Source organism: Myxocyprinus asiaticus, chromosome 38 (genome assembly GCF_019703515.2).
Source record: "Myxocyprinus asiaticus isolate MX2 ecotype Aquarium Trade chromosome 38, UBuf_Myxa_2, whole genome shotgun sequence".
Taxonomy (NCBI): Eukaryota; Metazoa; Chordata; class Actinopteri; order Cypriniformes; family Catostomidae; genus Myxocyprinus; species Myxocyprinus asiaticus.
In genome coordinates this window covers 5,946,400-6,011,888 of record NC_059381.1, presented here as the reverse complement: position 1 = coordinate 6,011,888, position 65,489 = coordinate 5,946,400, and the positions used below count along the sequence as shown (strand labels likewise).

General features: G+C 36.4%; 2 protein-coding genes across 4 annotated transcripts; one reads left to right on the top strand and one right to left on the bottom strand.

The window, feature by feature from the left end:
• Nucleotides 1–11,455: 11,455 nt before the first annotated feature.
• On the top strand, nucleotides 11,456–36,024 carry LOC127428635 (epidermal growth factor-like protein 7). 2 transcript variants are annotated; one of them, XM_051677105.1, is made up of 9 exons: nucleotides 11,456–11,647; nucleotides 23,375–23,532; nucleotides 23,662–23,787; nucleotides 23,885–23,997; nucleotides 24,489–24,584; nucleotides 26,378–26,569; nucleotides 31,904–31,980; nucleotides 35,361–35,544; nucleotides 35,631–36,024. In XM_051677105.1, exons 2-9 carry the CDS (start codon nucleotides 23,453–23,455, stop codon nucleotides 35,648–35,650), a joined length of 888 nt encoding a protein of 295 aa, XP_051533065.1. In that variant the 5' UTR covers nucleotides 11,456–11,647; nucleotides 23,375–23,452; the 3' UTR covers nucleotides 35,651–36,024. The 2 variants fall into 2 exon arrangements, with proteins under 2 accessions (XP_051533065.1, XP_051533066.1); XM_051677106.1 differs by lacking the exon at nucleotides 11,456–11,647 and adding an exon at nucleotides 14,085–14,358.
• Nucleotides 36,025–36,223: 199 nt separating this feature from the next.
• On the bottom strand, nucleotides 36,224–61,693 carry LOC127428637 (1-acyl-sn-glycerol-3-phosphate acyltransferase alpha-like). Of its 2 annotated transcripts, none has more exons than XM_051677107.1 (6): nucleotides 61,198–61,692; nucleotides 47,733–47,866; nucleotides 46,430–46,605; nucleotides 45,984–46,079; nucleotides 41,357–41,429; nucleotides 36,224–39,480 (listed from the first exon to the last, which is right to left on the bottom strand). In XM_051677107.1, exons 1-6 carry the CDS (start codon nucleotides 61,374–61,376, stop codon nucleotides 39,323–39,325), a joined length of 816 nt encoding a protein of 271 aa, XP_051533067.1. In that variant the 5' UTR covers nucleotides 61,377–61,692; the 3' UTR covers nucleotides 36,224–39,322. The 2 variants fall into 2 exon arrangements, 1 of the variants encoding a protein (XP_051533067.1); XR_007895120.1 differs by having other exon boundaries at nucleotides 39,345–39,480; nucleotides 40,485–41,429; nucleotides 61,198–61,693.
• Between the last annotated feature and the right edge of the window lie 3,796 nt (nucleotides 61,694–65,489).

Below are 65,489 nucleotides of genomic sequence, written 5' to 3'. Positions count from 1 at the left end.
AAAAGTCCTGTGTAAACCGAAGATATTTTGATCATGTTAAATGTAGAGTCAATCGCAGCAGTTTTATTTCCTGTTAAGCATGAAGGGTGTGGTTCAGGGTGTGGCTTGGAAGTAGTGAGCAGTATTGTGGGCCATTCAGGGGGGCAGTAATGCTGATATCACTTCCTGACTTTGTTCCTCACGTTATTTTCAGGCTTTGGAATGTAATTCCTCAGAGAAATGTGAGGGCCCATGTGAAGGTATAAACTCTATGTGCATCCTGTTTGATTTTTGCCTGCCTCATTCAAGGTTGTCATGTAAACATTAAATATCATGTTTGAGTGTATGCTTAGGCCAGGCTCTGATATTTTCAATATTCATACAAGTTGCATATGTTCTGTGTGCATGGCAGTTCTTTTCTGTTGAAACTCCTTTCAGCACTGAAGGGATCTGAGGGTTACTGCACATTTTCCACTCAACCCTAATACATGTGTGTGTGTATGTGCGTGTGTGTGTGTGTGTGTGTGTGTGTGAATCACAAACTTCATTCTCTCTCACAGTCTGCTAAATGTCTTCTGTTGAACAAACAATCTCTGATCAGTAAAGTACGTTTTTGTACCTGTGGGGAGCATTTACAACATGCATGTATTTTACAACATGTGTCTGTTTTGGTTTCCCAAGACTGAGACTGTTTAAAAACACAACGATAATTTGCTGTTTAAACAGCTCACAAATAGTATCAGTAACACTTATAAGGTGACATTGTATTTGTCAATAAAACACTGACATGTATGGCATCAAATACATTTACATTGGGATATATTTTCTGCCAATATAAATATTTTTTTGGGCACCACCAGACTATAGTATGGGTACCACTGCCCTAGACAAAAACATAAAAATAAAAAAGTTATTCTAACTTTATATCTCACAATTGTGACTTTATTTCTTGCATTTAAGATTTTACATGCCTTTATTGATTGCGAGATATAAAGTTGCAATATTAGGTTTCTTAAGTTTCTTAAAGTTATTTTATTTTTAACTGTGAGATATAAACTTGCAATTGCGAGAAACAAAGTTGCAAACTTATTATTTTGCGGTTGTGACTTAAAATCTTGCAATTGTTACTTTATTGCAATTCAAGTTTACATCTCACAATCGAGATATAAACTCACAAGTGCAAGATATAAAGTCAGAATGACCTTTTTTGTTCTTATTTTTTACGTGGAGCTAGTTTTTATCTCGCAATTGCAACTTTATATCATGCATTGTGACTATCTCTTGCTGTTTCAAGTCTATCTCGCAACTGTGACTTTAGAACTTGTAATTTCAATTTTATATCTCACAATTAAAAGTAAAAAAAAAGGTAATTCTGACTTTATATCTTTATATCTTCATAAGTGCAAGATATAAAGTCCCAAATGTAAAATATCAAGTCACAAACTTTATATCTTTCAATTTAGAAATTCTGACTTTATATCTCACAATTAAAAAAAAAGGTAATTCTGACATATCTCAAAATTGTGTATTTATTTCTCGCACTTGTGACTTTATTTCTCGGAATTAAGATTTTACGTGACTTTTTTGATTGCAAGAAATATAAAGTTGCAATATAAAGTTTGCTACATTAAATATTACAATTAATAAAGTTGCTAAAAGTTGCAATTGAGAAATAAAGTCACAGCTGTGAGATATAAAGTCAGAATTATGTTTTTATTTTTAATTGCGAGATATAAAGTCCCAAATGCAAACTATAAAGTTGCAAACTTTATATCTTTCAATTGTAACTTTATATCTTGAAATTGCGGCTTTATATCTCGCACCTGTGACCTTATTTCTCACAATTAAAAAAAAAGGTAATTCTGACATATCTCGCAATTGTGGATTTATTTCTCGCACTTGTGACTTTATTTCTCGGAATTAAGATTTTACGTGACTTTTTTGATTGCGAGAAATATAAAGTTGCAATATAAAGTTTGCTACATTAAATATAACAATTAATAAAGTTGCTAAAAGTTGCAATTGAGAAATAAAGTCACAATTGTGAGATACTATATAAAGTCAGAATTATGTTTTTATTTTTAATTGCGAGATATAAAGTTGCAAATGCGAGAAATAAAGTCGCAAACGTTATATCTTGCAGTTTAGACTTTGTATCTTGCAATTGTGACTTTATTGCAATTTCAGGTTTATATCTCACAATATTGACTTTATTTCTCACAATTAAAAAAAAAAGGTAATTCTGACATATCTCACAATTGTGGATTTATTTCTTGCACTTGTGACCATTGATTGTGTGATATCAGTTGGTCGAGTCGCTGTGTCGGGCTGGAAGGTCGCTCAAAGAAACAGAGGAATGTTTTAATAGCATCACAGTGTTTGCAATTTTAGGTTGAATCAACCTACAAATGGCTTGCTTATAGATGATCCTGCATATTTAGCTGGGATATGAGAAAAAGTTTAACAAAACATTATACAGCATTAAACCAGCAGACTCTCAGAAAGAGAAAATGACTTTTCACACCATTTAACTTTGACTAAATAACAAGTCAAAACAGTTTACATGGTATACTTATTCATGAGACTGATGTAATAAACTGCCAACTCAGATTTAAAATAGTTGTAATTACATATTTGTAACTAGATGAGTAACACACATTCAGGGTGTAAGGTTCATTGCAAAATGTGTCAGGGCTGTCAATGTCTGTGACTTTCTGTCAGCACAACTATTAACTATAACACACTCACACCTGGGGTGAATTATGGTAATATATAACATACATCATTCAGGTAAACACACAGACGTTAATATCGGTTATTGCACTGAATTAAAGATGTGACATTACATGTCTGGTCAAGCACACATATGCATATGAAAACTGAAGAACCTCTGATTGGTTCCTTATGGAATTTACTACAGTGCAGCTGGCCAATCATCTGTGAGAATTACCATTTTGATTAAAAGCCTGACCTCTGATTCACTGTGTGAGCACATAATAATGCAATGACATGCATGACTGAAAACTGAGCAACCAAACACTTTCAGGATCATTCTTGTTATGCAGTACCTGAAATGTAAAAAAATTAATAATGCCTGTGTTGTAATTTAAGGAAGTATGACTATATAAAGGTATTCCATTCTTTCAGAAATAAGCTCTGGTCAAGTTCAGGCAAATAAACTTTGTTAATCATAAATTGATTATTTACACAATGACAAGAAGATTAACAGGATGGAATCTGACAGGTTGGAAATAAAGAGCTAAAGTGTGACAAAGATATTGAGGTCAGTATTTGCCCAGTTTGAGATGACTATAAATTATTATGTGCATCTCAGGAATTAATCCTATATTAGACTGACACATATGTGTGTGTCTGGCTGCTATTCCAATTTTCCATAAGCACTAAGGAATTACTACAATCAATGAGCCAACTTTACATATTTCTACAAACACACTGACACATGTAAAACCATATGTGCACACACACACACACACACACACACACACATCATAGAGGATAGTAGAGAGCATGGTTTTGGAACTGCTGTATTGAAAGCTGGAGGATATTTAGAGAGTTTTGAAAACTGTTAGATAATTCACCAAGAGAGATCTGTGCAGTCAAAATGACATCTTAATGGAGTCTTCTTGTTCACTTTGGAATAGAAAAATAAAAATTCACTCATCATTTACTCACCCTCATGTCATCCCAGATGTGTATGACTTTCATTCTTCTGCTGAACACAAACAAAGATTTTTAGAAGAATATCTCAGCTCTGTAGGTCCATACAATGATAGTGAATGGTGACCAGAACTTTGAAGGTCCAAAAAACATATAAAGGCAGCATAAAAGTAAACCATAATACTCCATTGGTTAAATCCATATCTTCAGAAGTGTTATGATAAGTGTGGGAGAGAAAAGGATCAATATTTAAGTCATTTTTTACAATAAATCTCCACATTCACATTCACTTCCACATTCTTATTCTTTTGTTTTTGCCGATTCGCATTCTTAGTGCATATCACCACCTATTGCACAGGGCAATATGTATCTGTTTAAAAAAATATGTATCTGTTTTTCACCCGCACCTATCATATCGCTTTTGAAGATATGGATCTAACAACCGGAGTTGTATGGATTACTTTTATGCTGCCTTTATGTGATTTTTTGAGCTTCAAAATTTTGGTACCCATTTACTTGCATTGTATGGATCTACAGAGCTGAAATTTTCCTATAAAAATCTTTGTTTGTGTTTAGCAGAAGAAAATCATACACATCTGGGATCGCATGAGGGTGAGTAAATTATGAAATAATTTTTATTTTGGGGTGAACTTTCCCTTTAAGATGTATGGATGGATAGATTGCCTTGTGTGTGTTTGTTTTCTCGAATATTTGGAACAGTCTTGGCCCGTTTGAACATTCCATCAATTCAAGGTATTTTTCTGAGTTTTGATCGTCCGCTGTGTGAAAAATAATTATTCTGATCAGCAACCCAACTCAGGACAGTATGAAGGTCTGTGCCGTTTGGTGGATGTAGCTTGAAAGCTTTAGGAGGAGTAACAATTTATAATTTGGGTCTTTGTTTGAGGATTTTGGAAAAACCATAAACCAAGTCTGTAGAATAATCAGTATGCTGACTTTGTCAAGCCAACATAATTATCTTAACTATGCTTTTCACATTAATTGTATAGTTCTCTTACAACAACGGTCTCATTTGTGTCGATTTTTCTTTTTTCTCAGGAATTTTAGAAAATAAGTCTCCTGAGCCACGAAAGAGCAACCTCTGAGCAATTACATTATCACATTGGACACTCATAAATGGAAGTACCGAGCTAAAACCATGCTAGATAATTTTGTTTTCTCTCTTTTTCTCCCTCCATCTCACTCTCTTTCTCCATTTTTCTCCAGCTGTCACCCTCTAATTCCCCGGCCCGCCACTTTACAGCCCTGCTCTCATGCTGACGCAAGACTCTTCCTTTAAATTCTTATTCTCATTGTTCACTGTGACCCAAAGCACAATCTTCCTCCTCCATACACTTCCTGCTTCCTGCTTCACAGGAAGTGATTTGTAGAGCCATTTCCTACAATTTTTGGACTAAATATGTCCAGAATCAGAGTCTTTCTCTTACACACTAACTCACAAACAAGAATAATGATCGAAGTTGTTTTATGTTTAATATAGTCTAAGCATCTCACAATTACACACAGACACCTACATTACACATACACAGAGCATAAGGTCACTTATATGTGCTGGTCACTATGACAACATGGCTAAAACAGTGACGCTGCCCAAATCTTGCTATGTTCATTGATAGTTCATGTTGGAATTTTATTCCAAGGATTTTGTTTCACTGGAAATCCCTTTTCCCCAACACTAAATGATTTGGACCACTTTTATCATCTAAATTAACTGTTTTTATTCAAGACAAAAATATGATTTAGTATGACGAAATCAACATGGTTACAGCAGTAAAAGTTATTATAAGGGTAGATCAAGTAGAAATAGCTTCTTAAAGGTGCACTCTTTTTCAATATTCACTTTTGCTGTCCATAAAAACCTCTGGTAAATGAATTTCTCTCCCTCACTGAGTCTAAATTTTGTACGACATGTCACTGGTCCTACACACAATATGGATCATACATTAGATGTTGTGTTATCTTATGGTCTTTCTGTATCCAACTTAGAGGTCTTAGATATTGGCATTTCTGACCATTGTTCAATAATGTTTGAGTCTGTCTCTACTTGTCCTCTCCCTACTTTTTCTCAGCCCTTACGTCATTCTCGGTCCATTCACTCGTCTACTGCCAATTTTTTTCAGAATTTTATCTAATGCTTTTCACAGGAGATGTCTTAGCTGGACTCGACACTGAATCATTGGTTGAAGCTTTTAATAAATCTTGTACTTTTACACTTGATAATGTTGCTACGCTTAAGCCAAAGAGAGTTAAGGGTGTTTCACGGCCTTGGCTAAATGACGTCACCCGCGCTCTCAGACAAGAGTGCAGAAAAGCTGAGCGCAAGTGGAAACGAAACAAGCTTCGGGTCTCTTATGATATTTTAAAGGTGTGTTTAACTAACTATCGGAGAGCTGTAAAGGAAGCGAAACCAAATTTTTCTCTAAATCAATCTCTGATAACACAAATCGACCATAAGTATTGTTCAAAACAATTGATTCTGTTTTAAACCCAACTAGAAATGCTTTTCTGGACACCACCCAAGAGACCTGTGAAACATTTTTTAACTTCTTTACTCACAAAATTGAGCAGATTAAAAGTGCTATTGTACCTTCACAATTTGAACAACCACTAATACCTTCCCCGTCCAGCTCCCTGACTCACTTTCAACCAATTACGTCAGCACAGTTAGCAGATGTATTCTCCAAGATTAAGTGTTCCAGTTACAAGCTGGATATTCTTTCACCGCGCCTTCTTAAAGAAGTTTTCATAACTATCAGTTCCTGTGTTACAGCTATAATTAACAGCTCCTTAGCAAGTGGTTTTAAACATGCAATTCTACATCCTTTGTTAAAAAAATCTTTTTGGGATCCTGCAATAAACAACAATTACAGACCAGTCTCCAAACTGCCTTTTATTTCCAAGATTTTGGGTGAGAGTTGTTTATTCACAGCTCTCCGAAGTGCTGATTTTAGGTTCCTCCATGTCCTCCTTACCTGGCCTGGTTGCCCAGTTAGGTCCTCTGTGGTCAAATGTACAAGATCATGTAAGGAGTCTTGGAGTGATTTTAGACTCCTCGTTAATTTTCAATAAGCAGATCAGTGCTGTTGTCAAGGGTAGCTTTTTCCACCTGAGATCTATCGCTAAAATAAAACATTTACTTTCCCATAAAGATTTGGAAATTGTAATCCACTCACTTATTACATCAACGTTAGACTATTATAACTCGTTGTACACCGGTCTCCCCAAACTGCGTTATTCCGCCTACAGCTGGTTCAAAACACGGCTGCTAGGCTTTTAACAGGGTCAAGAATGAGAGATCACATTTCCCCTGTTTTAGCATCTCTACACTGGCTTCCTGTGAAATTTAGGGTTGATTTTAAAATTCTGATTTATGTCTACAAGGCACTATGTGGTCTCGCACCCCAATATATCAGTGACCTTCTACTCCCTTACTCCCCTACCAGAGCACTCAGGTCTTCTGATCAACTTTTATTGAGGGTTCCTCGTTGCCTCTATATATCAAAGGGTGATTGTGCCTTTTCTGTGGTAGGTCCTAATCTATGGAATTTTCTCCCTTTTCATGTGAGGTCAGCTTCATCATTAGCCATTTTTAAATCTTCTTTGAAAACATATTTTTATTCATTAGCTTTTGAATAGATCATTGAATAGTGTAAAATGGATAAATACATGATGCTGTATTTAAAGGTTTTTATTTATTTTTATTATGTTTTATATTTAACATTATATCAGTCATTCTGTCATTATTTGTTTGATCTGTAAAGCACTTTGGGTCAACTTCTGTTGTTTTTAAATGTGCTCTATAAATAAAGTTGACTTGACTTGACATTCAAAGTCCTCATTAAAAAAAAAGTTTACCTCCTAAAGACAAGAATTTTAATTTTGCAATATATGTAGGAAATCATGACCACTCACATTAAAATGAAGACTCCAGTTATATCAATAACCTTATAAAAGCTGTTTTATTCTACATGGAGAGGGTCCGCACATGGGGGCTGCCATGTTAGAATAGTCTCAGTAACCGTCCTGTTATTGGACACTTTCACTCATTGATTAAAGTAGTCATTCTACAATGGCATCTGAAACTGAAAACTATTGATTTTAAATGATAATAATAATAATAATAAGTTTTATTTATATAGCACCTTTCCACAAGCTCAAGGACACTTTACACTCCATATATATTTAACAGGATAAAGTACATTAATATCCATTTCAACAGAAGTTACATTCTCAATTACAAAGAGGAAAATAAAACATCAATCAGTAATAGACTGATAATGCACTGAGAAAATAAGTGTTTTAAGCTGAGATTTAAAGATAGAAATAGAGGAGATGTCATGGAGGGTCTGAGGTAGATAGTTCCACAGTTTAGGTGCAACTACACTGAAGGATCTCCCACCAAAAGTGGATAGACGAAATCTAGGGACAGACAACAATTTGGAATCAGAAGAACATAGAGTGCGTGCTGGTGTGTATGGATGCAGCAGATCACTTATATAATGAGGTGCCAGATCATTGAGAGCTTTGTATTTCAGGAATTTTAAACTTAATACGGCATGAGACAGGCAGCCAGTGAAAACTAAACAAGATGGGAGTAATGTGTGCAGAACACTTGGTGTTAGTGAGAACTCTAGCTGCAGAGTTTTGGATGTATTGTAGCCGGGCAATAGTTTTAGCTGGTAGGCCAGTAAAGAGGCAGTTACAGTAGTCGAGACATGATGATATGAAAGCATTAACTAGTGATTCTGCATCCTTCAAACTGAGAATGGGGCAAAGTCGTGCAATGTGACTTAGATGGAAGAAAGCAGTTTTAGTGATGGTTCTAATGTGGGCTTCAAAAGTAAGAGATGGATCGAAAGTGATTCCCAGATTCTTAATGGTTTTAGAGGGTTTGGTCAGATTTCCATCAATATTGACACAAATGTAAGTGTTATAAGTGTTTGTGGCCCAGAAATCATGATCTCAATTTTGTCAGCATTGAATTTGAAGAAATTACTGTTTAACCAGATTTGTACATCATTGATACAGGCAGTTAATGAGCTGATGGCATGTGTTTTATCAAAACGTGCGGATGTACAAATCTGGGTGTCATCAGCATAGCAGTGATAACTGAGACTATGATTATGGATGATCTGACCTAGTGGGAGAACGTAAATTATGAACAGTAGTGGACCTAGTACTGAACCCTGGGGGTTACCCTGAGTGAGAGGAACAGTAGGTGATTTGTTTTCTTAATAGAGATGAAATATTGCGTTAATGAGGTAGGAAGAAAACCAGGACAGAGCAGTGCCAGTAATACCAATATCTGAAAGTTGGGAAAGGAGTGTTTTGTGGCATACAGTGTCAAAAGCAGAGCTCAAGTCAAGCAAGATCAGAATACTGAGAAATCCAGAGTCAGCAGAGAGGAGGAGATCATTAATAACCTTCAAGAGAGCAGTTTCAATGCTGTGGAATAGGTGAAAACCAGATTGGAAAGGGTCATAGAGATTATTAGCTGCAAGATGTGATTGTAACTGGGAGGCTACAACTTTTTCCAGAAGTTTAGATATAAAAGGCAGGTTAGAAATAGGATGATAGTTACAGAGGGGCGATGGATCTAAGTTGGGACCTTTAAGGACTGGTGTAACAGCGGCAGTTTTAAGATCAGTTGGAACAATGGCAGATGCAAGAGATGTGATTATCATATGCGAAATAGGTGCCGAAATGACTGACTCTAAGTGTTTAAGAAGGGAGGTTGGGGCAGGGTCCAACTGACAGGATGATGAGTTGGAATGTAAAATTAAATCACTGACTGATGATGGGCTAGTGGGAGTGAAGGAGGAGAAAGGGTGGACATTCATGCAGAGGATCTTCAGAAAAGGTTGACGTGAATGTTTGGTAAATGGAAACAATTTTATCTTGAAAGAAGTGCAGAAATGAGTCAAAAGTTCATCAGAGCTATGTGAGTACTGAGCCAGTGGGTGAATTAGCTTGTTCACCGTAGCAAAGAGGGCTCTAGGTCTACAACTTGCTTTTTGGATGATAGAGGAAAAGTACATTGGACGTGCAGTGTTGAGTGCTGCTCTGTACTTCAGCTGATGTTCTGTAAGAGATAATGAATGAACAGTGAGGCCTGTTTTTCTACAGAGTCGATCAAGACGACGACCCACTCTCTTCAGTGCCCGCAGTTCTGGAGTAAACCAAGGCGATGAGCGAGAAGAGGGCATCAGCTTTGTCTTGATGGGGGCGTGCTCCTCGAGGGCAGCTGAGATAGCTGAATTATAATTTGAGAGGATGTTTGAAGGACAGGACAGTTTCAAAGAGTCAGAAAGTAAGGGTGCACAGACAGAGGTGGAGAATGATGAGGGGTCGACTGCTTTTAGGTTGCGATAAGATACCACAGTTTTCTTGTATCACTTACAGCGAGGTAAATTAAATGACAATTCTAAAAGTTTGTGATCCGAGATGCCAATTTGTGTACCGGTTGAAGAAACATTATTAAGACCTGATGTACAAACTAAGTCAAGTATATGACCATGGGTATGGGTAGAAAAATTCACATGCTGAGTTAAATTGAAGAATTCAAGAACATTCATGTGTTCAGTTGTATTTGAACAGTCAGTATCAACATGGATATTGAAATCACCAAGCAGTATAACATGGGGAGACATAGCACAGGCAACAGTGAGTATTTCACTAAGTTCAGAGAAAAAGTGAGGCTGATACTTTGGAGGTCGGTAAATCAATAACACAACGAGTGGAGTTTCACCAGCAATCTTGAGAGCCAGATATTCAAAAGACGTGACATTATGAAATTCAGTCAAAACCGCTCTCATGCCATCTCGACAAACAACAGCTATTCTGCCCCCTTTTCCGTGAGGTCGGGATTTAGACAAATATTTGTATCCGTGTCGTAAACAAATTTAGTTGTAAAAAGTCATTAGGTGTTTGCCAGGTTTCAGTTAGCAGTAGCATGTCCAGTTTCTTATCAGTTATGAGTTCACTGAGAATTGACTCTTTGTCTATTAAAGAGTGACAAAAAGTGACAAATCCTGACGAACAAATCCGAAGTGTTTTGATGTGGAGTAGTGCTCATCTTTAGTTAAATGCCTCAGTGAAAGTGAGTTTGAGCATCTTGCCGATGCAACATCAGTTTTACAGCTGCATCAGATGCTGCATCCAAGCCGCTAGGTTTCAGTGTAAGTCTAAGATGACACAAAGACAAAAATGCACCTTTAAAGTAACAATAGCATAGTTTCACTTTTTACTGTCATAAATCATAAAAAAAATTGTTTTTTAAGCTGTCCCTATATACTGACAGATTATCAGCAGGTGCACAGAAACAAACACTAAAGTAAATAAATAAGAAAAAAAATCATGCATACTGCTGCTGTTGCTTGCAAATAGTATACAGTTTATTAATACAACCTTGTTGTTGTTTTCTCTCTCTCTCTTTATTTTAATTACCTGACTGGCGTTATTGCTCTTGACAAACAATGTAACTTGATCTTTCTCTCTTTTTCCTACTGAAACAGAGTAGGCTTTTTCAAATCTCAGGGCCAAAATCTCACCCTCATCGTTTCTACAAATCACAGTGCGTTTGTGCTCTCAGAGAAAGACGTGATTACTCATAATAAGCACTTTAGGGGCATTTAGGGGAGTGGAGTGCATGAGTGTTTGTGTGGGGCCAGAGAGTTTTATCAGCGCTAAACACTTGCAGGATATCCGGTTTGGGATTGTCCATCCAATTCCTGAGTTCCACAGGAAGCGCTGGATAAAAAGCAGGAGAAAAACGCCCAAACGCATCTCATTCCTCGCCTGTCTGTTCACGGGGAGCATCGATCGAGTCATTGACCACACGGTGCTCTTTATCAGAGAATAAAAGAGTTGATAAGAAATGGTGGCGAAGGAGAGGCGCGTCAGAGCGCGCGGCAGGTGGATCAAATGGCCACGAGCACAGCGCGAGATCACGTGATTTTATCATAAACGGGTGAGTGTGTGAACATCTTTGATAACACTTTTATCAATCAGTCATTAACAGCCATTATGTTTAATGTATCAGTAGTTCATGTATATTCGAAAATGAATATAGCCACTATGTGTCATAACATGTAGCCTAACTTTTGAAATATTGTACATTAACTGTAAAATGTACATTAACTAGTGAGCTGTCCAGTTTTATATGTGTATGACATAATATATTCTCTCTACATTTTATTTTAATCATTTTAATTTCATATTAATTATCATAGTTTGATAATTATCAATGCAATTGTGTTTCTTAAGGTCTTGGCAAGTTGTTGATTATATATATATATATATATATATATATATATATATATATATATATATATATATATAACTACACTGTAAAAAAATGTCTGTAAAATCTGTAATTTTAATGGTAAAAGACTGTTAAAATGCTACAGAAATAAAACGTTAATTGATTAACTGAATATTAACTGTAAAATATACAGTAAAAAATTTAATATATTTGAAAAGACAATATAGTAGTTTTTACAATAAAATGTTGTTAAAATATTTTTTTTTAGATGTAAAAATTATGATTTTCCTGTAGAATTAATGGTATAAATGTGCATTATGTTTATCAAGAGAGTACATGTACTTTATACAGTCAATTATTGTTAAAATTACAGTAAAAAACAATAATCGGGCGTTCCCACAATTTCCTACGTGACCCATCACATTTCATTAGATTTTATGGGAATAGTTATGTTTCTTCTTATTTTTAATATCAGTTATGTACATTGGGGTGTTCTGTTTTATATTTGTTTATTTAACGTAGTTTAGTTTAGTTAATGTATACTGCATTATTTAAATTTCACATGTGTTACCCTGATGGTGTTTAGTGTTTGTGTGAGTGACACTGAGCACTGTCTCTACAGTTTATTGGTCATTGCTCCTGGAAGAGCCACTATTGATGAACTCAGAAGTTTCAGAAGGTTAATATCAAGTTTATGACATTTTTATATTGTAAATTTAACAGATTTATTTTTATTTTTATTTTATTTTTACAGTGCCATCGTGGTCATGTAAACCACCATGTGTACAACAGTTTTAAACTGTAAAATATTCAGGTTGTTCAGTAAAGTTATTTAAATTTGAACTGTATGTTTTACATAATTATTCTGGCAACCACAGCTGCCAGGTTTTTTTTTTTTTTTAATTTTTTTTTTTTTTAAAACAACAGGATTTGTTTTTTTTTTTTTTTTTTTTTTTTTTTACAGTGTACATTTGAGCTTAAATATTTAGTAAGAAAGTGAATATTGATGGGTTGTGAGGTAGATCTCATGGGTTCTGGTTTATTATGTGGAGTGCAACTGAGTTTTAAGATTTCACCTGAATTTTTAAATTAGCCTACTTACATTTCAGACTTTTTCTTTCTTATACAATATTTTGCAGTTAAAACTAAAGAGACAATAGACATGTCTTTTGGCTTTTTTATACACTAGCCAAAAGTCTGGACACACTGACTCATGATTTATTATTAGCCTACAGTTTTACGCATTATAGAATAATAGCAAAGTTGTAAAAACTATTAAATGGAAGTATATGAGTATGTAGTGACCAACAATGTTAAACAAATCAAAACTACTGTATATTGGTAACACTGTATAAGGTTCCATTCGTTAACATTAGTTAATGCATTAGGTATCAAAAACTAACAATGCACAAAATATATTTTTTTTACAGCATTTATTAATCTTTGTTAATTTTAGTTAATAAAAATACAGTTGTTCATTGTTAGTACAGTGCATTAACTTATGTTAACATATGCAACTTTTGATTTAAAAATTGAGTTACTACTATATGTTAAAAACAACATGAACCAAGAATAATAAATGCACTAAAAGTATTGTTCATTGTTAGTTCATCTTAACTAATGTTGTTAACTAATGGAACCTTATTGTAAAGTGTTACCACTATATTTTATGTTTTTGCTTCTTCAAAATAGCCAACCTTTGCCTGATTAAAGCTCTACATCCTGAGATGCTTTTTAAACTATTTTGAAGGTGTTTTCATGGATGCTGGAAACTTGCTCACTGTCTTTCCTTCACTATGCAGGCCAATTCATTTATTAAAATGAATGCAAATAAGTAAACATTCCTTCGTATGTAAGCACCATTTATATTTGTCTACAAATCTAATTTGATGCATTTAAGCACAAGCTTTTAGATCTAAAGACCACGAGAAACATAAATTCAGTCAAGTGAGTCCAAACGTTTGACTGTGTAGGCTACTGTACAAGTAATAAATCCGTGACCCATGTAAACCGAGCACGGCTGCGAGTGAATTCTAGCCGCGATTACGTCATGCGCGCGGAGTGAGTGTCTCCCAGTGAGCTTCTCCCGGGACGTCCCGGTGAAGGAGGGGCAGTTTTGGTGCGCTTTGACAGTTCAGAGAACTGAACTTAGCATGCAAAAAACTCCTAAACCCCACGCAAACACGGAGAGCTGATCCACGGGAGGCACGCGCCAGGAATTTTGCGCGTTTTGGGGCAAACGCATGGTTGTTTGGGATTATTTATAAGAATATTCCGGGCCTGTACTTGAGTTTAGAGGAAAACTTTGTTTTGGGGGACCACTGTATTTCTTTTGCACCCCTTACGTCCACGCACGAGACTGTGTGTGTTGGTTGTTTAGCTTCACAGCGGTTAAGCTCGTGGACAGGAGTGATCCAGTAAGTTTTTTTTATTTTTTTTTTTTGCATGTGTCTTTAAATAATATTTTTTAATTAATATAGGCTATGCATCACTTTATCGTCATCATTTTATATGTTTGTGCATGCAACAACCTGTTGTTATAGTTCATTGTGTATGTGCGATGCGTTGAGATTATTGCTGCTCTCATTCGAGTCTGTGTTTCAATATCAGTGTCATAATACTGATTTGGAGCAACACTTTGTAGTGATGTCCGATTCGCGAATTGTTCTTTTGAACCGATTCTTTTAGATGGTCTCGAACAACCCGATTCGCAATGCGTTGGTAGATCACCCAAAGCTGAGGCATGACTTTGTTGATAAAAACTGTGATATAGGAACAATTTTGTTAACAAAATGAGAATAATGAATATTATTAGGTCTAATAGTTAATAGTAGCCTATTATAAGTACTGACAACACTGTTCTTGATGTTTAGTGATGCTGTTAGCAATGGGCTATTTATGGAACAAACCATTTGATTGAACCTCGTGTAAATATAATGATTAACAGCTAAATGAATCGTAAAATGCTTCGTGGGTACTACTTAAAAAACTTTTGAGCGATAATACGGTTGTGAATCCGCTTTTAGAACCTGTTTCATTAAACGAACTGTCCGAACGAACCGATTCGCAAAGCGTTGGAAGATCTCTCAAGGCTGAGGGATGACTTTGTTGATGAAAAACAGTGAAATGGGGCTAATATTGTTAACAAAAGGGGAATAGTTAATATTATTAGGTCTTATAGTTAACGTTAGACCTGTTATTAATATTGGCAACACTGTTCTTGATGTTTAGTGACGTTGCTATCAATAGGCTTGTCTAAGTCTGGAACAATAAACAACTGGACCTCGTGAAAATATGATGATTAACAGCTAAATGAAACGTAAAATGCTTCACGGGTGTACTACTGAGAACATATTTAAGTGATGACACGATTGTGAAACCGCTTTTAGAAACCTGTTTACTGTTTGAACGAACCGATTCGCTAAAATGAATTGGACTTGTTGAACATGTGAATGGTCGCATGTAATGTTACGTAGAAACAGCGCCGCGTGTTGGTTATCTAACGTAGAGTCGAAACAGTCAGACTTGCCAGGGATACTTTCAGGCAATGTTTGGAATGGCATATACTACTCGTTTTGCAGTTTGTATAATGTGCACATTATGCACATTTTCTATACGCATAGAATACACACATGTGCAGTATACAACAGAGTGCAATGCAGTCAACTTGACCTTCCATATCCAGTGTGACAAATAGGAGCGATGTTTGACATCTCTTTCTTGACTCATTATTTGATTGAACTGGCAAAAGTTGCACATCATTAAAACGTAAAAAAAGAAGAAGATCTGAGATGATAACTGGATGCCACTCGCTGAATTAAATATCTAATAAGTACTAGTATTTCATTCTGAGCTCTGATGCTCATGTGAGTCTAGCTGACGGCTGGGCCCTCCATTAGTCTCAACTGCTTCCGGTAATTAGAGTAATTATTTGTGATTATATGCAATGATATGTATCAAAATGTCTTTGTGTGTTAATGTGCAGAGCTTTGCGTTAATTAGCAGTGTGTGTGGGTGTGCATTGCATCATGTGCATATGTGAGGAAAGAGAGTTTATTTATATAGGGATCAACTAAATATTTGAAATTTTGCACCAGACATGCATGGAATAAAGGATTTAGGTCAGCTGATCTGTAAACAGTTTTGCAATTTTGATTCAGAGTTTATTGATAATTGCTGATCTGGAGCCAAATGCATAAAACTTCTCAGAAATGCTCCTAAGAATAGTCTTAAGCTTTGACTTAAGTGTCAAAAAATTCTTAGCAAAGAGTAGGACTTGTGTAAGAGTGGGAGCTTTTAGCAAAGTCTAAGTCTGATTCTTAGGTGCTGACGGAGGTGACACTTAAGTGTTGTGAAATAAGGACTACAGTGATGTCGACCAGCTGGTATGACATCATTAAATCACTCATGATTTACTACAACACATTATAAAACAATGTTTTGATAATAGGATATTTTCTGTTGATTAATTCTTTGGTTAATCAAATGAGAAAGCCAAATTGAATTTCCTGTATTTTAAAACATTATTCCACATTTTTCCGAATGTTGTCCTCAAACAATGTGCAAATTTAAGGCTACAAAAAAATCCAAATGCAAAATCTTGCAATATAAATATATATTATAAAAATATAAATATAAAGAAATATAAATAGAAGGACAATTTAAATCACAAAATGAAGTGATAAACCAAACTGTTATAATCCCATTACATATAAGATTTCAGTGAAACATGGTTCAATTTAATGATAAATTTGACATTAAACATATCAACAATATTTTATTGTGGCACTCCATTTGTTTACTTCACCCCATGAATATTTGTATTATTTTATTTTATTGTATTTTATTTAAATTTTTGGTCTATTTAAAGTAATAATGACTTGCTGTTTTGGACAAGTTGTTTTGCAAGCTGGGAATGTACACTTACATGACATTGAGTTTATAATATTGACAAATAAGAATAAATCAGTAAAATGTAAGTTATGAGCTGGGGTTTAACATCTCTCAAGCACATTGAACAGCAGAAGGAATCTGTTAAAGCACCTGACAACCCACATAAAACCATGAGATTATTAAATGTTTTATATAGTGCTTGGGTTGGGGTCTTTTCAGTTGCAGCTCTGTACCATTTTTCAAATGTCTTTTTCCTATTGAAATACCTTTTTACTACAGTAAAGTGGCATCACAGATGGAGGTTTGTCATGCAAGTGCAAATATCTTCAACTAATCATAATTGAATTAATTGTAGATTATTTTCATCATTGATTTTTTATCATTTTAGTGATATTTAGATTTGATGAATTAGTTGTTGCAGCCCTCTGAAAGCTTAGACAGGTAACCCATCACATTTTTAAAATGCTTAATTCACTACAATGAGTTCAGTGTATTAATTAAATAAAAAAATGTGCTGCAATTAAATATATATATATATATATACAGTTAGGAGACCTCTCCAGCACTCTTAAACAATTTAGGAGCTGGGACCAAATCTTAACACTTATGAAACTTTATGAATCACACTTATTCTTAAGTCTAGGAATAAGAGTAAAATGACGTCATTCTCAGAATTTTGACACACTTAAGACTAAAATTTTACTCTAAGTGGCTTTATACATACGGCCCCTGAAGTCAGTGGTATCAGATAATATAAGTGATTATTTTTTTTAAATTCTCACAGTGTCCAGATTAGGCCAATATTGCAGCCAATCATATGAGAGCTTTTCAGTCCAGTGAAGTAAATCTTAAAGGGATAGTTCAACATGTCAAATTCTCATTTAAAACAAATGATGCCACAAATACTGTCATTTGAGATGAACTTGCATTGAACCTGGAATATTCCTTTAACAATTTGGAGTTAAACTATTGCTGTAACTGTAACTGTGTAGTAGCACAATCACTAGCATCCAAATAGAGTTTGTTTATTTGTGAAAAACCACAATGTGTTTTGCAAATGTTACGCACACTGCTTCTCCAAAACCATGACTCAGAGATCTGGCAATAGCTTACAGCTTTTACATATATGACACGTGGTAAGTGTTTACAAATGATGGCAATCAGATGAATTGTTAGAGACACACACATATAACGTTTCTGTAATTGACCCAGCCTGCAGGTATGGGTCTGTTAAAAGCATTAGGCGTTTGGCAAGAGATCTGTATGAAACAGAGGTCCTAAACCACTTTACGACCTCATTCTGGTGTCTCTGTGGTGGTCCAACTCAAACCATACATTATGAAAACATTATCTGATCCAGAGTCAGCATAAATCAGCCCAGATTGAGGAGTTAACACCATTGTCACTGGTAAAAGCTGACCCACAATCAGTAGGCTGAGGTTCAAACCTCACTAGGTGGAGTAGAGCAGCTATAGCATTGTGGAAGGTGTCATTTAATTTCACAAATCTGACATTAAACAACCACCAGACATATGGAGAACATAGTAATGTATCTGAACTCCGAAGACGGTTTTAAAACAATTACACACACACTCAGCCAATTAAACACATTCATTTTCTCAAGTGTTACATGTCACTAGTCTACAGTTAATTTTAAAGGAATAGTTCACCCACTATTGATAATCCTGTCATTATTTACTCAATATCCCACATCATTTGGAACACAAAAGGAGGTGTTAGGCAGAATGTTAGTCTCAGTCACCATTCATTTTCATTGTGTGGAAAACGATGCAATGAATGTGAATGGTGACTGAGGCTAATATAAAAATAACACAAAATAAAATAAAAATGAGCATTTTCATTAGTTGTAATTCAATAGTTTATATCAGGAATTGATACTTAATAAGTAATTATTGATAAATAAATTAAATTATTATATATAAAAATATATTTTTGTGTATATTTAAAATTCCAAGTAGTATGACGAACATAATTATAGTTATGAGTGAATGACAGATAATTGTGAAATTCTACTGGTAAAAATGGAGTTTACTAGAAGTAATTCCATTCCTATTATCAAGAATTAGATTTAGAAAATCATGCTATTTACACTATTAATAAAGGGATAGTTCACCCAAAAATGAAAATTCTCTCATAATTTACTCACCCTCATGCCATTCCAGATGTGTATGACTTTATTTCATCTGCTGAACACAAACAAAATTTTTAGAAAAATATCTCAACTTTGTTGGTCCATACAATGCAAGTCAAGAATTTTTAAGGTCCAAAAAGCACATAAAGGCAGCATAAAATTAATCCATACAACTCCAGTGGTTAAATCCATGACTTCAGAAGCAATATGATTAGTGTGGTACACTAAATATTAAATATTGAACAGATCAATATTTAAGTCTTTTTAAATTCTTCTCCCTGCCTACTAGGTGGCGATATGCACAAAGAATGTGAATAACTAAAAACAGAAGAAGAATGTGAAAGTGAAAGTGGAGATTTATTGTAAAAAAGGACTAAAATATTGATCTGTTTCTCACCCACACTTATCATATCGCTTCTGAAGACATGGATTTAACCACTGGAGTCTTATGAATTACTTGTATGCTGCCTTTATTTGCTTTTTGAGCTTCAACATTTTTGACCCTGTTGACTTGCATTGTATGGACCTACAGAGCTGACATATTCTTCTAAAAATCTTCATTTGTGTTCAGCGGAAGAAATTTAAGTCATACACATCTAGGATGGCATGAGGATGAGTAAATTAGAGAATTTTCGTTTTTGGGTGAACTATCCCTTTAATAAACCTAATATATTGTAAGTTTGTCTTCCTGCCTATTTATTTCTGTCTCTGAGCTTAGTTAAAAAACAACATACAGTACACTAACAAACCCCCTGTACAGACTCTGCTAACCAAAACATGCACTGGAACAGAGGAAGACACACACATAGGAGGAAAACCTCAAACATAAAGGACAAAATCATTAAGCACTGAACAGGTTTAAGATGTGTCGTTAATCTGAAGAAAATATGGGAAGAAAGGCAGTTAAAAGGCTTCTTACAGAAGAACACACACACTCTCGCCACCACACTAATAGCTAAGGGTTTTAGGGTTGTTGTCAAAAGCTCTCTAGGAAACACATTGTGATATATTTTACACTGCTGCTCTAAAGCTGAACTCATTAAACCAGCATTAAACAAATGATTACTGTAAGCTGTTCAAGATGAGAGTGAACATGCTACACACATGCACAGGCTGAAACCCAGGGGCCCCCAACTCCCAGGGGGGCCCATATTCGCAGCGTCCACCACCCTGTTCTCCCTCATCAACGTTCGTGTGAGGAGCACATGTAAACACGTGCAGCGGGACTGGTGGAATGATGAGCCACACAGTACCTTAATGCTCCCCTGCACACACGTGTGTACATAGACATACATAAACATACAAGTGTGCACATCAGTTTACAATTAACTCAATCACTTCTGCAAGAGAAATGACTTTTAATATACAGTAGATGATGTTCTCAAAGTTTCAGGTGAAATGTATACTTGTGCATGTACTGTTTGTGTGGTGAACCCACATGCTACATACATGTTTCAGTAATCAATGCCATATTTTTAATAATGTGCTCTTATTAAAATAATATTTAAGGGCTGTTTCATGTTTCAAATCTTCATGTGGACACAGAAATGTCTTAAATTGTTTGTACAGTTATAAAGTGAGCATGCATGTACACAATTTCTCACTTAACTAAATTTACAGAACCTTGCATGTCAGATTCATTCAACAGTGATTTGTAACAAAGATGATGACATTTCTGTAATTTTCTTAAAATTATGGTCTTTAACTCTTAGCTTGATTTTAAACATGAAACATTATTTTGTGTCTGTCCTCATTTAAGGGGAAAATGGTTATAAATGATGTGTGTTAAATGAGAGTGTTTAAATATGTTCCTTCTCATAATGTCTGTCTGAAGAACTGTTTTGTGTGTGACTGTTCCCATCTGTTCTTTTGTCAATGGATCAGAGGGAGTATAACATAAATAAGTTGTCTTAAAGGAACACTTCGGGTTCAATACAAGTTAAGGTCAATCGACAGCATTTGTGGCATAATGTTGATTACCACAAAAAATACTTTCGACTCGTCCCTCCTTTTCTTAAAAAAAAAAAAAAAAAAAAAAAGGCAAATAAATGGAGGTCACAGTGAGGCACTTACAATGGAAGTCAATGGGGCCAAATTTTGGAGGGTTTAAAGGCAGAAATGTAAAGCTTATAATTTTAATAAAGTACTTGCATTTAGGGCTGGGCAAAAAACAGTTTTTTTATTTCGATTAATTTGTTTTTTGGGGGGGTTGATTTGATATCGATTCGTTACTTTTCATGGATCGATCTTTTAATCTTATGCGCAACCCTCCACGACAATGAGAGGAAATCACTCACATTTGCAACCAAATTTCGTGCTATGTGACTAAAAATGTATATATATATATATATATATATATATATTTGGCAACTGGCTGGTAAATGTTTAGATTTCACTCAGCAGTGATTGTGTAATATAGTGGTGGAGTATCAGCAGCGAGATCCTTTCACGGCGTGTTGAGTAAAAGTTGTTCCGTGTAATGTGTGTCCAAAGACGAGATCCACGCACACCATTTGTCATTGAATACAAATGGTTAGTCTCTTTTAATATCCTTCCTGTACTTTACAGTCAGTTGTTGATCATAAAAAACAAAAAAAGAAACATTTAATTGTAATCAGGCGTAGCACAGATGAGATAAAGCCATTCGAGTCCTCTCTAGTTAACATGCGCTAATTCAAAGAGCACCTATTATGGTTTTTAAACGTGCCTAATTTTGTTTTAAAGGTCTCATACAATAGATTTACATGCATCCAAGGTCAAAAACACTTTAATTTGGGTTAGCCTAACCTAACCCTAACTCATAATTTAAATTGCAGCATTACCTTCTTTTTTTTTCCCAGTGTCAAAAACGACTCATACAATGATCCATTCTGAAGGATTCATTCTAAACTCCTCCTTTCAGAGAGCCTACCCTGCTCTAATTTGTCAGATGTCCCAGTCTGTTGTGATTGGTCTACCACTTAGTGTAGTGTTTGAGAGCGGGTCAAAGCTGTTCACGAGCAGCCAGTGAAGACCAGAGGTGGGTTTTTGTTACCAAATTACGTAGGTTAGTACAGGAAGTAAGTCTGGAATTACTAACGACTCGTTTCAGGTGTTCAGAATCGGTTCTTTCTTTTGGGTGTCAATAAATCCATTTGTAATGCACTTTGCAGACGTTTTTACATTCACAAACAGCTATATAACTCACTACATGAAAGGTAATATTTTAAAAACCATAATAGGTGCTCTTTAAAGACACTATTTACAGAAATGCAGGATTCTCTTAAAGAGACAGTAACGTTTTTTAGCACGTGTTCAACAAATCAATGTAAATACCTGTAAATAGTACAAATTATACAAAAAATTTTTTAATATATATATATATATATATATATATATATATATATATATATATATATATATATATATATAAAATATAACATATGCAATATAACATCATATTTTTGGATTAAATACATTTATTCATTTTTAAAAAGCTAAAATGTGACCAAAATGATGAAAAACTAATCAAATATAATTAGTAAAATCAATATTTTCAAATTGTACCTAGTTAAAAGGTCCCCTGTATAATTTATTTCATATGTTAGCAAAAGGGACATTATAACTGAAGTATACCAACATGAATCAACATTGAATCAAATCGGAATCAAATCAAATCGAGAGCTTGTGAATTAGAATCAAAACGGGAAATCTGTATATGTACCCGGCCCTACTTACATTAATTCTTCTGTTAAAACTTGTGTATTATTTGAGCTGTAAAGTTGTTTAAATCTTTGTTTTGACGGTCGTTTTATGGTCAACGCGTTACATCGTCATGGCAATGAAGTTGTAGAATTGGATGTACATGTACACAGAACAGGTTAGCAAGCAATGTATCACACTAAAATCATGTTAACACATATATTGTTTACGTCTTGTGGCTACACTTTTGAAACAGTGAGTATTTTTACGTTTACGGATTGGCCCCATTGACTTCCATTGTAACCCCGACCTTTGCTTTGTTCAAAGAAAAGGAGGGGCGAGTCAAAATACATTTTTGTGGTTATCAACATTATGCCACAAATGATGTCGGAAAATTCCTTTAAAAGCGAGTGTATATTTGTATGTTAAAGTCCGACATCAAATTTATGAAAAGCAATGAAGATATTGGAAGAGACCAGGAAAAGCTACAGTTTTACATTGTCTGCCACTTCTGTGTTCTAGGGTGTTGTGGGAGGTTGCTCAGTTGTTCTGAGTGATTTTTAGCATGTTGCTTTGTAGTTTTTAGGGTGTTCTGGGTGATTGCTTACTGGTGCAAGTCTGTATTATATTATGGACCCTAGATATGGCTCCTCCTTCAATTTCAAGTCTAAGTATATTTAAGTGTAATCTATCTCTTCCTTTCTCAGGTAGCTGAGTGTGTCAGAGGGGTCAGACTCACCTGTGAGACACACCTGAGAGGGAGACAGGTAGAGAGAAAGAGAGAGATGTACACAGCAGTCCTGCTCTCCTCCTCCCTGTTCCTTCTGCATGTGACCTGTACACCTCAGTTTCACAGTCACCATGGGTAAGGCTTGCACGTCACTATAATGGTCACATAATAACACACACATGTTTACCTAGCCACACACTCCTGTACAACCACTACTTTTAAAAAAGAACTCGCATGGTTTTATTCCATATGTGTGTGTTTCAGGAGGAGAGTGTGTATTGGAGATGCATGGAGTCGTCATGTGTCTTATAGCACAGAGACATTTCTACAACCAGTACACAAACCCTACATCACCATGTGCCAAAGTCAACGTCTGTGTAGCACTTACAAGTAAGAACACAAACACAAGAAAACACATTCACATACTTTACATGCAGTATATTTGTAAGCCTAATCTGTTATACTTTCACTGGACTGTGTGTTACAGGACAATTTACAGGGTTTCTTACAGGCAGGTGAGCAGAGCAGTTCCTAATGTACACATTTACCCAGAGTGCTGTCCGGGATGGAGACGTATGCATTCGCATAACTGTAATCAAGGTAACAGGATGTCAATACAAAACTGTTTGTTTGTATGCATTTAGAATGTTCGGTCCCACTTTATATTAGGTGTCTCTAACTACTATGTACTAACATTAAAATACATTACATTAAAAATGTATACACTAAAATACAATGTATTTATTGTGTAACTACATGTTGTTCTGCAAAATTGTCACAAAATTCACATTTGCTGCTACTGAGGTTAAGGTACGGTTAGATTTAGGAGTAGGGTTAGGGGTTAGGTTAACAGTGTAACTACAGATGTAATTAAATGCAGGTACCTTAAATGTAAGTACAATGTAACAACACATGTACATAGTAAGTACATTATAACAAATGATTAAGTACATAGTAGTTAAAGACACCTACTATGAAGTGGGTCAGAATGTTCTTTAACATGTACATTTTTATTACAAGTGTATTTATATTTGCATATATGTACTGATTTAAGATGATGTGTCTCTATATGTAACTCTCTCTCTCTCTAGCGGTGTGTGAGCAGTCTTGTGTAAATGGAGGGTCGTGTGTAAGGCCTAATCATTGTGCGTGTCCAAAAGGATGGACAGGGCGAGACTGCCAAACAGGTGCTCACAAATACACACACAAATTTACACTGTAAAAATGTTTTGCCAGGTAACCTAAAACGTGAATGCGCTTCATGTGGTAACATCTACTTAAACTGAATTTATTCAATGCTATTTTATCAGAATGTACATGAAAAATTTGGCTACACCAACAAAAGTAATTTTAATGGGTTAGATCAAGTAGAAATACATCTTCGAGCTAACAATTGCAGGTTTTGCCAGTGTGTTTAGAGTCATGTTTTTGGCACACAGCCTGTAAAGCGTGTTGAATGCACAAATATTTGCATGCATTATGATAGATAAGGTACTGTATATGGTTGATATCTAAGGATAAAGATGGTTCAATACAACAAAACCACCAAGTGCAACACAATTTGTTACTTTTCGTTTTGCACATTGATTTTAAAGGTGCATATCATGAAAAAATATTCTTAAAAAACAAGTACACTGAAAATAAACCCAAAGTTAACCTAAAAACGGTGCTTTGGGCGGTTATATCTAAAACCTTTACTGGTTTCATTCAATGCAAAAATATTGTGCAACATCACTAAATCAACCTCAGTACATTAGGTTATGGCAAAAAAACTAATTTTAAGTCTTAGATTGAGTAGAAATAGCTCTTTAAAGGAACAATTCATCCATAAATGAAAATTCTTTCATCATTTACTCACCCTCATGCCATCCCAGATTTGTATGACTTTCCTTCTTCTGCTGAACACAAACGAAGATTTTTTTCTGTAGGTCCATCCAATGCAGGTGAATGGTGGCCAAACTTTTAAGGTACAATAAGCATAGAAAGGCAGCATAAAAATAATCCATATAACTCCAGTGGATTAATATATGGCTTTATAAGTGATATAATAGGCGTGGGTGAGAAACAGGTCAATATTTAAGTCCTTTTGTTTTTTTTTACTATAAATCTCCACTTTCACTTTCACTTGCACATTCTTCTTCTTTTGTTATTGCTGATTCACATTCTTTGTGCATATCGCCACCTACTGGGCAGGGAGGAGAATTTATAGTAAATTCTATATTCTAGGGTATAGTTTCTCACCCGCACCTATAATATCGCTTTTGAAGATATGGATTTAACCACTGGAGTCATATGGATTACTTTTATGCTGCCTTTATGTGCATTTTGAGCTTCAAAGTATTGGACCCTGTTGACTTGCATTGTATGGACCTACAGAGCTGAGATACTCTTCTTAAAATCTTCGTTTGTGTTCAGCAGAAGAAAGAAATTCATACACATCTGGGATGGCATGAGGGTGAGTAAATGATGAGTGAATTTTCATTTATGAGTGAACTATTCCTTTAAGGTAACAGTTGCAGGTTATCATTTTTTACAGTGCAGAAGTAACCTTGTCTAACATTGTAAGTGGACTTATAATTAAAAATAAGATACTATCAAATTGTAGAATATGGCCCTTTGAAGACAAAAACCCTTAAAGGGACAGTTCACCCAAACAAATTACAATTCTGTGATCATTTACTCACACTCATGTGGTTCCAAACCTGTATTAATTTCTTTCTTGCGTAAAAAACACAAAATAAATGTTCACAATCACAGCCTCAGTCACCATTCACTTTCATTATATGGTAAAAAAATATGCCATGCAAGTGAAGGGTGACTAAGGCTAACATTCTGCCTAACATCCCCTTTTGTGTTCCACGTCGGAAGGAAAGTCAAAAGGGTTTGGAAGAACGTGATCGTGAATACATTTTGACAGAATTTTCATTTTTGTGTGAACTATCCCTTTAAAACACTGTGCACTCTCTTTTTTCTCTTTCAGATGTGGATGAGTGTAAGGAAGGTCATCGCTGCTCACAGAAATGTGTGAATACGGTAGGGAGTTATCGGTGTGTGTGTGAGGATGGATTCAGTCTGGCTGAAGATGAACTGACGTGTTTGAGAATTCCTCCTCCAACTCCCACACCTGCTAGTCCTCCTAAAGCAGATGATCACTCGTCCAACAGAGATGATGGTAAGACATCTTTATAAGATAAAGGTGCTGTTAGCGAATTTAGCCTTTCTGGAACTTCCAGCAGACCAGCCATTGAATTAGCCACGCCCCCTCTTTCGAAAACCCCAACTCCAAAGCATACACCAATGAGTCAAAACATTATGACTGCTCACAGGTGAAGCGAATAACGTTGATCATCTCCAACAAGGCCACATGTCAAGGTCTGGGTAGATTAGATGGTAAGCAAACAATCAGTTCTCATAGTCAATGTGTTGAATGCAGGAGAAATGGGCAGGAGTAAAGACCTGAGTGACTTTCACAAGGGCCAGATTGTTATGGTCAGATGACTGGGTCAGAGCATCTCTGAAATGGCCAGGCTGTGGGGTCCCCAAGGCTCATCAAAGTGTGAGGGCAACGAAGGCTATCCCGTCTGCTCCGAACCGACAGAAGTTCTACTGTGGCACATGTCACAGAAAATTTTAATGATGGTTACGGGAGGAATGTGTCACAACACAGTGCATCGCACCCTGCTGTGTATGGGGCTGCCCAGCCGCAGACCGGCCATGATGACCACTGTCCACCGTCAAAAGGGCCTACAATGGGTATGTGAGTGTCGGAACTGGACCTTGGAGCAGTGGAAAAAGGGTGCCTGGTCCGATGAGTCCCATATTCTTTTACATAACGTGGATGGCCGTGTATGTGTGTGCTGTTTTCCTGGGGAAGTGATGGCACCAGGATGCACTGTGGGAAGACAACAAGCCGGTGGAGGGAGTGTGATGCTCTTAGCAATGTTCTGCTGAGAAACCCTGGGTCCAGCCATTCATGTGGATGTCAATTTGACACGTGCCACCTACCTAAACATCATGGCAGACCAGGTACACCTCTTCATGGCAATTGTATTCCCTGATGGCAGTGGCTTCTTTCAGCAGGATAATGGACCCTGCCACACCACACATATTGTTCAGGAATGTTTTGAGGAACATGATGAAGAGTTCGAGGTGTTGCCCTGTCCTCCAAATTCCCCAGATCTCAAATGGATTGAGCATCTGTGGGACGTGCTGGACCAACAAGTCTGATACACGGCGGCTCCACTTCACAACTTACAAGACTTGAAGGATCTGCTGCTAATGTCTTGGTGCCAGATACCACAGGACACCTTCAGGGGTCTTGTAGAGTCCATGCCTCGGCGGGTCGGCACTGTTTTGGCAGCACGCGGATTACCAACAGCACATTAGGCAGGTGGTCATAATGTTTTGGCTCATCAGTGTATATGGCATGCCCTGTGAATGCACACTGACTTCTGATTGGTTAAACAAACAATCTGATCGCGGCCCGCAGACATGTTTCCCCTGCTGTGTACCAAGCCTAGGGCTGTTACAGAGACAGGTGTGATATTTTATGGCACCTATTTTAATGATATCTGAGAAGTTTTCTATATGTAATCTCATTAAAAAAAAATCACTTTTTAAAACAATTCCTCTCAGGGTTCCTCTCTCTGTTGAAAACATTTAGTTTTTAACCCAGGTCAAGTCAATGTCTAGATACGTCCGTGCTAAATACTGTATCAACTGTAAATGAGTGCATTTATTTACCCTCTAGCGCCCCCTGTAGGCGGAACCCTGACCAGCCTCACGGTTCATTATTACTTTTGGTACGCGCTATGCCACTCTCAACTCGTACCGTGAGTAATAGTGCACTGTGACTGGTAACCACAGCACCTACGCTCGGACCATGGATGAAAGAAGTTCATATGTGTTTTGAGTGAACTGTCCCTTTAAGAGTACCAGCTTTAGTACCAGCAAGACCAGCACTGAAGTTTTAATGCTTGAGTCCATGTGAGAACCGTTACTCCGAACTGTCTTTCTGTGTCTCTAGTGTACCAAAACTAGCTTGTGATATTCAATCTGTAATCCTGTTGGCAGCATTTCCCTCCCATCTCCCTCTTTCTCTTTGTTTCTTTATCCTTCTCTCCCTATACTATTTCATATCTGTCTATGATTTAAAAATAACAACGAGAACAGAACCTCCTCTGCCCCTAGATAGTCATGTTCACCGTTTCCTAGCGACAGGCTAAAATACTGTAATCGCCACTCTTTTGGATTGGGCTTGGCTGGAACTCAAACACACATTCCAGAAAGTGAGTGGGTTAGGTTACTAAAATATGCAAAAAGAACCGTACAATTTCAAGGAATATTCCAGGTTCAATACAAGTTAAGCCTTTTTGTCAGCATTTGTGGCATAATGTTGATTACAACAACAATTCATTTTGACTTATCCCTCATTTTCTTTAACAAAAACATAAATCGAGGTTCCAGTGGGCACTTAAAATGGAAGTGAATGGGGCCAATCTGTAAATGTTAAAATACTCACTGTTTCAAAAGTATAGCTACAAGATGTAAACAATATGCGTGCTAACATGATTTTAGGGTGATACATTCGCTTACCAACCTTTTCTTATCCAATATAAATTATATAAACAACATTACAGCTCAAATAATACATAAGTTTTAAAAGTAGAATTAAAGTAAGTGCGTTTATAAATGCTCAACTTCACATTTCTGCCTTTAAATTCTCGAAAAATTGGTCCCATTCACTTCCATTGTAAGTGCCTCACTGTAACCTCCATTTTTGCTATTTTTAAAGAAAAGGAGGGACGAGTCAAAAGTATTTTTTTGTGGTAATCAACATTATGCCACAAATGCTGCCTCTTGAGCTTAACTTGTATTGAACACGGAACATTCCTTTATCATACGCAGTTGCTCTGTTGCAATGTAGAAATGGTGTGAGAATTCCTTTAATTTACCTTTTGCAATGGTTTCGCTGTTCCCACACTTGTCAAACCTCAGTGTTGTGGGGTATGACCCCGACCAACCCTGAGTCACACTCACACTTTAACATCTGTCTGGTGGAATGCCCAGTGGGAATCAAGCCGCAAGCTCAGTTTACTTAAACCTATCATCAGCATCACTGCAAGTAGGGCTTGGTAAAAACAGCAATTCTCCGATTAATCACAATCTTCATTTGATCCAGAGATCTATCATTTTCTGTAAAGTTTACTTTGGTTTTGGTTGTGTTGATTATTATATCTGTTAAATAAATAGCAATTGAACTGCATAGTTTGGGCCCTTTTGTTTCTAAAATTAATATTATCATAATGTACCAAGTTAGAAGATTCCCTTTCATAATTTACAGCATTAAATTGAGAGAATTTCTTTCATATACAAGCAAAAGGGACATTATAACTTAAATATACCCAAATTAATCAGAATAAAATAAAATCGTATCAAAATGTAGTCAAGAGCTTATAAATCAGAATTGAATCAAATAGGGAAATTAAGAGTAACTAACCTTATGACAATGGAGCATTTCCGCCAAAATACCTCAGTTCCACTTTATTTATTATCACTAATCTATGGGATATCATTCAAACTGTGTAAGAAATTTTCATAATCGTATTTTTCCTTTTCAATTACTTTTGATTACAGTGGTGTCTTAAACCAAGTGTTTGCAGTTTTATTGAAGTAAAACTGCAAATTTCTTCAAATGAAATTGCAAAAAAAAAAATTTTTTATTCCAAACCGGAATTTATTTCTCAAACACGCCTTTTCTTACACCCTGAGTAAATTGTTTTATACTTTTCTTTAAATCTAGTATGGAGAGAGTGCACTGATCTTAAACCCTGTAGTTGCTCTTAAAGGAATAGTTCACCCAAAAATGAAAATTCTCTCATCATTTACTCACCCTCATGCCATCCCAGATTTGTATGACTTTCTTTCTTCTGCTGAACACAAACAAAGATTTTTAGAAGAAAATCTCAGCTCAGTACGCCAATACAATGCAAGTGAATGGTGACCAAGACTTTCAAGCTCTAAAAAACACATAAATACAGCATAAAAGTGACCCATAAGACTTAGTGGTTTAATCCATGTCTTCTGAAGTGAGCCAATCAGTATTGGGTGAGAACAGACCAAAATATAACTCCTTTTTCACTTTACATCTTGCCATTGCAGACTCTAGGCACGATCATGATTTCAAGGTCGATTACACTTTCTAGTTCTTGACGCATGCACAGAGGATGGCACTGTGAAGTGTAATCGAGCTTGAAATCATGATCGCCAAAGAGACTACTGATGTCAAGATATACAATGAAAAAGGACTTACATTTTGGTCTGTTTTCATCCAAAACCGATTGTATCACTTCAGAAGACATGGATTAAACCACTGGGGTCTTTATGATTACTTTTATGCTGTATTTATGTGCTTTTTGGAGCTTCAAAGATTTGGTCACCATTTACTTGCATTGCATGGACCTACAGAGCTGAGATATTCTTCTAAAAATCTTTCTTTGTGTTCTGCAGAAGAAAGAAAGTCAAACACATCTGGGATGGCATGTGGGTGATAATGAGAGAATTTTCCTTTTTTAGGTGAACTATTCCTTTTTGTCTCTAGTTATAGTGTAATTTTAAACTAAATTAATTTACAAAAGGGCTGCTGAGTTTATTTGGCTCAAACTCTCAGAAACCTTAAATCCTAAACTACTTTAGCACATAGAGATAGAAGAGGATGAATTGTGTTAGGCTGAAAATGATGGTGGTGATTTTTCATTTACGACATCCAGTAACAGGGAGTGTAGAGAGGCCAATGTGGAACAAAATTTGTAGCTGTTGTTTCCCTTTTCATTTTGGCTCAATGCTGCATTCCAGATCTATCAAACGCAGACTGCTGGGGGTCACTGTTTTCCTTAGACACAAATCACACACACACACACACACACACACACACACACACACACACACGCTCTCTTCCACGTGTCTTCATAACACTACACATCTGGGACAGATTGACCGAGCTCAAATGTGTGTGTCTGGAGAAGTTGCCAAGCCAAAGCTTACTTTGAGGAAAATATGTGTGTGTGTGTGTGTGTGTTAGTGTGCGACCCATTGACTACTTTTTATACTGATAGAGCCTGACTGTTTGGTCACAAACTAAAATATTTAAAACAACAGCCAATGGATGGGACTGACTGAGCTATAAGCTCCGATATGATTGGTTATTAATCACTTCCCTTTAATAATTCAACCAATCCTCAGTGTCTAATATTGAAATGTAATGATGAAATTTGAACATTTCATGTAAACATTGGCATTTGAGTAAATATATGTGTATTCTATATGGTTCTACTTTGTTTACTTTATAAATCTACACCCAAATGTTTCTATTTTGCATTCTATTCTAAATCAATATAAAATGTTTCATTACAAGAAACATTTTCTTAATAGCAATTTGAGTTGGTTGTGTGTGTGGTGTGTTTGCATAAAAACATTATTTATTATTCTTTCTTTTTTGTTCTTGAAGGTAAAGATTTGGGATTGGTGGAAAACGTAACAGAAGAGGTTCAGATCCTAAAGAATAGAGTCGAGCTACTAGAACAGGTCAGAAACACACACACCTTCAGGTCATATCCTACTTCAAACGAAGGGTAACTAGTGTGTTTGCCAGGAGAGGTAATGGGTTCAAAGCCTTTGCTAATGATTTAATTAAAAGCAGTAGTCAGCTTTACACACAAAACAGGTTTTGAAACATAAAAACAGACATGTGCAGGTTACAAACATTGACCTCACATATTTCATGTGTTCAGAATAGAATAGTGGTGTACTGTTACTGCATATTAAGTATGTACTATATATTTTTTTTTATATTTTTTATATTTTTTATATAATTTTTTATATAGGTTGCGAAACGTCCTGTCAAGTCAAGTCATTTTTATTTGTATAGCGCTTTTCACAACACACATTGTTTCAAAGCAGCTTTACAGGAAATGTAGAGAGAAAATTACAGTAGTACGCTACATTATTGTTACATGACCTCACTATGTTGCATGTTTAAATCAGTGAGTGGCATTCAGTTCTCTCGGAAATAAATAAAATGACAGTAGTGGTAACACTTTCATAGGCAATTTAGTTATATGTTTCATACACAATTATGTTTACACAGCATGGTTTTTCAGAACAAAAGCTACAATGTAATCTAAGGCTGTGTTCATAACAGAATACTAGTATACTGCTTACTGCATACTAAGAATGTACTATATAATGCCTAGTATTTTTAAAAATAGTATGCGAAACAGTATGTAGTAAATGTGTCAAACAGTAGTTAGTAATAGACTACTAGTGTACTGCTTATGCATACTAAGAATGTACTATATAATGCCTAGTATTTTTAAAAATAGTATATGAAACAGTATGCAGTAAATGTGTCAAACAGTAGTTAGTAATAGACTGCTAGTGTACTGCTTATGCATACTAAGAATGTACTATGTAATGCCTAGTATTTTTTTAAAAGTATACAAAAGAGAATGCAGTAAATGTGTCAAACAGTAGTTAGTAATAGACTACTAGTGTACTGGGTATGCTTACTAAGAATGTACTATATAATGCCTAGTATTTTAAAAAATAGTATACGAAACAGTATGTAGTAAATATGTCAAACAGTAGTTAGAAATAGACTACTAGTGTACTGCGTATGCATACTAAGTATGTACTATATAATGCCTAGTATTTAAAAGAAATTGTATGCGAAAGTATGCAGTAAATGTGTCAAACAATAGTTAGTAATAGACAACTAGTGTACTGCTTATGCATACTAAGAATGTACTATATAATGCCTACTATTTTTAAAAATAATATGCGAAACAGTATGTAGTAAATGTGTCAAACAGTAGTTAGTAATAGACTACTAGTGTACTGCGTATGCATTCTAAGTATGTACTATTTAATGCCTAGTTTTTTGAAAAAATAGTATGCGAAACAGTATGCAGTAAATGTGTCAAACAGTAGTTAGTAATAGACTACTAATGTACTGCTTATGTATACTAAGAATGTACTATATAATGCCTAGTATTTTTTTAAATAGTATACGAAACAGTATGCAGTAAATGTGTCAAACAGTAGTTAGTAATAGACTACTAGTGTACTGCTTATGCATACTAAGAATGTACTATAGAATGCCTAGTATTTTTTTAAATAGTATACAAAACAGTATGCAGTAAATGTGTCAAACAGTAGTTAGTAATAGACTACTAGTGTACTGCTTATGCATACTAAGAATGTACTATATAATGCCTAGTATTTTTTTAAATAGTATGTGAAACAGTATGTAGTAAATATGTCAAACAGTAGTTAGTAAAAGACTACTAGTGTACTGCTTATGCATACTAAGAATGTACTATAGAATGCCTAGTATTTTTTTAAATAGTATACAAAACAGTATGCAGTAAATGTGTCAAACAGTAGTTAGTAATAGACTACTAGTGTACTGCTTATGCATACTAAGAATGTACTATATAATGCCTAGTATTTTTTTAAATAGTATGTGAAACAGTATGTAGTAAATATGTCAAACAGTAGTTAGTAAAAGACTACTAGTGTACTGCTTATGCATACTAAGAATGTACTATAGAATGCCTAGTATTTTTTTAAATAGTATACAAAACAGTATGCAGTAAATGTGTCAAACAGTAGTTAGTAATAGACTACTAGTGTACTGGGTATGCTTACTAAGAATGTACTATATAATGCCTAGTATTTTTTAAAATAGTATACAAAACAGTATGTAGTAAATATGTCAAACAGTAGTTAGTAGTAGACTACTAGTGTACTGTGTATGCATACTAAGAATGTACTATATAATGCCTAGTATTTAAAAAAATAGTATACGAAACAGTATGTAGTAAATATGTCAAACAGTAGTTAGTAATAGACTACTAGTGTACTGCTTATGCATACTAAGAATGTACTATATAATGCCTAGTATTTTTTAAAATAGTATACAAAACAGTATGTAGTACATGTGTCAAACAGTAGTTAGTAATAGACTATTAGTGTACTGTGTATGCATACTAAGAATGTACTATATAATGCCTAGTAGTTTTTTTAAAATAGTATACAAAACAGTATGTAGTACATGTGTCAAACAGTAGTTAGTAAAATACTACTAGTGTACTGCTCATGCATACTAAGTACGTACTATATAATGCCTAGTATTTTTTTTAAACTATGCAAAAACTTATGCCGTAAATATGTCAAACTGTAGTTTATAATAGACTATAGTGAACTGCTCACTGCATGCTATGTATGTACTATATAATTATATAAATACTATATAAACTAAATAGTATGTAATATATATATATATATATATATATATATATATATATATATATATATATATATATATATATATATATATATATATTTGTTTTGTTTTCACATATAAAAAGTATGTGAAACAGGATGCATTTTAAACATCTAGTTATCATCTCGACCATAAAAAAAAGTTATGGTAACTATAGTAATTATGGTAAATATAGTAAAGTTTCATCAAACTGGGATACAGTATTCCACGCAGTGTGCTTTGTTGTATACTGCACATTTTCGCAAATGTTGCAGGTCAAACTTGCACACGGTGCACAGTATACACACTAAGGATGCATCGATATGGAATTTCTGGGCCGATACCGATAATTCACCGCTCATTGTGACTAACATCAATAAATGATTATAAAATTCTACAAATTATCTGCGAAAACATTTACGATAATTCCACTATTTGGACAATAATATTTAGATTTTCCCAGTCAATATATCTTGACAGTCCCATCCGATGTATTATGGTAGTATGTTATTCTGACATTATGGCAAATTTTGTTCACTTCCGTCTACTATCATCTTTTGCTATTAGTTGAATATCGTTTTTTGAAAATAAAGCCATAATCTAAGATGAAAAAAACAACAATCTTTCTTTCTCTCTGTAGAAACTAGAGATGGTTCTGGCTCCGTTTAACACTCTCTTCCACGTGGACAGTGTCGGGGGTGGAGGAGACACGAACAGCTTCCTGTCCGACAGGACCAACTTCCTCTCGCATTCTCTGCAGCAACTTGACCGCATCGACTCGCTCAGTGAGCAGGTCGGATTTCTGGAGGAACGTATAGGAACCTGTAAGCATCCATTTGTTTATGTGTACGATGCTATCTGTACAACGGCAATTCTACTGCAATAAATAACCGTATTTACTTTGCTATAGGTGCCTGCCAGGAAAACTAGATCACTCAAAGATGGGCTGGATCCTCTTGATGGCACAAGTGAAAACAATAATCAACAACCACAACACTGATCAAAGAGTCTAAATCATGTACTTTAAATCAATTCAACAAGAATGTAGGGGAACATTGTAAAAGACACAATTTTGGAATGAATTTTTGGGAGAATGACCTGGTGCTTTAATCGTTTAGGAACTGATTTGTATTTCTTTTCTTTGTGTAAGTGCAGCTATATGGTCAGGAGAAATGTACATTTATATATTTATAATTCCATGTTCTTCTCCTAAGTATCTATTTTGAAACAGAAAAAAAAAGACGTTTACCTTTTTTGTAATTTTTACCTTAAATTTTTTTGTAATAAAAGTACTTACAATTGAATGTTTTAAGATCATTATTACAAACAAAATTGTGTGTGTGTGTGTGCAAACTAACAAACAAATGGCAAAACAATAGAAGTCTATGGTACATCCCCCTTTAGTGTTAGTGTTTGTTTGTGAAAAACTGATGAAGAACAACACAGAGAGAGATCAACAAAAAACTTAAATGTCGGAAACAAATCATAACACTCCTATAGGAAAAACAGAGGATTTTATTTACTCTTTTTCCTAGATCATCTTTACACAGGTCGTTTCCACATTCTACCACAATTGACAGTTTTATATATAATCATCATCTTATATGACTTTACAGATTTTACAATGGGCTTTAGCTCAGTTGTGTGTCTGGTCATCATACAAACACATTCAACACACAACGGACCACACACACACACACACTCGTACACACACACACACGAACACAAGGCTGCCCGTAATATGTTTGATAAGTTTGTTTAACAGGATCGAATAATCGGCTTTTAAAATCTTCATCGGTTTTTACATCCTTAATAGCTTTGGTGAAAATCACACAACACCTTGTACACAATTTTATGTACATTTTGTACACAGTTTTTGAACAACGCAAGTTTTTTCAGTCAGCAGGGTAAAAATTACATGGAAAAAGGCATATACAACTTAAAAAGGTTCAACAATTGCATCAATCTTTAAATTCATACTATTTGTAATAATAACAACAATTACAGGGCCTAGTTTTTCCTAGTCGAACATTCGCTTAAATCAAATTCTGAAAATGTACAATTCATTCCTCTTAAATAAAGGTTGTACATATTAAAGGAAGTTATACATTCTTAACAAATAATAAGAACGGCAACTTCAAGTATTAAATATCATATTCAACAATGCAACGCAATTAAAAATGTCTTTGAAAGTCATTGTTAACATTTAAATTAATTTACTGCCATACGTTGTTGATCCATTCCGGTTTAATAAATAGGAGTTAAATAAGTGGTTAAATTAAATCATGTACGACGTTTTCAAATAACCTAATTTTCATTTGTGGTTCGTTTGGTATCACAAATATAAAACAAAAGGAATCCTATATTCAGTCACTCTGAAAGCTGAAAGTTGTTTTTCTTGGTAAAACGTTTGTACATTTTGATACAGTAGGTAGTAAATGCAATCGACAGTTTAAAGGAATATTCCGCGTTCAAGTTGAGCTCAATCAACAGCATTTGTGGCATAATGTCGATTACCACAAAAAATATTTTCAACTCATCCCTCCTTTTCTTTAAAAAAAAAGCACAAATCTGGGTTACACTAAGGCACTTACTATAGAAGTGAATGGGGCTAATCCGTAAACATTTAGACGTTATCCAGATGCATAGACGTTGAAGTTATATGCAATTTTACACCTTTTTTTGCCACGATGATGTAACGCCTAAAAACCATAAAACGTAAACAATGCGTGTTAACACGAATTTAGTGTGATAAAATTGCTTACTAACTTTTTCTGTGTAAAGTTATATCCAATTTTATAACTTCGTTGCCATGACAACGTAACGCCATAAACCCTGTAATCCTGGTAAATGAAGATTTAAACTTCACAGCTCAAATAAAACACACGTTTTAACAGGATTAATGTAAGTGCTTTTATAAAAATTATAGCTTCACATTTCTGCCTTTAAACCCTCCATTCACTTCCACTGTAAGTGCTTCACTGTAACCCAGTTTTGTGCTTTTTTTTTTAAGAAAACGAGGGACGAGTCAAAATAATTGTATGCTGTAATTAACGTTATGACACAAATGCTGTCGATTGAGCTTAACTTTTATTTAAACCGGAATGTTCCTTTAAGTCGCTTACAGACAGGCGTTGAAAACTCAACCTGATCCAAGAACATGTGGGTACTCTCTACAGCAGGGTAGAAGCACTTTAAATGCTTACATTTTTATATCTCACAAATCTTACAGAAACCTTAACATTTTACGTTATAATAATACTTTCTAGGGATAATTTTAAAGCAGGTATTTGATTATCAAAAAATAAAAACCTTTGTGAAGAAAAAGCTGGTTTTGATGCTAAAGTTTGGTGAAAATATTGTGTATTTGTAAAATATTGTTTACCCCAAAGTTTTTGCATATTTTGTATAGAGTACATTTTTAGATTTCGAGTAAAAAAAAAAGAAGAAATGCTTCTAAACTTTGAATAATAACTCTTAATCTCTTAAAAGCAATATGTCTTTTTGTTAAATCGGCCAGTTAGATAATGCCATACTTTAGATAATGTGTTAGATAAAATACGTACTGATCATTGGTCAAAATTTCAAATGCTTTAGCCTCAAAAAAAGAAATATGAAAGTAAAAGAGCAAAGCACCAAACAAATGCTAATCAAACAATCCTGATCACAGATCATTAATCAACAGTGTTTTTCACAATTGTCAACCATTACACAGCCAATGGCTGAGACACTTTGGACACATGGCACAGGAAAGAAGTTGCACTTAGAAATAGTGGCAACAGTTCGCTATGAACTAACCTTTCGACACTTTTAGGAGAAGTAGATTTAAGGAAAAAGAACTAATGACAATAGGAGCACAAAATCTTCATATTTTCCTTTGTTGTTTAAGTTACAACACAGAAAGCTTTTCTCTGGAGTGTCTGTTAAATGCTGCATCAGATTTCAAACGTATTTTTGGTCAATCATTTCCCTTTAAATCCAGAATGTTATTGAAAACAATAAAAGGGCATCTCTGAGCATTTCCACTGCATTGAGTTGCGGGAAAAATACACGGATAACCAATAAAAACTTCCGTACAAACAAAAAAACTTGTAAAGATCAAGAAATAAAACAAACCCAGGTGTTTGTCAGCGATTTTCCATATCGCAAGAGAAAAGTGACCTACAAAACAAACGACTTCTTGAAGATTTGTGAAAGAAAGAAAAAAGAAAAAAGGCATGCAAGTAGAACGCAGATCCGCAATGTTCGCAGGGTGTCACTCCAAATTCAACCTGTCGCCAATTGAAGCAGTCCTAGGCGAAATCAAAGAGGAACAAAATGTTGCACCAGGCAAGGTCAAAGGTCATTGTCCAAAAAACACTTTCCACCCCTGGAGTCCAACAGGAGATCGAAACTAGGCTATGATGACATCTGCTGCATGTGTTCAAGTGAATGCGTGTGTATGTAGTTGTGTTTTTTGTGTATTTGGACATGTAATCCTGCTTCACGTCGGAGAGGATACCAAAGCACCTGGTTGTCATGGTTACCGTCACCACGACGACGATGATGATGGCGTTTCAAGCCATCCTAGTTGTCATGGCAATGAATAGGATGTAAAAGCGTTCAGTGACTGGACGGCCCGTTACTCTGGGGGGCTTGGCCAGATATCTCCTGGAAGGCGGAACGCATGATGGCGTGTGATTGGTCGGAGAGTGATGTTACATCATCTGCTGTCAATCCCTTTGTCTCAATCTTTGGAAGGATTTTAAGAGTGATTTTTCCTGTTAGAGCAAAAATGTTTGTTACAGACATAATCATCATTATTAACTTATCAACATGCTCTAGTTCCACAAAAGATCCTATAAGTGCTTTTCATAGTGCTTTTAAAGAAATAGTTCACCCCAAAATTAAAGTTCTCTCATCATTTACTCACCCACATGCCATTCCAGTTATTCTGCTGAACATACAATGCAAGTCAACCGAACTTTGTAGCTCAAAAAAGCACACAAAGGCAGCAAAAAAGTAATCCACACAACTCCAGTGGTTAAATCCATGTCTTCAGAAGCTATATGATAGGTGTGGGTGAGAAACAAATACATTTTTAAGTCCTTTTTTTACTATAAATCTCAACTTTCAAACAGCCCTCCTAAGCACTCCTCTCTTTTAAGAGTTCTTCTTTTATTTTTGGCAATTCACATTCTTCGTAAATATCACCACCTACTGGGAAGGATAATTTATAGTAAAAAAGGACTTAAATGTTGATCTGTTTCTCACCCACACCTATCATATCACTTCTAAAGATATGGATTTAACCACTGGAGTTGTATGGATTACTTTTATGCTGCCTTTATGTGCTTTTTTGAACTTCAAAGTTTTACACCCTGCTGACTTGCATTGTTTGGACCTAAAAAGCTGAGATATTCTTCTAAAAATCTTTGTGTTCTGCAGAGGGGCAGCGGTTAAGGCTCTGGGTTACTGATCAGAAGGGCGGGGGTTCAAGCCCCAGCACTGCCAAGATGCCACTGTTGGGCCCTTGAGCAAGGCCCTTGACCCTATCTGCTCCAGGGGTGCCATATCATGGCTGACCCTGCACTCTGACCCCAGCTTAGCAGGGATATGTGAAAAAAAAAAAGAATTTCACTGTATATGTGCAAATGTATAATGTGTGATAAATGAATATAATTAGAAGAAAGTCATACACATATGGGGTGGCATGAGAGTAATTAATGATGAGAGAATTTTAATAATGAAATAAAAATAAACAAATCTGTCATTATTTACTCACCATCATGATGTTCCAAAAAGGAGTCACTTTCTTTCTTATGAGCAACTCAACAGAGTGCAACAGTGCCTGTCCACTCAGCCATCTGGGTTCCAGAATGTTTTTCCCATTCATATTTCCCATAAGGATTCCATAAAAGTACTTTATAATAGTATTCTAAGCCTAGAACATGACCAACCATCTCCAAGGTGAATCACATCATAACAAACTTTTATTTGAAGCAAAAAATTATTTGAAAATTGGCCAAAGAGTCAAAGGTACAAGACTGTGTACTTAACCTCTTTAATGAGGGAATGAACTACAATTCTTTGAAGTATTCGAATTAAAAACGATGGAAATATATATAAAAAAATATTGATTTAAATTTGTTTATTATAAGTATAGAAAGAATATATTCTGAGTTTATTGCAAAATATTCAGATATATACAAACATTTATATAGATTGAGAGTGTTGGGTGATCGACATAATTGCATCATTCGCAGTGCATCATGGAAGTGGGCGGTCACTGCAGAGCTCTTTTGCTGCACTTTGTTTGATGCAGTTATTTGATTGGTGGATCTTTCTTTGCTTGACAATGGGCAGTGTAATTCTTGAGGAGAAATTCCTCTGTTCAACACAATTTTTCTAAATGACGTTGAACATGGATGGACACTGGTTAAATAGAATTGTCTTCAACAGAGGCATATACCATCAATAAACAACCTCTGAGCTCACGGTAGGTATGTTTTTAAAGGTTTATTGTTTAAAAAAAAAGCAATTATCCTAAGGAATTTTTTTTTTTTTCATGGGATTTGATACTGTTGTGCTCTATAAGAATTTCTGAATTAAATTTTTGGGTGAGCTATTCCTTTGATTTACACAAATGTGCGTTACCTGATTTGAACTCTTTCTCTTTTCGTAAGTAGAAGTTACTGTAGGAGGAGAACACAATGGGTATGATAGGAACCTGAGAGAGAAAGAAAGAGAGACAGAGAGAGGGAGTTTGGTCAAGGTCCATGTACATTGTAGCATTAATTCAGCAGGGATTAGAAACACTCTCATACATGCACAAATATGCTCATACACACAGACTGAGCTCTCTTTCCAGACTAATAATAGGTCCCGAGCAGTATTCAGTTCGCATGAGGACACAGCTGAACAATGCACAAACTGAGTAGGATGAGCTTCAAACCAAAGTTTAATACTTAGGATTAGGAGTTTGTTCCATTCTCTAACCATAAGTATGAGCAATAATAATACTGACGCTTGCTTTAGCAAACAACACAAACTAGTTCTCAATCCCTCGTCGAAGTACAAAATTACATTATGTAGCACATGGTGTATCTGTATAATTCAAAAATGCAGAACGGAGAAATAAAGGCAAAGTTATCATATTATTCACAAACACTCACACTCTACTTTTGCCTCAACAAAAGAGAAACATCAGGGATCCCTTACTCTGGCCTAGATTAAGTGATGTCTGTCTGCCTTAACTCAGAACCTCATCTGGTTTTGATTATGTTGGCCTGGAATTTCTGATGCCTATCCTGTTGTGTAATGTTATCTGGCTGAACATCAGCATGCATTATCACTCACGCGACTCATATTACTATGTTTTGACCTTAGAAAGCACCTACACACAAATTCACAGCCACATAAATGCATACATTCTAAAATATTATTTGACACACTCCTGCTGCCTCATATGAACTTTTTGCGTTTCTAATTCATTCAACCTGTGCATTCCAAACCTTACATTACACAGAATACACACACACTACATCTCCCAGGGGCTTTGCTGTCATAACCCTGCCATATATTTCCTCTCACTTTGTCTCTTTGTGAGGACATCTGGATTTCAAAATTGGTCTCTAATATTTGGCTGTCCACACAAAGCAAGATTTAATAAGCTAAATATTTGTGAATATTTAGAATTATTTTCAAGTGACTACAAACCACTTGATGCAGCATTTTAGTTTCAATTGTGGAAGATGTCAAATTAACAGAGTAATTCCATACCAGGGGAAAAAATTACCCATGAGAAATTGTATTTATATTATATTATACAAGTATTTAAGTAAGCATTCAGAAATGTAAAAAAGTAATTCAACATACCGTAAAACTACAGTGGAAAGAAAAATTATGTGAACCCTTTGGAATTACCTTCATTTACAGTATGTATAAATTTGTCTTAAAATCTGGTTTGATCTTCAGCTAAGTTACAATAATGAACAAACACAATCGGTTTTAACTAATAACACACAAATTATTGTATTGTTCTTGTACATATTGAATAGATCATTCAAACATTCACAGTGTTGGTTGGACAAAGTATGTGAAACCCTAGGCTTATGACGTCAACTAAAGCTAATTAGAGTCAGGAGTTGGCAAACCTGGCATCCAATTAATGAAACGAGATTGGAGGTGTGGGTTAGAGCTACTTTGACTAATAAAAAGCACTCAAACATTTTGAGTTTGCTATTCACAAGAAGAATCTGCTGACGTCGACCATGTCTTGCAAAAAAGATATCTCAGATGACCTACGATCAAGATTTGTTACTTTGCATAAAGCTGGAAAGGGTTACGAAGTTATCTCGAAGAGCTTAGGTATTCATCTGCCTACAGTTAGACAAATTGTCTATAAAATGGAGATGATTTAGTTCTGTGGCTACTCTCGCTAGAAGTGGCCATCCAGCCAAGATGACTCAAAAGGCACACCGCAGAATGCTCAATGATGTAAAAAAAAAAACAAGAGTTACAGCTTGAAGGATTCAATGGAACTGGTTAACATCTCTGTTCATGAATCTATTACACAGAAAACATTAAACAGGCTAGAGTTCATGGCAGGACACCATGAAGGAAGCCGCTGCTTTCCAACAAAAACATTGTTGCACACCTGTAGATTGCCAAAGACCACCTTGACACTCCACATCGCAACTGGGAAAATGTTTTTTGGACTGATGAAACGAGGGTTGAATTGTTTAAAACAAAACACGCACTGAGTAGCTCACTGGTAAAAGACACTGGCTGCCACCCCTGGAGTTCGCTAAGGCGTGCTGAGTGACTCCAGCCAAGTCTCCTAAGCAAGCAAATCGGCCCGGTTGCTAGGGAGGGTAGAGTCACATGGGGTAACCTCCTCGTGATCGCTATAATGTGGTTCGTTCTCGGTGGGGCACGTGGTGAGTTGAGCGTGGTTGCCGCGGTGGATGGTGTGAAGCCTCCACAAACGCTATGTCTCAGTGGCAATGCGCTCAACAAGCCACGTGGGTTGACGATCTCAGACGCGGAGGCAACTGGGATTTGTCCTCCGCCACCCGGACTGAGGCGAATCACTACACGACCACGAGGACTTAAAAGCACATTGGGAATTGGGCATTCCAAATTGGGAGAAAAAGGGGAAAAATCCAACAAAAAAAAAATAATATAAAAAATAAAACAAAATAAAACAAAACACGCAGCACTACGTATGGCGTAAAAAGGGCACTGCATGAAAAATCATCCCAACGGTGAAGTACGGTGGAGGGAGCATCATGATTTGGGTCTGCTTTGGGACTTGGGCTGCCATCATCAAGGGAAAAATGAATTCCCAAGTTTATCAAGATATCCTACAGGATAATGTCAGGGTGGCTGTGTGCCAGCTGAAGCTCAGTTGAAGTTAAGTGATGCAGTAGGACAATGACCCTAAACATCAAAGTAAATCCACTACAGAATGACTTAACAAAAAAGAAAATCCAACTTTTGGAGTGGCCCAATCAGAGCCCAGACCTCAACCCAATAGAGATGCAGTTGAATGACCTCAAGAGAGCCGTTCACACTAGACATGCTAAGAATATGGCTGAGCTGAAGCAGTTCTGTAAGGATAAACGGTCCAAAATTCCTTCTGAATGCAGCTAATGGAAATGCTTGGTTGATGTTATTGCTGCCAAATTAGGATCGACAAGTATTAAATCCATGGGTTCACTTACTTTATCCACAGCACTGTGAATGTTTAATGGGATGTGTTCAATAAATACATGTAAGATTATAACTGTTTGTGTGTTGTTAGTTGTTATATTGTGACTTTGATGGAGATGAGATCACATTTTAATGCTGACTAATTAATGCAGAAAAAACAGCTAATTCCAAAGGGTTCATATAATTTTTCTTGCCACTGTACATAATTACTTCTACACTGAATGATTACAATGACATTAATTCATTTTAAACAAATTAAAGCTATCCAGGAAAGAGCAATGAGTGGATTTCTTGTTTTGTTGTTGTTTAATTAATTTATTAATGACATACAGTACTATCAGCAAGTCTATTAGACTGGATTTACACCTTAAGTCCTTATTTTTTTTATATACAAATCCCATTTTTACATTCACTTTAAACATAAATGACTTTGATTACGTTAATACCTTACCAAGACGGGCATTTTTACTGAATTTTGAAAGTGTATTTGACCATTTAGGTGCGTTGGGTTAGGTTAGGTAACCCTAATCCGCATTACCGCAATTGAATCAAACGGAGTCGAATCTTTGCATTGTTTAGTAAAGACACATTATAGAGTGTAATTGTTAGTTACTTAATGTTAACGTACACAACCTCATTAAAAGGTGTTACTGTCAACATTATTATTTATCTTTTGAAATAAAGTGTGTATGTATTCAGTGGCTTATTAGTTTTGCTGTGGTATCAAGAACTGCAGTGTTTCACTGCGTCTCCTGAAATGTTGGTGTCGTGACAACCCTAGATCAGATCACATTATGACCACTTATACAGCCCACCAATCACGCTAAGGCATTCAGCAGTAGGAACGGCCACTACGACCAACAGTCCATTTACATTGTCACCCTCAGCAATTAAAAGTCCATGACTAGAACATAACACTCAAACGTTATAAAATCAGGCACAAAGGCATTCTATTTTCAGATAAATACAAAGCCTATACAACTAAACAGGAAGCTATTTGAACCACCAAACCATGCCATGCATGTCTACGATTGCTCCAATTCAAATACAATCTAAACCACTAACACAATTTGTTTTATACTCTGGGTGGGCTGGTTTAAAACTTTATTCACTAGCCTCCAGCAGGGGGAAAAAAACGCTTCATGTGACTTTGGGGAAATCAAATGAGATTACATAAAGAGCAAATGCTGTTTCAAATGGGTGAAAGTTTCTGTATCGACACAACACAGAATGTATACGCTGAACAACATAAAGGAACAACAGCGGCCTCTGTTGTTCAAGGTAACGCACTGCACCACATGTGTAAAGTCAGACTACCTTACAAACCCTGTCCTTTGACACAAGTTTAATGGGTTAATAAGGGACCTTTAAATTCAGACTTGTCCAGGTGGTGATAGTGGCTGGCAAGGTAAATTACTGAAACAATAAACTTTGTACCTATAGGTCAAGTGCAAGTTAGGGAATCCAAGAAGTTGTTATCTGTTATCATTTAAAGACACAACACACTATTTATCTCTTTTTGGGAAAGTGTTGTAGTGCAGGTGATTTAATCACCTGTGAGACTTACCTGTGCTTGTACAGCCAGATGAAACGCTCCCTTTTTAAAGGGCAAAAGGTTGTCTTTCTGATTTCGTGTGCCTTCTGGAAACACCCACAAGCGGATCTAGAGAAAGAGAGTGTGCAACGGAAACACAAAATGCCACAAGTTTAACCAATGTTTTATAATTCAACTAGATTTGCATTAGCTGAAGAAAAGTTCTTGCAAAGAAACAATCAAAGAGTATTGTTAAAATGATTGTAATGATAAAATTTGTATTGCCAAATATACTGTAATTGTCAAAAACAATTCTGACTTGTCCAATGACTAAAAGGACTGTTTAGACAACTTTATAGCTCAAATATCATTTTAATTATAGCACTTAAATAAAAATATGAGCATTTCTGCTTTTAAACCTGTACAACTTCCATTGTACCCCATAAACTTTCATTATAAGCGCATACGTGTAGACAGACCTGGTCAGTCAGCATGGTTTTCGCAGCGTCACTCATGACATTTTTGGCATCGCTGGTCTTTTTGCGGTTGATAAATACGATTCCTCCCAGCCAACAGATCATGCCAACCGTTCCTGCCCAGATCAGCTCCTTCTTGGCGATCATCGTACAGCGGTCTGGCAGAACCTCCATTACGCCTGCAAAGAGAATCAGTACATTAACATAGAATTGGTTTTGTTCTTACATATCATTGAAAAAAGGTATTTTGATATAAGAGTGTTTGATATACTATGTATATCATCAATCTGTGAATAAATATGTAATGCATTGATTACAGAATTTAATGATCAAATATTTTGGTAACACTTTACAACAAGGTTTTATTAGTTAACATTGGTAAACTAACCAATGAACAAAAACACCCACCCCCCCCCCCAGCATTTATTAATCTTTGTTCATGTTAATTTAGGACAATAGAATGGTTCATTGTTAGTTCATGTTCATTCATAATGCATTAACTAATGTTAACATATATATCTTTAAAAAAAATTTTTTTAAATGCATTAGTATATTTAGAAATTAAAGGAATGTTTTACCACAACATTTTAATTCTCTCATTTTTACTCACCCTCATGCCATCCCGGATGTGTATGACTTTCTTTCTTCTGCAGAACACAAATTAAGATTTTTAGAAGAATATCTCAGCTCTGTGGGTCCAAGCAATACAAGTGAATGGTGACCAAAACTTTGAAGCTCCATAAAGCATATAAAGGTAGCATAAAAGTAATCCATAAAACAGTGGTTTAATCCATGTCTTCTGAAGCGATCTAATCGGTTTTGTGTGAGAACAGACCAAAATATAACTCTTTTTTTCACTTTACATCTTGCCATTGCAGACTCTCGGCACGATAATTTCAAGCTCGATTACACTTTCTAGTGCTTGACGCATGCGCAGAGCACTAGATGGTGCTAGGAAACTGATTAGATCACTTCAGAAGACATGGATTAAACCACTGGAGTCGTATGGATTACTTTTATGCTGCCTTTAAGTAATTTTTGGAGCTTCAAAGTTCTGGCCACCATTCGCTTGCATTGTACGGACCTACATAGCTGAGATATACTTCTAAAATCTTTGTTTGTGTTCTGCAGAAGAAAGAAAGTCATACACATCTGGGATGGCATGAGGATGAGTAAACGATAAGAGAATTTTCACTTTTGGGTGAACTATCCCATTAAGAAAGTCTAGTCATGCAGTTTGATTTACTCATGATCATATGAGCAGGTCAAGCCCTGCTTGTGGGTGTAGGTTTGTGCATTCATTCACCTAACACGTCGAGTGATGATTGGTGGTTGGAGATGATGACATACGGTCCGTCTGTCTGTAGATGTTGCCAACCGCTAACTTCATAGCGCAAACCCAGGAAGTACTTCACATGACGCACCATGAAGCGGATGACTCTACGAGAAAATCAAAAACATCAGTTCAATTATGAGAGTTATAAAACTCAGATACCACATTCATCAGCCAAAAGTGTAATGTACATGGATATTTTTTCAGCTATTTCAATTTTCAATTTTGGGTGAACTATCCCTTTAAGACACAGTAAAGTGCAATCAGTGCAACAACATCCCTAGCTGACATGACTCCTAAACGTTTTAAAAGTCCAAAAGAAGAAATAATGTATTGTTCTCTGCTAGTATTTGATGTTGACAGTGTGACAGAGATTAAAGATACAGCATCAGTTAGACCTTTGAACATGTAAGGCCTTCATATCGGTATTCTGAATATGTAAAGCAAACACGGGCAAAAGACAACAATGGTTGCACAATACCACAGATGAAGATCAAAACTGTGCCTCAACAGATCTTTCATTCACACCCTTCAGGATTACTGAGAAAATGATTCAGACTGCTGTTAAACTGTGAGACAGAACCATTAATGTGGTTTACAATGAATCATTTTTAAATATTTAGTAAGAGCTGTGGGTGTTCTGTGTTGAACTTACAATGACCGGATCAACAAAAACATACAGAGATACAGACAGTGGGTTTGCAGGATGACACCGATACACAGACACTGTGAGGTTACTGTGGAGAAACCATGATATTCTGATCCTTTTATAAGACTTGGATCCCTTCTACTATGTAAGTTTGTCATTTTTTTCCCACCCTTATCGTCCAAAGTCCAAACACTTCGAAAAGTAATAGCACACTTCTCCACAAAAAGCAGTATGATTTGAGGTATCATTCATGTCCGTAGCACAAATGGGGCAAAGCAAATTATGCCTTGAAATTTACTACTGAGGGTTAGGGGGATTATCAAAGCAACATTAAACATGCACATTAAATTGCTAATTTAATTTAATGGAGAAATTTGCTCTGGTTTTCTTGAACATCAATACAAAAATAAATGCATGCCTGTTTTCTGAGTTTACATAGACAGTACTTTCAACAAGTCATTGATTGACATGAACCTTTGCTCTTATCACACATCAGTAGTAATCATTGTAAAATTACCCTGAGGGTTGAAGTTTTGACATCCAGCCTAAGAAACAATAAACAGCTAATTTTACAGCTAATTTTCCCACTTTTAGTAGTTACTGCTTTTCATTTTGTAATGTAGAGTAATATGATTTTTTAGACAAGATATTTCTGAGTCTTTTTCATTTCAATAAATTTGGAGTAGGCCAATGTTGCTAATGCTAATGCTGAAATTTTGCGTCAACAATTTTGTGTCAACAACAAGCAACTGAGTCTGGCTAGCATAAACTAGATTATGAACCGAACTGGTTTAGATTGAACTAGTTTAGCCTATTTTTATTAACTTTGTTGACACTTTTGAATATATGCTTTATGAACTCAAAAAAATCTTACTATTAAGGCACACTAACAAAAACGTGAGTTTCATTAAGAAAATAAACCATAGCTTTACTACAGTAACAATAGTAACAACAAAATATTACAGCATTACCGTGGTAAAACCAAGATTAATTGTATCAAAACTAGCAGCTGACCAATATACACTGGCGGCCAAAAATTTGGAATAATGTACAGATTTTGCTGTTTCGGAAGGAAATTGGTACATTAATTCACCAAAGTGGCATTCGACTGATCACAAAGTATAGTCAGGACATTACTGATGTAAAAAACAGCACCATCACTATTTGAAAAAGTCATTTTTGATCAAATCTAGACAGGCCCCATTTCCAGCAGCCATCACTTTATCCAACACCTTATCCTTGAGTAATCATGCTAAATTGCTAATTTGGTACTAGAAAATCACTTGCCATTATATCAAACACTGCTGAAAGCTATTTGGTTTGTTAAATGAAGCTTAACATTGTCTTTGTGTTTGTGTTTGTTTTTGAGTTGCCACAGTATGCAATAGATTGGCATGTCTTAAGGTCAATATTAGGACAAAAATGGCAAAAAAGAAACAGCTTTCTCTAGAAACTCATCAGTCAGTCACTGTTTTGAGGAATGAAGGCTATACAATGCTTGAAATTGCCAAAAAACTGAAGATTCCATACAAAGGTGTACACTACAGTCTTCAAAGACAAAGGACAACTGGCTCTAACAAGGACAGAAAGAGATGTGGAAGGCCAGATGTACAACTTAACAAGAGGATAAGTACATCAGAGTCTCTAGTTTGAGAAATAGACGCCTCACATGTCCTCAGCTGACAGCTTCATTGAATTCTACCCGCTCAACACCAGTTTCATGTACAACAGTAAAGAGAAGACTCAGGGGTGCAGGCCTTTTGGGAAGAACTGCGAAGAAAAAGCCACTTTTGAAACAGAAAAACAAAAAGAAAAGGTTAGAGTGGGCAAAGAAACACAGACATTGGACAACAGATAATTGGAAAAGTGTTATGGATCTTAACCCCATTGAGCTTTTGTGGGATCAGCTAGACTGTAAGGTGCGTGAGAAGTGCCCGACAAGACAGCCACATCTATGGCAGGTGCTACAGGAAGCGTGGGGTGAAATGTCACCTGAGTATCTGGACAAACTGACAGCTAGAATGCCAAGAATCTGCAAAGCTGTCATTGCTGCACATGGAGGATTTTTTGATGAGAACTCTTTGAAGTAGTTTAAGAAGTTCTGAACATTTTTTTCCAATTGTAATAGTAATTCTTCACGTTATTAATGTCCTGACTATACATTGTGATCAGTTGAATGCCACTTTGGTGAATAAAAGTACCAATTTCTTTCCATAAGAGCAAAATCTGTAAATTATTCCAAACTTTCATATCTTGGCGCTCCATCATTAGTCATATTGCAGCACATTTGACAAAAAGGGGGAAAAAATGCCCCTGCAAAGAGTCCTTGTTATTTTATTAATAACATCTGATAGCCTATAGGCCTACTTCCAAATACATACATGATACATTGCGATCTTCATTCGAATTTCCGCTGAACATATTTTGTTTTGTGTCGTCCGTTGTGCAGAGTCAGTGGAGGATGCTCGAGCCATAAACGCTCACAAACAGGCACTTGCTTCTCACGCTTCGCAGCAGTTCGGTGTCGTGCTCACACGCTAAATCACATGACCATTCGGTCCTTCTGTTCAAAATATACTGTCCTAGTAAGTAACACTGTCACTCTCTGTGCTATGGCCTACTTCCCTGCCCATCGGTTCATCTCACTTATGCATCTGTCTGTGTGAAAAGCCTCCTCAACAGCTAGAGGCCAAAAGGAGGGAGGGATATTTTTTTATTTATTAAGTTAATCAGGTATGAGAGAACACAAAATATGATGTAACCAAATGCTGCAATGTAGTTAATAATAATATTAACAAAAATAATATCTGGATAAATAGATTTGATGTAAAATAAAACATTATTATTGATACAATAGTAATTTTACATTAACCACTTTTAGTGATTGAATCAAATCTCTGACTATTGTTCATTGTGAAATGTTAATTTTTGCATTGTTTTATTCAATTGGCATGAAGGAATTGCTAAATTATTTTAAGCTCCTCATTCCAAATCTGGAGAAATGCTGTCATCTCCTCTATGTCAGTGCATTATTTCATTATGTTAATTTAATAGCCAAAATGTTTGGAAATACAGTATGTGCATGAGAAAAAGGTTTTGTTTAGTAACAATGCACATTACGCAATTTACAGATAATGCAATTTTGTCATTATTGAAACATGCCATATTTCAAATAGAATTAATTGTTTAAATGCTAATATAAAGGATGACAGGGTCATTTTATAAAGTTAGAATAGAAAAACATTTGCCCTTGTAAAGGTAAAAAAAGCCCCTGGAAATCAAATATTGCCTCTTAATGGAAAAAGTTGATTTCTGACCCTGGTTCCATCTGACCTAAACAGAAATTGAAAAAAGTAGCCCACTGTGAGATTTAGGTGAATTTGTTGTAAAATTTTGGACGTTTTAGTGTTATGAGTCGTGTAAGGGGGGAGGAGTTCCCCCTCATTTTCAGAAATGAATTTCAGGCCCTGATGCAGATTTCTTGTTTTAAAATTAGATTTTAGATTTAATTCAGAAACCTCACCAAATTTGTGCAAACTTTTCATCCTGTGAAACTCTCATATATATTCCTCTTAAGCACGTTTTATAATAGCCTGGATCAAAACTGTCTCTCTCTGACTCACGAATGTTGCACGACGGTCAGTCCGTGACACTCCAAGCAGGCGATCCAGGCCGTGCAAACTGGAAGCATTCAGTAGGTCGCTGCTCTCACTGAATCCGCACGAGAACAACAGAGCAACTTTAAAGTAAAAGCATTTCACGTGTGCTTTAAGTAAATGCCATTTTCACTGTGCACTGTATGTTCTGTGTGTGAGAATTCGTTTCATTCTGTCTTTTTGTAAGAAAATGTGATTGCTAATGCGCACATACCATCTGTGGATGCTGGACTGGGTATGCTGTTGTCAACACGGAGGAATAAAAAAAAATACCTGCAACTATCTGCAAAATTGTTTGCCAATAACCGACAGTTCCAAAAAGCAACTATCTGCACTGATTAATCGGTAAAACCAATAAATCAGTCCACCTCTATTACTACAATGGGTAGACTAAACCGAAACCAGAAGAAACTGCTATCTACCATATAAAAACAATTATTATTTTTACATTTTGTGTGAAATTTTGAGTAAATATAATTCTAAATAAAAGTTCATTCATTCTTTAGATTATTTATTCCAATGTTATTTACTATTATATTAAATTGTGTAATATATCGGCATTATATCAGCCCATCGGCCACACCGCTCTCTGCATATCAGCATCGCCATTAAAAACCTATATTGGGGGCCTGGGTAGCTCAGCGAGTACTGACGCTGACTACCACCCCTGGAGTCGAAAGTTCGAATCCAGGGTGTGCTGAGTGACTCCAGCCAGGTCTCCTAAGCAACCAAATTGGCCCGGTTGCTAAGGAGGGTAGAGTCACATGGGGTTACCTCCTCGTGGTCTTGATTAGTGGTTCTCGCTCTCAATGGGGCGCGTGGTAAGTTGTGTGTGGATCACGGAGAATAGCATGTGCCTCCACATACTGGGAGTCTCCGCGGTGTCATGCACAACGAGCCACGTGATAAGATGCGCAGATTGACGGTCTCAGAAGCGGAGGCAACTGAGACTTGTCCTCTGCCACCCGGATTGAGATGAGTAACCGCGCCACCACGAGGACCTACTAAGTAGTGGGAATTGGGCATTCCAAATTGGGAGAAAAGGGGATACATTTTCATAGGTTGGAAATGGTATTATAATAATACTACCGGTATGTTTTTTTTCTTTTGGACACAGTACCACAATAATAGAATGGTACTCTTTGAAGTACCTTGGAATACCATGCAAATCGTGTGGTATATGAATACGATAATCATAAAATTCCATGTTATTCATCAAAGTACCTTGGTATTAACAACTGATAACATCACTTACAATGGTATTCCACAGTACTTTATTATAAGGGCAATAGACAGACACTTTATTGCTTTTGAACAATTATAATCTTGCTACGTGGTATAAAATTAATGGCAATGCAACACGCATTCTTACTAAAACAGCAATAATACGCTCTTATGTTACTAAAAAAAAAAAAACTTGAAATTAACATGACATTCTTAGAAGTACTATGGAGTAACATGGCATTACCATGCTCCATATGGTAATCAAACAGTTTCATAATATCAAGGTACCACGGTATTCTTTTTATTAATAGCTACTACATTAGTCAGATGGTGCTTTTGGTAATCGCAAATGTCAACCTGACACGTTACCCTAGTTCACATTCAGGCAAGAACGCTAGAGATTAAACCCTGCCAAACATGTCTCTTATCTTATATCTTAAATTGCATGTGTAGTTTATCAAGATCTCAGATCAGTTCATGTTCAAGGGTACTCCAGTACAAACTCCTTGCAAAAAGTACTTTCTTTTTGAAATGTTAACCTAATGACATTTGTCCTTTACACCCCCCCCACCCCCTTGCTGTATATGTGTCATCTTTCGCCCTTTTACCCAGCATGTTTGAGCATCCTTACCTCACCCCTCTGTGTGGCTCAACCAATCTTTCCTATCACACTGCTAAATGAGATAAAAGAGAGAGAGAGGGACAAAACCGTAATAGAGGAGCTGCAACAAGACACCAGTTGTCCCGTGTTTGATTCGTTAATATACCGTAGGTGTTAGGTTGCCCTCTTAAAATGGGCTCACTAGCCATGACCAAAACACTTAAGCCATCAAACTCACATAAACTGGTTTCCACATATTTAGAATGATCAGATTCCACTATCTACATTATCCGGTATGTACAGCATTTGCACACATGACAATATGGTAACACAAGAAAGTTTAGGTCAGTTTATACCAGCCCTGACACACGAGCTCACCCTCTCCGCGGCGTAATTACCGGGTAACATCGCGCCCCCACTTTCAAAGAGCAACATTACGACACTGTCCCGAACAGACCTGCTTACCTGGACAGGTTCACCTGTGAACTACAAACCCCCCCCCCCCCCCCCACACTGATGGATTGAATCACTACACAGGTGGTGTACAATATTGGTTAACTTTTGCAATAAATTGACATTTAGCCACACACACTTTCACACTATCTCTGCCTTGTACACACTATGAAAGACACTAAAGACTACTCTGCCAATCAATGCCTTCGTTGTAGCCCAGAATGAATGAACAGACTGTTATGATGACGGGCTTGTTAGCAATATTTAGAAGAACTAGAAAATGGCTAGTGTTATTCAACATGAATGTGCTTTCGAAGCAATTTAAAAGCAACACTAAATTAGTGCAGGCACTGATAGGAGCTTTTGTGCTTCTAAAAAAATGTGGTCAGACCTTAGGTCTTCAATTTTCATACCACATGGACACTATTAGTGATGGCCATACCACAAAGCTGCTTTTCATAACAGGTGATTCAAGAACTGCAGGACACACTGAACACAATGAACACCGTGCGAACTGGGTTTGAAATATTTATGAGGGCCATTTTTTGAAAATCCTTATAATAAAACCTACTTTCAAAGATGGTCTTCACTAGTAAAAATGCGTAAAGCAATATTTCGGGTTCAACACAAGTTGAGCACAATTGACAGCATTTGAGGCATATTGTTGATAAACACAAAAAAATTTTTCGACTCGTTCCTCCTTTTCTATATAAAAAAAAAAATAGAAGCAAATATTGAGGTTACAGTGAAACACTTACAATGGAAGTGAATGTGGCCAATTTTTGGAGGGTTTAAAGGCAGAAATGTGAAGCTTATAATTTTATAAAAGCACTTACATTAATTCTTGTACAAAATCGCATGTATTATTTGATCTGTAAAGTTGTTTAAATAGTAGTTTTAACGGTTGTTTTAGGGTTGGTTGACATTATAGTGTCATGGCAATGACTATAACTTTACATAGAAAAGGTTAGTAAGCGATGTTATCACAGTAAAATCATGTTAACATGCATATTGTTTATGTCTTGTGGCTATACCTTTGTAACAGTGAGTATTTTAACATTTACTGATTGGCCCCATTAACTTCCATTGTAAGTGCCTCACTGGAATCCAGATTTTTGCTTTTTTTTTTTTTTTAAGAAAAGGAAGGGTAAGTTAAAATTTATTTTTGTGGTAATCAATTTTATGCAACAAATGCTGTCGATTGAGCTTAACTTTTTGATCCCGGGAATATTTCAGGTTCAATACAAGTTACGCTTTTTTGACAGTGTGGCAGCGGGGGCTTGGTCAAGCCTTCGTCCGGAGAGAGAGAAAGCAGTAAGGGCGCTTGCACCTGAGCTAGATTATGTGTAACATCTGTCTCTAATTCCAGTGAGCATGGGGAGAGTGGCATATAAGCAGCCACGCCACCAGCAGAGGAGAGAGAAAGAGTCTGGCACAAGGAAGGCCACGGTGCTCCAGAAGCTGTTACGTTTAATCTGTTACAGTGCATCCAGAAAGTATTCACAGCGCTTCACTTTTTCCACATTTTGTTATGTTACAGCCTTATTCCAAAATGGATTAAATTCATTATTTTCCTCAAAATTCTACAAACAAAACCCCATAATGACAACGTGAAATAAGTTTGTTTGAAATCTTTGCAAATTTATTACAAATAAAAAACGAAAAAAAATCAAATGTACATAAGTATTCACAGCCTTTGCTCAATACTTTGTTGAAGCACCTTTGGCACCAATTACAGCCTAAAGTCTTTTTGAGTATGATGCTACAAGCTTGGCACACCTATTTTTGGGTAGTTTCTCCCATTCTTCTTTGCAGGACCTCTCAAGCTCCATCAGGTTGGATGGGGAGCATCAGTGCACAGCCATTTTCAGATCTCTCCAGAGATGTTCAATCGGGTTCAAGTCTGGGCTCTGGCTGGGCCACTCAAGGACATTCACAGAGTTGTCCCGTAGCCACTCCTTTGTCATCTTGGCTGTGTGCTTAGGGTCGTTGTCCTGTTGGAAGATGAACCTTCACCCCAGTCTGAGGTCCACAGCAGGTTTTCATCAAGGATGTCTCTGTACATTGCTGCATTCATCTTTCCCTCGATCCTGACTAGTCTCCCAGTTCCTGCCGCTGAAAAACATCCCCACAGCATGATGCTGCCACCACCATGCTTCACTGTAGGGATGGTATTGGCCAGGTGATGAGCGGTGCCTGGTTTCCTCCAGACATAAAGCTTGCCATTCAGGACAAAGAGTTCAATCTTTGTTTCTCATGGTCTGAGAGTCCTTCAGGTGCCTTTTGGCAAACTCCAGGCGGGCTGTCATGTGCCTTTTACTGAGGAGTGGCTTCCGTCTGGCCACTCTACCATACAGGCCTGATTGGTGGAGTGCTGCAGAGATGGTTGTTCTTCTGGAAGGTTCTCCTCTCTCCACAGAGAAATGCTGGAGCTCTGTCAGAGTGACCATCAGGTTCTTGGTCACCTCCCTGACTAAGGCCCTTCTCCCCCGATCGCTCAGTTTGGCCGGGCGGCCAGCTCTAGGAAGAGTCCTGGTGGTTCCAAACTTCTTCCATTTACGGATGATGGAGGCCACTGTGCTCACTGGGACCTTCAATGCTGCAGAAATGTTTCTGTACCCTTCCCCAGATCTGTGCCTCGATACAATCCTGTCTCGGAGGTCTACAGACAATTCCTTGGACTTCATGGCTTGGTTTGTGCTCTGACATGCACCGTTAACTGTGGGACCTTATATAGACAGGTGTGTGCCTTTCCAAATCATGTCCAATCAACTGAATTTACCACAGGTGGACTCCAGTCAAGTTGTAGAAACATCTCAAGGATGATCAGTGGAAACAGAATGCACCTGAGCTCAACTGAGTGTCATGGCAAAGGCTGTGAATATTTATGTACATGTGATTTTTTTCGTTTTTTTTATTTTTAATAAATTTGCAAAGATTTCAAACAAACTTCTTTCACGTTGTCATTATGGGGTATTGTTTGTAGAATTTTGAGGAAAATAATGAATTTAATCCATTTTGGAATAAGGCTGTAACATAACAAAATGTGGAAAAAGTGAAGCGCTGTGAATACTTTCCGGATGCACTGTATGTGTGTGAAGCTGATGTGCTTAAGTGACTATGTGCCTTTGAAGCTGATGAGTTTGTGAAGTTGTAAAGCATTGAAGTGGTCAATTAAAAGTCCTACCTGAGCCTAGAAAAACCTGCTTCCCTGTGTTCTCCTTCCCTTCTGCTGTGAATCTGTGTTACAGACAGCATTTGTGTCATGCTGTTGATTACCACTGAAAATTTCAAGTGGTCCCTCAGTTTGTGAAGAACTGTAAAATCACATTTACAATACTACACTTACAATGGAAGTCTACGAGGCAAGGCGTTCGGAGGGCTTAAAAACAGAAATGCGAAGCTCTTATTTTTGTTACAGCACTTATATTAGTCTTTCACACAAAATTTTGTTGTTATTTGTAGGGATGGAACACTACCATTTTTTCTCTTCTGATCCAATTCCGATACCTGAACTATCAGTATCGGCCGATACCGATCCTGATCTGATACCAGTGTTGTTTTTTATTAATGAGTTTAGAACATCTATAATTCACTGTGTGGAACTGATTGGGAGTAATCTTTGTGTAAAGAAACAAAAACCTCTAACAATACATTATTTCATTATAAAACAGGAAAACAAAAAACAAAAAACAATTAGAGCATGACATAAGAGCATGTGCAAAACTTTATTGTTAACTAGTCTGCAGGACGCAGCAGCGAAAATAACAGTAATTCCAGTGAAAGTCTTCAGTAGAAATAAAGCCAGCTATCTTTACACATTTTAACTTGTATCTGGGCTTGTAAATGGTTTCAGATCTCCATCTCTCTCTCTCTCTCTTATTTATTGAATTCATTTAATTAGTAATCCACTTTTTAATCACACAGTAATTTTTGGAACCCAATTTGTTTTTATTGTAATTTCTAATAATTATTATTATTATTATTATTATTATTAATTATTATTATGATTTTACTATACATTAGTAATACATTTCAGTTGTAATTTCTTAACGCTTTTATTTTGAAAGTCCACCGCTGAGCGCTCCAGGACGTCTTGTGTTTGTTTGTAGGCTAATTCACAGTAGTGTAATACACTTCTCATTCAACATCTGGTAAAATGCTTGTCTGGTGCCATTCTCAATGCATGTTATAGGCGGACCGAACTATTGATCATCTACACCTGAGATAGAGTTTGTGTGGAGCGACCACATATTGCGCTAAGCAGTGCATCACGAGCCTCTGCGCATGTTTATGTGTGTGTGTGTGTGTGTGTGTGTGTGTGTGTCAGCAGAGCAGCTCTTGTTCAGTAAAGCATGGTGCCAGAGACCAGTGGTTCTAAACCAGGGGGTCAGGACCCACTAGGGGGCCTCAGCACACTTCCAGGGGGGCCTCAAGATCTCTTAATATTATTTAAAATATGATAGGTTATTATCATTTTTATACAATTATTATAATTCAACTTACTGAAAATGCTAAAAATGTAATAACTCCCTTCAACAGCTTACTTTTTATGAAGAATATACAGTTCTAGACATTTCTGAAATCACAGGTTTTAAGGAAGTATTTTATATTAGATATATCTTATAATATAAATACATGGGTGGCCTTCGAATATTTTCTCCGACAATGGGGGGCCTTGGAGTCAAAAAGGTTGAGAACCACTGCCATAGACTACTTAGTTGTGCACGCTGACTGTATATTTCTTATTAAACACAGCCTTTTGCAATTCACAAAGCTTTCAAGAGCCTGAATAAAATGCACAAGTTAAATGGACTAATTTAATGGTGATTTGAAGGTTATTTATGTCATTCTTTGAGCTTGACAGTAATATCAATGACCAACATGCTGTATCAAATTTGGATCGGGCTCGTCGGACCGATTAGTGGCAGTTAGTGTCTAGGATTTGAAAGAGTGGATATAACTTCACACTAGTATTGGGTTAACATGTGTAGGCCTAAAGTAAAGTCTTGTGGCTATGCTTACGAAATGGCCTGTATTTGAATGTATTTTTATTCCCAGTGCAATGCCTTTCCCAATCTATTGTAAGTGCAGTGCTTACTATAAGCACCATTTTTCTATGGTAATCGACAGCATGTCACACATCTTTCATGCAACTGAACCTTACTTGAACCTTACATTGAACATTACTTTAAATGTGAAAAGTTTAGGATCATTAGTTATTCTGTAGTCATTTTAATTGTATTAAATTAAAGGGATAGTTCACCCAAAAAGGATAAGTCTCTCATCATTTATTCACCCTCGTGTCATCCCAGATGCGTATAAATGCGTATAAACACAAACGAAGATTTTTAGAAGATTTTTCAGCTCTGAAGGTCCATACAATGCAAGTGAATGGTGACCAGAACTTTGAAGCTCCAAAAATCACATAAAGCCCACATAAAAGTAATCCTTATGATTCCAGTGGAAAAATCCATATCTTCAGAGGGGACATGATAGGAAGTGGGTGAGAAACAAAGCAATATTTAAGTCCTTTCTTTCTATCAATCTCCACTTTCACATTTTGAAAGTGATAGTGGAGATTTATGTTAAAAAAGGACTTAAATATTGATCTGTTTCTCACCCACACTTATCATATCCCCTCTGAAGATAGGAACTAATCCCTGGTCACCATTCAAATGCATTGTATGGACCAACAGAGCTGAGATATTCTTCTAAACATCTTAATTTGTGTCCTGCAGAAGAAAGAAAGTCACACATCTGGGATGGCATGAGGGTGAGTAAATCATGAAAGAATTTTCATTTTTGGGTGAACTATCCCTTTAATAACAATATATAGGTCAGATGGATGTATTCTGTGTATTTATATACTCAAAGACTGTTTTTGTTTACTGTAAATGACAAGTTACTACTGCCCTGCTGTTTACATTCCAACGTTGTGTTCTAGAACGTCGTCACCATGGCAGCCACATTCTAGACCCTTTAAGGTGGTTTCAAAATGATTTTCGGCGCGAACATCGATTCTAAACGGATGTCAACGAATCCGCAATTCCATCGATCAACTGTCCAAAGTATGGGACGTACAGTACGTGACTGCTGGTTTTAATCTAGCACCATCGACCAGGACTCAAATGAACCCTGCACCAGTTGAGCCATGAAGCCAGTCCATCAAGCCCTTGTCAAAAGGACTGGGAGACCTTTGTTAAACATCAAACTGGAAATCAAGAGCGTGCATCTCTCATAAATGCTCACATTCGATCATCAGAATATAAATAAAGGGTTTGGTCGCCATCTCTGGCAATTGCACGAGACGCTAAACCAACTAGCACGCTGCTTAAACACTCACGACTGGGCTAAATGCACATACGCTAACCACATTTTCACATTGCACATTAAAGGTTAAAGCATGCAGAGCTTGATTTGTCCATCCATCACTCTAATCTCGAGTTAAATATACAATACAGGTGGCCTGAGTGTGTGCTCGCGTGAACTGAAGTTAGCGAGCTGGGTAAAGATTCACTGCCCTGATCCTAACATCTGTCCGGGGTAAACAGATGCAATGCATTCCGTTACTAAAGCATTATTATTTCAGTAAAATAACGCTTATTTGACTTGAGAAACTATCCGTTTATTCTACGCAAATTAAAAAAAAAAAAAAAAAAAGAGGCGCGAGGATATGCATTGGCATAGCAACATGTTCCGATCTCAAACATGCAACTTCATGTATAACTTGGCATGTTAGCCAGATTATGTTGTGGCACTCAGTGACCACATGCGCTGAAACCCCAGTGTCCTAAACGCAATGTATTGTACCAGAAAGGTAACTTTAGGTGACTTGCGTTGTTGACAGCTCACCTCATATTCTCAATGTCCCTGCCACCGCTTTTCAGAATGCAAATCGGTATGGCGATAACGGCCAGCAGCATCATATACGCCACATAGAAGCACTTCTTGAAATAGAAAACGAACGTGCTACTGGTCCAGAGTAGAACCGGGAGAACCAACAGCAGAGGCAGTATCCACATGGCATCCATACCCGCGACCAGCGCCTCAATCCCGGGCGACGAGAAATGACAGTTGTACAAGGCCAGCGGTGGAGTGGAGGGAAGGGGACCAACACAGAGCCAAGCCTACATTAGAGACACCACGTCAGAGTCACACACTGAAACAACTCTACCGATCCTCCCTCTTGTCGTTTACGCAATGTCAGGCGGTGGAGGGGAACGTCTATAAGATCTGGAGACTATAAGTCTATGGGTGAGCCAGACACGGGTTATCTATGCAGCCAGCGTTGCGTGGTATGTGTGTATAACCTTTGGCCATCTGCTTCTGTGAATCTGTGTTACTAGCGAAGCTCAGTTCACGAACGAATCATTCTTTTGAACCGGTTCTTTTCAATGATTCGATCGAACCGATTCGCAAAGCAATTATCTTTCAGAACTAACCATGGTAACCATAGATTACGTTACTCACATCATCAACAATTTAATAAAACTGTGATCATTTGGCATTATCACGCAATACATATTTTTTTAAACAGTTTTTCTATGTAAACATGCGCTACACGGACATCTTTGACCATACTGAGTACTGCGTCTCGCTATTTTATTTTCCAGCATCTTGCGCAAGGAGTGCTGTGTTTTTTAGGCAAGTTATGAACTTTGTGCATCCCAGATTGCATACTTCTGCACTATTCGACACTATTTTGTAGCGTAACTAGAGAGGGTAGTATGTTCACACTGAAAATGCAACAAAAATACGTGTACTACGAGTACCCGAATGATGTACTTCTTAAATAATGTAGACTGTCGAGCTGTGCCCCAAAAGATGCACTATACACTATGCATTTATGAAAATACACTATGCACTCATCCATGTAGTGTATACATTTTCAAAGTGTAGTATTGTCCCAAATGGAAAACGTAAAATTTTTTACTACACGGAAGCATTTGTCGTTTAACAGCTGCCCTTACATAAATGGAAACTATCTGCAAACTTGCCACAAATTTGCAGCAAATATACCACTTGTTATTTTCACATGCAAATGAGATTTTGATTCACTGAAAAGTAAAGCTTTGGCAACAATGGAGAGTTTGCCACAAGTTTGCCACAAAGCTCATTTGCATGTGAAAATTATCAGTGGCGAATTTGTGGCAAAACTCTCGATTTTTGTAAGGGTGATGAAAGTGACGTTTTAAATGCACAATATGTGTTGCCACTCCATATTACACTTATATCTAAAATAATGTACATATTCACACAGTGTGGGGTGATGGTAAGACATTCAACTCACATTTGTAAATTGCTGTCTTCACTTAAGTTTTGCTAGTTGCCACATTCGCCATTGTTTACCATTGTTTTGTCAGACCAACAACGCAGCCAGGTAACTCCGCCCCTTCCGCTATGTACAGCAAGCGACGAGTGATGAGTGCATGTAGTGTTCCACACACATTCCACACTCCTTTTTGACGGTTGAACAAGTATATCATCCGGGTACTCATAGCACACTTCTTTTTGTTGCATTTTCTGTTTAAACATACTACTTGCACTACTTACAATACAAAATGGCGTAGAATAGTGCAGAAGTGTGCGGTTTGGAAATGCACACTCATGCTGTCAACGGTAGTGGGAAGCCCTAAGTAGCTGAATGGGCGGAGTTACCTGGCCACGATGTGGTAACTAGCAAAACTTCTGTGAAGACAGCACTATACATATGTGAGTTGAATGCTACGAAATCACCCCACACTGTGTGAATCTGTATATGAGAAAATAAGCGTTATTTGAGATATAAGTTCAAAGCGAGTTTGGCTAACATGCTAAAGCTAGCGGCAACACGTGCATTTGAAACTTCACTTCAATCAGCTGAAAAATTGTGTTCCATTTGGGATAGTAGCCCACTACTCCTTGAAAATTCACACATTAGATGGTCGAGTGCATAGTTTAAGTGCACAGCGTATAGTGTGCTATTTGGGACACTTAAGCTTTTAAAACGCGTTTTGAAACACCTGGTTCTTTTTCTTTCATTGCGCTGCACCTTGCTATTTTAGTGCATGAATGCATTCAATCTGAACAGCCCCTTGGCTTACACTGCTTGAAAGAAATTCTGTGTTTATTTATTAAGATTTTACAGTAGTTACTAACAACATAGTCTTTATAGCAAGTCAGTCCACTGGCGGCCATCTTTGGAACACTCTCGGGAAGCTATTTCCAGTCATGAAAGTGTAGCTGCTATCAACTTGAATGGGGGGATGAAGATTACGTTCAAATAACATATTTCAAATCAGCAGTTAAATCTGACAACACTGGAATCATAAATTGTGCTTCTTTACCTCAGATTACGCCAAGAAAAATGCAATTTTCCCAGCTTGTATAGCTAATGCGCATGTGCGTTCTCGAGTCGATTGACATGTGATGTCTGTATCTAAAAGGTGATTGGCTCTTTTAACTGTAAGGCGGAACTTCCTTTCTACATCCATTGATCATTGGGCGCTCAGAGCTCCTTGGTTGAACGTTCCAATTTCTCCCATTCATTTTAATAGAAGTGACCCATCTCTGCTAAATAATCTCTGTAAATAGTGTCTGCTAATAACTGAAGTAACTATGTTTTAAAAAAAACAAAACAAAAAATTAGGGTTTGATTATAATGAAGAACATGGGAGTAAAACTGTGAGGGAAGTGACATGTTGGAATTATAACAACATACTATTTGATGTTGTCTACATAACACAATCGAAAATATGCGTATAAAAAGCGGTATTAAAATAGTGCTAAATATGCCACAAAATGCCGCACAGGGACTTTTGAGAACATTCAGTTGTCACGGTTGAATCTTTTCATTTGAACATGTTCAATGAAACGAACCGTCTAAACGAACCGATTCGCTGAATCGGACTTCCTCACGCTATTACGCAAAAAAGATCCTCTTGAAGCCCTTCCAGTTTGTCATGTGTGTTTCCGGGTACTAGTTGCCTCTGTTTCCCTGCCATAGCTTCAATACGAGTGTATTTTAAACAGTAGTTTATAATTGAATCAATTCGAATAAGAATGTTATTTATTTGTCCAAGATTGCTGAAGCACAAACACACAGATTCTCTTATTTCAAACCACAATCACAAGTGGTGCCATTTAATCACACAAGATGCACCCTTGTGTTTAGTGTGTGTGGCTGTTTCTATTTGGTTTCCTTAAATGTAATGAGTTGTTTAAATATAAAAAGTAAATATAAATGAAGTTTAGTACATTATCATTCGTTCATATGCAAGCGCAGCCTTGTAATATCAATGTTATGCACACTGCTTTTGGATCAGATCAAAGGGCTGTAATGTGACATTTTTTTCTTCTTGTGGTTATCAAGGACAATCAAGATGCCAAGTGTTGGGAAGTGAATAACCAGATTACAGATTATAGGAGGTGCAGTTAACAAGATTAAAGGGTTTGCGTAATCTGATACACTCAGATCTTTAATGCTGCAGTCAGAGTCAGTTTGTGTTTAAACGTGACCTACAAATTCTTGTATTTTTCTTTTAACATATAAATTAGAGCAAAGTTGAATTATTAGTTAGTAAAGTTATTGTAAAATGTATATGTGGGTTATGCTTGTGTGGGAATTTGCATTATTGCTTCCACATCTAATCTGAATTCATTTCTAACTTGAAAGTGACCACACCAAATTACGCTCCTAATTTTTTTTTGTTGTTGCTCTCACTCCATTAATATCTCCATATCTGAGCAATGTCAAAATTGAAAAATGTCAAAAAAAAAGTCAGTTATCCATTGATGAAGTTCTGTTCACACATCCTCTCGGATGAGTTAAAGAGCCAATCAGAGCAGAGTTTCTGTGAATGTGCTGTTTTCCATGACAGATTAGAACTGAACCTTGTCCCAAGACATGATGTTACAATGATGTGTAGATGTTTACTTTACACCTGGATATATGGCCCTTAATATGGAGGTCACCCAAAAATTTATCAAGAAGTGCTGTGTCATTTATACGGCTCTGAACCGCACGGTGAAAAAAAAAAACCCGGTGAAAAAAATAAATAACAATTGTGTCTCAGTTCCTTCCTGAGTCTGTCTTAAATTTTTTTCTCTCTTCAAAAAAATGTTTTTTCTCCCTTCAAAAAATGTTTTTTTCTCTCTTTAATTTT

Bases quoted from the DNA above. Each gene is read 5' to 3' on its own strand.
- LOC127428637 (XM_051677107.1), bottom strand. From the start codon at position 61,376: ATGGATGCCATGTGGATACTGCCTCTGCTGTTGGTTCTCCCGGTTCTA. The intron at 47,867-61,197 runs GTGAGCTGTCAA...ATTTTCTCGTAG, and splicing joins AGGGACATTGAGAATATGAG to AGTCATCCGCTTCATGGTGC. The intron at 41,430-45,983 runs GTAAGTCTCACA...TTTCTCTCTCAG, and splicing joins ATCTGGCTGTACAAGCACAG to GTTCCTATCATACCCATTGT.
- LOC127428635 (XM_051677105.1), top strand. From the start codon at position 23,453: ATGTACACAGCAGTCCTGCTCTCCTCCTCCCTGTTCCTTCTGCATGTG. The intron at 23,533-23,661 runs GTAAGGCTTGCA...TGTGTGTTTCAG, and splicing joins CAGTTTCACAGTCACCATGG to GAGGAGAGTGTGTATTGGAG. The intron at 23,788-23,884 runs GTAAGAACACAA...TGTGTGTTACAG, and splicing joins CGTCTGTGTAGCACTTACAA to GACAATTTACAGGGTTTCTT.